At 35.1% G+C, this 72,089-nt stretch overlaps 4 protein-coding genes, 1 non-coding gene and 2 pseudogenes across 5 annotated transcripts; 4 read left to right on the forward strand and 3 right to left on the reverse strand.

Moving 5' to 3' along the window:
• The first annotated feature begins 18,112 nt into the window (after positions 1–18,112).
• LOC120168961 (T-complex protein 1 subunit alpha-like) lies at positions 18,113–22,762 on the forward strand. The gene is made up of 18 exons (XM_039177199.1): positions 18,113–18,336; positions 18,430–18,494; positions 18,661–18,750; positions 18,849–18,935; positions 19,055–19,114; positions 19,217–19,267; positions 19,429–19,524; positions 19,849–19,914; positions 20,044–20,261; positions 20,454–20,550; positions 20,635–20,721; positions 21,080–21,214; positions 21,540–21,644; positions 21,890–22,018; positions 22,128–22,231; positions 22,317–22,407; positions 22,503–22,588; positions 22,619–22,762. The coding sequence occupies exons 1-17, from the start codon at positions 18,264–18,266 to the stop codon at positions 22,584–22,586; spliced, it is 1,638 nt and encodes a 545-aa protein (XP_039033130.1). The 5' UTR covers positions 18,113–18,263; the 3' UTR covers positions 22,587–22,588; positions 22,619–22,762.
• A 1,453-nt stretch (positions 22,763–24,215) lies between these two features.
• Positions 24,216–34,079, forward strand: LOC120168962 (annotated as a pseudogene).
• Positions 34,080–38,097: 4,018 nt separating this feature from the next.
• LOC120168917 lies at positions 38,098–40,975 on the reverse strand. Its single transcript, XM_039177169.1, has 3 exons — positions 40,876–40,975; positions 38,572–38,629; positions 38,098–38,426 (listed from the first exon to the last, which is right to left on the reverse strand). Exons 1-3 carry the CDS (start codon positions 40,973–40,975, stop codon positions 38,186–38,188), a joined length of 399 nt encoding a protein of 132 aa, XP_039033100.1. The 3' UTR covers positions 38,098–38,185.
• Positions 40,976–42,259: 1,284 nt separating this feature from the next.
• Positions 42,260–44,492, reverse strand: LOC120168885 (60S ribosomal protein L5-like). The gene is made up of 8 exons (XM_039177155.1): positions 44,441–44,492; positions 44,039–44,108; positions 43,837–43,906; positions 43,469–43,548; positions 43,257–43,373; positions 42,747–42,881; positions 42,490–42,659; positions 42,260–42,402 (listed from the first exon to the last, which is right to left on the reverse strand). Exons 4-8 carry the CDS (start codon positions 43,505–43,507, stop codon positions 42,300–42,302), a joined length of 564 nt encoding a protein of 187 aa, XP_039033086.1. The 5' UTR covers positions 43,508–43,548; positions 43,837–43,906; positions 44,039–44,108; positions 44,441–44,492; the 3' UTR covers positions 42,260–42,299.
• Positions 44,493–46,607: 2,115 nt separating this feature from the next.
• LOC120168918 (INO80 complex subunit D-like) lies at positions 46,608–49,931 on the forward strand. Its single transcript, XM_039177170.1, has 3 exons — positions 46,608–46,633; positions 46,756–47,196; positions 49,435–49,931. Exons 1-3 carry the CDS (start codon positions 46,608–46,610, stop codon positions 49,688–49,690), a joined length of 723 nt encoding a protein of 240 aa, XP_039033101.1. The 3' UTR covers positions 49,691–49,931.
• A 227-nt stretch (positions 49,932–50,158) lies between these two features.
• On the forward strand, positions 50,159–50,233 carry TRNAD-GUC. Its single transcript has one exon. It is a non-coding gene; the product is annotated as a tRNA-Asp (tRNA).
• A 1,871-nt stretch (positions 50,234–52,104) lies between these two features.
• On the reverse strand, positions 52,105–55,662 carry LOC120168950 (annotated as a pseudogene).
• Positions 55,663–72,089: the final 16,427 nt, after the last annotated feature.

A 72,089-nucleotide genomic window follows, 5' to 3' on the forward strand; every position in this document is an offset into this window, starting at 1 on the left:
GCTCCGACTACCAGATCTCACCGGAACCTTCGAAACAACGAAGGTACTTTTGTAGATTTGCTCCGATTGGGAGCCTTTTAGGAAGAAATAACACCGGAACCGTCCTTAGACGGTCCGATCTATATATTAGTGTAAAAATCTTTTTTTCCGGCCACCGGATGCGGTGGCCGGCGGTGATGGTCACGGCGGCAGACGGTTGCCGTCCGGTAACCGGCTTCCCTCCGATGAGGGAAGCTAGAGAGAAGGCAGAGTTTTAAAACTCTCTCAGAGAGAGAGAAGAAATGAAATGGTTGGCCCTTCGGGACAGCCGGTTTGGACATTATAGTCCTCCCGACGACGTCGTTTCGGGAAGGACTATGCCGTAATTACAAAATAGTTAAATCCCGTCCGTAGTCCTCCCAACTTGTAAATTTTATATTTAGTCACTAAATTAAATTTATAATATTTTAATTCAGTCTTCGAATTTTAATTTCTTTTATTTTAGTCCTTCATATTAAAATAATATATTTAGGATAAATTACAGATTAATCCCTTAATTTTAATAAAAATTTTAATCCCTAGTTTATATTTTTAATTTATTTGATTCTATATCCGAATTTTAGATAATTTATTTTAGTCACCAAATAAATAAAAAGGAAAACATATTAAATCCCTATAATTTTGATTAATTATAATTAGATTCTTAATTTTATTTTATTATAATTTAGTCAGTTATTTTATATGTTTTTTATTTTATTGTTTTTAAATATATTGTTTAGTAGTATTGTATTTTTATTTTATTATATTGTTAATATTTTTATATTCATAAATATATAATAAATAGTAATTTTTAATATTTATTTTTAATATCGAAGAAAAGGACAGTCTTAATACAACGGATGTTTATTCTGATATTTAAAATTAAAAAGTAAACAATATATTTAAATTAATATTTATCAATATCAAAGAAAGAGCTGTCTTAGGCACCTAGAAGTTCTTTTCGGATATTTTTAAATAAATAAATATTTTTTAATTTTGAAATAATAGAATTATAAATTAAATATATTTTTGAATTTTTAAAATTTTAATAATAGAGACAATTTATAATTAAAAGTACCAATTTTGGGCGTTGTAGGGGTGCTAATCCTTCCCTAAACGTAACCGACACGAATCCCTTTTTATTATTAAAAAGAATGAATTTTTGGTTATAACGCAGATCAGTTTTATTTTTTTTATTGGTGTTTTAAAACTCTTTAAAAAATAATTTTTAGGTATTCGACCTACCTGACCCAAAGGCCGATGGCGACTCCAAATTATTTTCAAAATTATTTATTAACATTAATTTCCCCGCCAATTTAATATTTCGTACCCGGACGAAAACCGGTTACGACAGCTTGGCGACTCCGCTGGGGACTGGTCAAACTTTTAAAAATCAATTATAATTGTCTCTATAAATTAAAAATTAAAAATCATATATTTAATTTTTAATTTTATTTTTTCAAATTTTTATTTACTTATTATTTTCATATATTATCTGTTTTATTTATTTGTAATTATTTTATTTCATTTTTATTACTGTCAAGGTTTGAGCATTTCCCTCACACCAACACTTGCATTGCATAACATAAGCTCTATAATTGAGTTGTCCCTTTTAAGTGGGGGTGAAAGCGACGTCTTCGTGAGAATTTATTCTCCGTGCCAGACCTAGCAAGTAACTTCCGGGGTTCATATGCTCTATGTCTTCGTGGAATTTATTCTCCGTGTCAGATATAGAGAAATGTATCCCCTCGAATTGAACTCGATCCACTTTAGTCTGTGATGGACTAGGGAGGGTTAGCAGCCCTAAGGGGGCACTAACAGGACAATTCGAGTACCTTTACTCCTAGATCTGAAACCTGCATATAAAAAACCTTAGAAACTCTTCCAATCCGAAGTCATGCCGAAATTTTGTCCAAAATAGATGTACACACAGGAAATGAATGTCTTTCCTGTTAATTTATTTATTGTTTAAATTACATGTTTATTTAAATTATTTAAATTTAGAAAAGCATGTTTAAATTAAATAAATGTTATTATTGAATTTTTTATGTAAACTAATTTATTTTTTTGTGTGTTCTTTATTTTTCTGTTTGCATTGCATCATAAGGATAAAAGACATTGATCCTTGTGTTAATTGTCTCATTGGAAAGCCTTCATCTATGGATAAAAAGTGTTCAAATCAAATAATTCTGAACTCAGAAGTAACAGTGGGCTGAGGATTTACAAAGACAAGGAGGAGATAGTCTGCAGGATGATTATGTATCTGACTTGGCCAGTTATGTCCAGTTTCATTAAAAGAAATGATATGCAAGATTTGCGAAGCATTGGGAAAGTTGGGATTCAACAAAAAATTGCAGTTTTATCAGACTTACGGAGACATCCCATATCTGCTCTATGTAGAAGTTGATGATGAATTACTCCGAGCCCTAGTTCAATTCTGGAATCCAGGGTACAATTGCTTCACTTTCAATAAGGAGAACTTGGTCCCTACTATTGAAGAATACACAACTTGCTATATCAAGAGGCGTTGGAGAATCGAATCTATTCAAAGTCAATTAAAACTCAACCTTTTCGAGTTAAATTAGCAAAGATTGCCGGGGTACGAGAAGAATGGGTAGCACCCCGTACAAAACAAAAAGGCGAAAGTGAAGGCATTGCTTGGACCAACATCAGAGAGCTTATTCAGAGTCATCCAGACGCTAAAGTACGATTCGATCTATTTTCTCTGGGTATATATGGTATGGTCATCTTCCCAAAGTATTGGGATATGTTGAAGCTGCAGTGGTAGACTTTTTTGAACAGCTACCGAAGAAGATTATCCCGTTTCTGCAATCCTAGCAGACCTTCAGATCGTAAATGCTTGCAGAAGGCTAGGAGGTGGACGATTCTCAGGGTGTACTCAGTGTTATATGTTTGGATCCGTAGTCATTTCTGGAGAACAGAAAAGGTTTCATACCGACGCTTTAATACGAATTATTCACCATTAAAAGAATTTCTAGAGCAGGAATGGCCGAAAGAAATTAAGAAGATGTGGATTAATGCCTTTCGAAATCTGCAAAGCAATGACGTTATTTGGCGAGCCCCATGGCAAATACAAAGGGAATTCATTTACAGGTGTGGTAATTACAACTGGATAATGCTGCTCGGATTATGGGGAGGAATTGGATATGCACCACTGCTGGTCATAAGACAGTATGAAGTCGTCAATTTGTACCTGTCACTGGATACAGTCATCTGAGTTCGTATTCCACAGCAAAAATTAAAAGAAATATCATGGAAGCCGTTACAGCTTGGCTTGAGGAGGTCTAGGAAAGAATCTCAAGGAATTTCAGTTCCTATCAGTATAAAGATGAAAAGATCGTTTGGGCTTGGAAAACAACTTTTTGTATTCGAGCTAAAGCAGCAAAAGAATGCTAACTCCTGATTATGAAGATTGGAGATCTGTCAGAAAAACGAAAATATTCCTCTACCAGATCAAAATGAGGATATCTCTATGGAAGATCGCATTAAGGTGGTTCCATCAGAGATTGAAATCTTGAGAGCTGAGTTTGAAGCAGAAAGAGATGGCTGGTCGAAAGAGTTAGAGCAAATGAGACAAGATAAGTTATGTTGGGGGTTGACATTGACTTTCATTCATCACAATGTACAATGTTGAGAAAAGATAAAGAAAAAGGTGAGGATGAGTACAGAGCCTTACAGAAAAATTACCAGGAGTTATATAAATCCCGAAAATCATCAGACCCAGCCAATCGACGGTACAGATGACCAGAGAATTGAACATCGAGAAAAGACGAGTTGAAGATTTGAAAGGAAAGAATAGCTGTCTACTCAAAAGCCTGGAAAAAGGAAAGCAAAAATGGAAGATTTCGAGGTCGACAGAAGAGAGCGAATTATAAAACAAGGCTGAACACCGTGAGATCATGAATGAAATGCAAAGAAAGAGATCGAGCCAAAATTCAGAAGAGATGAAGAATGACATCTTTGATAAATTTGAAGGCGAGAAAATAGCATGTTCAAGGGATTTGAATCTGAAATGAACCATTTGATTGCTGAACTTGAAGTCAGAGGCCAAAAGATAGAAGAATCCAATGTTGAAAAAGAAAAATGGGAGCTAGAAAAAATTTCAACACCAGACTTGAGGTAGAGCAGGAGGTGGCTAGCAATTGGATGCAAAGATGCAGAAACAAAGATGTTCAAATCCAGAAACTTAATCAAAGAACGCAAGAAGCACGAACAAAACTTGAAGGATCTGGATCAGTCTAGAAACAAAACTCCGAGTTCAATTCTTTTGCAACTTGAAGAATCATTGTTTCAAGAAAAGGTTCGTCTAGGACCTAATGATCTCAAAGAAAGTAATGAGGAAAATGCTTCACTGCGAAGACGCATTAGAGATCTTGAAAAAATTCTGCACAATTGTCAAGTCAGAATCACTGAGTTAGAGCAAACTCTTGAAGGAACAACTGAACAATGGCAAAAGTCAACTGAGTTCTATGTCGAAAGAAGTGAAGAAAGAAGCAATATGGTTCGAGGCCATGGTACAAATGAGCGAGGTTGCCAGATATGTTGGGAACTAGCTGTTGAAGCCGAAATAATTGAGCATCAAGTTGATCCAGTTTCTAAGTATGGAAAGAAGTGTCATGGTTAATGAAAGAAATTATAGAGCTAATAGGAAAGCTACGCCTTATCTGTAGTTATGAACTATTATAAAGAAACTTTTGTATGCCGATGAAAGTTGTTCTATGACAGTTAACCTTTTGGGATCAATGTTTTTACATACATGCATTTGCATACATTCATCATTCATTTCATAATTTTCACTATGAATTATTTTATTAAGTTAAAATTCATCAATTAAAATTTGAAAAAATAATTTAAAAGATTTTTCAATCGCAGTTACTCTGGCCAAAAGAGAAATACTACATCACTACGGTACTAGACAAGCTACTAAGAGAATTATGGAGGATAAATACAGCGTATTGAGGAACAGCATCATAAAGAACAAGAAGAAATGAGAATGAAGTTGGAAAAAATTGAAGCCAGCATTGCAAATTCACAAGATAGTATGATGAAGAAGATAGAGGACATGTTTAAAAGGCAGGCTATCAGTGGAAAATGCATGAAAATCCTGTATCTTCGACCAAGAACCCATATATCCTCTAGGTTTTTCACCAGAACCAATTTATCACTCTGTACTACCCCTATACAAATCAATGCTCGTACATCTGCATTACAAGAAGCTAAACCACATGAAGATCAACAAGTGGATCCCGCATCTTCAAGCAAAAATCCGCTTATATCAGATGTGAAAATAGGGATCTTAATACTGAGCATTTGATCCCAGATTTGAATGAGCTGAATGAGAAACAAAAGTAATGAAGAACTGACCAGACAGATCAAGAGCTTAGAAGAGCGAATGAAATCGTGGAAATAACTGAATCATTCTATGGGTTTGATGCTAGTGAGTTAAGTTTGGTTCCAGACCTAATCCTCCCTATCAAGTTCAAAGCTCCCGAATTTGAAATATAACGGTACTACATGCCCTTCATCCCACATTACTATGTTTTGTCGAAGAATGGCAGGATATGTGAAGGACGAAAAATTGTTAATTCACTGCTTCCAGGATAGTTTGACAGGACCGGCTTTAAAATGGTATACTTAATTGACCAAAGCCAATATTAGATCCTGGAAAGATTTGGCTAAAGCATTTTTAGAGCAGTACCGCCATGTGACAGACATGGTCCTGATAGATGGACTCTCCAAAACCTGGGAAAAGAATAATGAAAACATTCAGACAGTAGCCCAGAGATGGCGTGACACTGCGGCCCAAGTTCAACCACCTTTGTCAGAAAAGAGGCCACAGTGATGTTTGTCCATACATTGAAGGCTTCTTATTTAAACCATCTAATGGGGAATGCAACCAGAAATTTTGCGGATTTGGTCATTTCTGGAGAATTAATTGAAAATGTCTTGAAAAGTGGCAAGATTGAATCGAATGATGGATCTAGTTCCAAAAGACCTACATACCGGAAAAAAGAATGAGGTCAACAATGCAATTCTTACAGCAAGGATTCATCGAAAAGTGTTACAATAACCCAGCCAAGGGTTAAGAAGAGGAAACAAACACTAATCGAGCAGAGTCCAGGGATCTCGAAAGGAAAATGAAAGGTTGTCTTTTACACCTTTACCGGTACCGTATACAGAGATCTATGATTCGCTGTTAAAAGCAGATGTTATACGGCCTTATCCCTTGGTTCCCATGCAACCACCATTCCCTCATTGGTATGATACAAAGGCACACTGTTTACCATGAAGGAATTACAGGACATTCTATTGAAAACTGTCTAGCATTCAAAAGGGTGGTTCAAAATTTGATCAACACTGGAAGTTGGAATTCAATACACCATCTGTATCAATCATCCATTGCCAAATCATGGAGATAAAACGTAATGCAATTCAGGAAGAGAACAGAAAGAAAGCAAAGACTGACATTTCTGAAATTAAATCTCCGTTTATTTGGATATTTCAACAACTTCTTTAGCCGGTATAATTCCACACAATTCAGGCCAAAGCAGAATGAAGGCAAGAATTATTGTGAATATCATCAGGAGAAAGGGCATAAATTCAACTATGTCCTGAGTTTAGAACTTGGTGCAAAATTGATGAACAACAGAGAAATAGAATTCTTTGAAGAAGAACCCGGGAAAAAAGAAGATGATGTTTGCTCATCAGAGGATTCTAAAATCAAAGAATAAATGATCCTGTGATCATTAATGTGAAATCATCCACGGTGATTCCGGCACCAATAAGGCCAAAAGTAGTTATTACCACTCCTCTACCATTTCCATACAAAGATACCCGCAGGGTACCTTGAAATTATACTACCAATGTTTCAATGGTAGGAGGATCTGTTTCTTTAGAAAAACAGAGAAAATACAAAGCCTGAGTACAACATCGACGTCTGAAGCAGTGAGCGAGGTCGGTTTCTTTACAAGAAGTGGGAGATTTTACTCCCGAAACTCCAATGCTTTAGAACAAGTGAAAGCAAAAGGAAAAGCTGTGGCAATACCTCAGAAGGTATTTGAAGATGAATCCCTTCCAGCATTCAATGAACCTGTGACAGAAAAACAAGCTCAAGAATTTTTGAAATTCTTGAAACATAGTGAGTATAGTGTGGTTGAACAACTACACAACAACAGGCGAGAATTTCTATTCTTGATCTATTGATGAATTCAGAAGCGCATAGAAATGCTTTGATGAAAATTCTCAATCAAACATTCATCCCGAAGATATATCCCTCAATAAACTTGACAGAATTGTGGGACATATAGCCGCTGACAATTACATAACATTCACAGACGATGAAATACCGGAAGGCGGAATGGGGTCAGTAAAAGCTTTGAACATCACGACACATTGTCATGGTCATGTGTTGCCAGGAGTATTGATTGACAATGGGTCTGCTCTCAATTTGATGCCTCTAGTCACACTTCAAAGAATGCCTCTGGATCAATCACACATGAAGAGTTATCAGAATGTGGTACGAGCATTTGATGGTACTCAAAAGAAGTGCTTGGGAAAATGGAAATACCGTTGTTAATTGGCCAGTCGTGTACAATATTGACTTTGTGGTAATGGACATCCACCCCACATATAATTGTCTATTAGGGAGGCCATGGATTCATTCAGCAGGAGCTTTCCTTCTTCATTACATCAAAAATTGAAATTTGTTGTTGATGACAACTAATATGCGTTAGTGCTGAAGAAGAAATCATTGCGTCTGTAACAAGCGATGTTCCATATATCGACACCAATGATGAGGCTTGAATGCTCTTTTCGAGCTCTTGAATTTGTAAATGCAACCTATATTGCAGAAGGAAGCAAAATTCCATATCCCAGATTGTCTGATTGCATCAAGATGACGGTACAACAAACTTTAGGCATCGGAGCTAAAGCTGGGAGAGGTCTAGGAAAGAATCTTCAAGGAATTTCAGTTCCTATCAGTATAAAGATGAAAAAAGATCGTTTTGGGCTGGGATTTAAGCCCAATCTTCAGCAAAGGAACAAAGAGATGAAAAGAAATGTGAAGACAGAAAGGCAAAATTGAAAGGAGAAATCCTTTGGAAACACATGTCTTTCCCACAGTTGAAAACCATATTCAGATCAGGGGGAACAATTAATGTGGAACAGCAGCTTGTTGAAGCTTTTAAAGAAGAAAAGATGACAAAGATCAAGACATAGTTGAAGAAGCTATGAATGGATTATTTGTCAACATGATCACGAATGACAACAAGACTGGCAAGTACTTGGATAGGATTCGCCCATGTTTTCCTAGAAACACTCACCAATTGGACCACTGAAGATCTTCCTAGTTTTTAATATTAATGCAGAGTAATATTCAGAACTAATCTTTATGTTTAGCTCAAAAATATGAAAACTTTTTGTATCTTGTAAAGAGATTATGTTAAATATAAGGAACTTTCTTAAAATTTTCAGATGGCAATCATTCTTTACATTTTATTACATTTTTACATTTATTTATTTTCATAAATTTACTATATTCTTTCGGAAATGTTCCGACTTAAATTTGCAGGTGTCACCGTGTTAATAGCATGTTTATTCCTAGATTTAATCCAGTGATAAATTTAGAGCACCTATATGTCTGGAAGAAATCAATGGTTGTGAAGATAAACTGGAATGTGATATTCCTACTGAACTATTAAGATTGGTAGAAAAAGAAGACAAACAAATTCTACCCACAAAGGGTTGAGACTGTGAATTTGGGAACAGATGAAGACAGAAAAGAGGTGAAAATTGGTACTACTCTGACAATCGATAAAGCAAGAATTGATAAATCTCCTTCAAGAGTTCAAAGATATATTTGCCTGGTCCTATCAAGATATGCCTGGTTTGAGCACAGATATGTGATACATAAGCTTCCAATCAATCCAGAATATAAACCAGTCCAACAAAAGCCAGAAGAATGAGGCCAGAAATGTTGTTGCAAATCAAAGAAGAAGTGATGAAACAAATCAATGCAGGTTTCCTACAGGCATCTAAATACCCCAGAATGGGTAGCCAACATTGTTCCGTACCAAAGAAGAATGGGAAAGTTCGAATGTGTGGATTACAAAGATCTCAACAAAGCTAGTCCGAAAGATAGCTTTCCATTACCCCACATAGACACATTGGTGGACAATACTGCAGGGCACGCATGGTTTTCATTTATAGATGGCTTTCAGGATATAATCAGATAAATGAATCTGAAGACATGGAAAAGACGACATTTATAACCATGTGGGGCACATTCTGTTATAAAGTGATGCCATTTGGATTGAAAAATGCAGGGCAACATATCAAAGAGCCATGGTAACTTTGTTTCATGACATGATGCACAAAGAGATTGAAGTATATGTAGATGACATGATTGCCAAATCCAGAACGAAGAAGAACATATTCAAAATCTGAGAAAGCTTTTCCAGAGATTGAGGAAGTATCAATTAAAGCTTAACCCTGCTAAATGCACTTTTGGGGTAACTTCTGGGAAACTTTTGGGATTTGTAGTCAGCAAAAAAGGAATTGAGATTGATCCAATAAAGTAAAAGCAATTCAAGATCTTCCACCCACCCAACACAAAAAAGAAGTTCGAGGCTTTTTGGGAGATTAATTATATATCTCGGTTCATTTCTCAATGACTGACAAATGTGATCCAGTGTTCAAATTACTTCGAAAGAACAATCCTGAAGTCTGGAATAAAGAATGTCAAGAAACTTTGGATATTATTAAGAAATATTTATCCAATGCCCCAATTTTAGTATCACCAATGCCTGATAGACCATTAATTCTCTACTTGACGGTTTTCGAAAATTCGATGGGATGTGTACTAGGACAGCATGATGAATCAGGAAGGAAAGAAAAAGCTATTTATTATCTGAGCAAGAAATTTACTGATTGTGAAGTTCGATATCCACCAATACAAAAATTATGTTGTGCTTTGGTGTGGACTACTCGAAGACTCAGACAATATATGTTACCATACTACTTGGTTGATATCAAAACTTGATCCTTTGAAATTCTTAATGGAATCACCAGCTTTGACAGGCAGAATGGCTAGATGGCAGATGTTATTATCTGAGTTTGATATTATATTCAACCAAAAGCAATAAAAGGAAGTGTAATAGCTGATTTCTGGCCATCGTGTATCAAATGATTATCAGCCTTTGAACTTCAATTTTCCTGATGAAGATTTGTTATGCATATCCATGAATGAAGAAGTCAGAACAAATGATGAATTTGCAACTTGGAAGCTTTACTTTGACGGAGCATCTAATGCTTTGGGACGAGGAATCGGAGCAGTGTTAATTTCTCCTGAAAATGTTTATTATCCCTTTACAAGCAGACTGGAGTTCTTTTGTACAATAATATGGCGGAATATGAAGTTTGTCATGGGGTTAAAAGCAGCTATAGAAAGGAAATCAAATTTCTCAAGATATATGGAGATTCATCGTTAGTGGTGTATCAATTGCGAGGAGAATGGGAAACAAAAGATCCCAAATTATTGGAATACCGAAATTTTACACTCGAATTAGTGAAAGAATTTGAGAGAGTTACCTTCAATTATCTCCATCGAGAAGAAAATCAAATGGCAGATGCTTTGGCTACATTAGCTGCTATGTTTCAGGCAAATAAGAAAGTTGATATGATACAATCAAATGCAAGTATATGAAATTCCTGCACATTGTTATAGTATGGAAGAAGAGGTAGATGGTAAACCATGGTATCATGATATCCTGCAATATATCAAAAATCAAAGTTATCCACCAAATGCATCGGAAATTGATAAAAGAACCTTGAGAAGAATGGCTGCTGGATATTTTCTGATGGAGATTATGTATAGAAAAGCAATGATCAAATGCTGTTGAGATGTTTAAATACCAGTGAAGCTCGAAATGTCATTGAAGAAGTAAACAGTGGAATATGTGGAACACATGCAAATGGTCTTTCCATGGCCAGAAAATAATGAGATATGGATATTATTGGGCTACCATGTACACAGATTGCATTGATTACGCAAGGAAATGTCATAAATGCCAGATATATGCAGACAAGATTCATGTACCCCCATCTCCTTTACATGTAATGACAGCACCCTGGCCATTTTCTATGTGGGGAATAGATGTCATTGGGGCAATCACACCAAAAGCATCAAATGGACATTGCTTCATCCTTGTGGCAATTGATTATTTTACAAATGGGTTGAAGTTGCTTCATACACCAATATTAAGAGGTCCACAGTCTGCAAATTCATAAAGAAAGAGATAGTTTACCGATATGGCCTACCAGAAAGGAGCATTACAGATAATGCTCTGAACCTGAACAACAAATGATGACCGAACTTTGTGCACAGTTTAAGATCAAACATGCAAATTCAGTGGCATATCGTCCAAAGATGAATGGGGCAGTTGAAGCAGCAAATAAGAACATCAAGAAAAATTATTACAAAGACTACTGAAACTTCAAAGATTGGCACGAGAAGTTACCTTTTGCTCTATATGCATACCGAACTACTGTTCGAACATCTACTGGGGCAACGCCTTTTCTTTAGTCTACGGGATGGAAGCAGTCTTACCAATTGAAGTTGAGATTCCATCGCTCCGAATATTGAGAGAATAAATTGGATGAATCTGAATGGATCCAAGCTAGATTTGATCAATTGAACCTTATTGAAGAGAAAGATTGAAAGCTATTTGCCATGGACAGATGTATCAAAAACGGATGATGAAGTCTCATGATAAGAAAGTACATCCAAGAGAATTCCAAGAGGGTGATCTAGTACTAAAAGATTTTGCCTATACATAAGATTTCCGTGGGAAATGGATGCCTAATTGGGAAGGGCCATACGTTGTGAAAGGCCTTTTCCGGAGGAGCGTTGATCTTGGCAGAAATGGATGGAAAAATTCTGAAAAATCCAATAAACTCGGATTCTGTCAAGAAATATTATGCTGAAGAGAATAAAAAGAGAATCAAGGTGAAACCCGCAAAGGGCATCTTGTAACCAAATGATGGATTTGAGTTGAAACCTGAAAAGGCGGCTCAAATGCAGGTTGATATTAGGCATCTGGCAATTGAACCCTCTTAAGATTTTGACAGTTTGGGAGAAACTTCACATCTACAAGCATTTAACAACGTTTGAGATCTTCCAGACAAAAGCTTACATCATCTCTAAATTGTGTCAACTTGATTAATTTAGAAATACTTATGCTTATAATTTGTTGAGACATTGAATTTTTATTCTTATGCTTGTCATAACTTTGAATACAATTATATCTATTTCAAGTTCAATTTATTTGAGATTCAATTTATTTTGGAAATTCAATTTATTCTTTTCCATTGAATTAACATAATTTTGAAATAATTTAAAGATTTCTGAATATCACTTTATGTTAATACTTTTAAATACATGGAATACAAAGTAGGCAAATCATCACTAGCTTAAAGCCATGAACATCAAGATTGTTACAAGTGGTGCTACCGACAACAAGGACGAATCCGCCAAATCTACTCATCAATTGCTCCAACCGATCACCATTCAGTTCTTGCACATCTGTTTTCAAAGATATATTAAAACAGTAGAAGATGATCTTTGCAGTACTGATTCCAGCAAAAAGAAACAAGACATTGATATCACTGGGAAATATGTCTCTATATAGATCCTTGTGTATGGTTTTTAAAGAAAACTAGAAGCATTTCCACCTCATCAGGTTCAAGTGGAGCAACTTTATTCCTTCCAACCCATACTAGATTCCATTTTCAGCATTCATTAAGAACATACTTCTGGACACTCTAAGGTGGCTCATTGTCATAAGCTTCAAGAACCTTACAGATCCTTTCTGTCAATTTGGCACTTCCTGTACATGTTTATAAACAGTTTAACTTTATTCTTGGATTCCAAGAAGGCCATCATTTCTTTGTCAATGGAAAAGCATCAGCACATGAAAGAAGCAGAATAAGAGAAACTCTGTTGGCAGATTATGAATATAGCCTTTTTTAGTGTAGCAGCATGGAAATGCTTCGAATCTACAAATTCTGGCTTTATATCGAATAAGTACTGTGATATCCCAGACCAAACATTAAATGGAAGATGAATTTACCAATAGCATCTTCTGGAAGTGTTCTTTGAGTTATCTGATCTGGTTAGACAGAATAGCATCTTCTGGAAGTGTTCTTTGAGTTATCTGATCTGGTTTGGCAGAACCAATCATTGAATTTGGAAGATGAATTTGCTAATAGCATCTTCTGGAAGTGTTCTTTGAGTTATCTGATCTGGTTAGACAGAATAGCATCTTCTGGAAGTGTTCTTTGAATTATCTGATCTGGTTATACAGAATAGCATCTTCTGGAAGTGTTCTTTGAGTTATCTGATCTGGTTAGACAGAATAGCATCTTCTGGAAGTGTTCTTTGAGTTATCTGATCTGGTTTGGCAGAACCAATCATTGAATTTGGAAGATGAATTTGCTAATAGCATCTTCTGGAAGTGTTCTTTGAGTTATCTGATTTGTTTTGGTAAGAACTACAGAACCAATCATTAGAATTAAAAGATGAACTGCATGATCTTCTTCATTAAGAAGTTTCTTTTCAAGCTTCTTTTGCTTATTCCTTTCCCAAAAATCATAGCACAAGTTTCGCCTTTGCTTGTAACTGGGATCATCACATAATGGCTTCCCATCTTTTACCGGAAGAAAGCTATTTGAAGTTTCAGCTTCTGAGAATCACATTTTTGTCAAGTATAACAGTGTATCTCTTCATCAGAATCAGAAGTCAAGATTTCTCGGTATTAGAAGAACTATCAATATCGGTGAAATCATCTTGAAAGGTCACTTCATAATCAGATGAATTGTTATCAGAATCAACATGTTGCCTGAATGCGAGCTTTTCAAGAGCCTATACGATTGAGTTTTATTCTCAAGAGATTTTGTGACATTATATCTACATCTACATTTTTCAAAGATGATAGATTCTTTGTTTTGAAGAAGAAAAATCTATTAGGTTTTTACAATTGAAGAAATACTCAATTCACCAATCTGAAATCAAATAACTCAACATTCATGCATCATATTTAGGCATTTGCAAAAATAGATGCATTTTCATTCATTTTCATCTATGTTGAATTTTTAACAGGAATTTCAAAGATTTTAGCAAAGATTTCAAATCCACTTGATGGATCATTCATTACCAGATAAGTTCATAATGAGAAGAACTCATCTGAAGAAGGAAGGAGAAGTTCATAATGAGAAGAACTAGTTCAACTTTTTGTTTAAATTCATCATTTGGTGAATCATCTTTTCCAGAGAAAGTTCATAATGAGAAGAACTCATCTGAAGAAGGAAGAAGAAGTTCATAATGAGAAGAACTTGTTCAACTTTTTGTTTAAATTCATCATTTGATGGATCAACATTGCCAGAGAAGGTTCATAATGAGAAGAACTCATCTGAAGAAGGAAGAAGAAATTCATAATGAGAAGAATTTGTTCAACCTTTTACCTGAATCCATCATTTGGTGAATCATCTTTTCCAGAGAAAGTTCATAATGAGAAGAACTCATCTGAAGAAGGAAGAAGAAGTTCATAATGAGAAGAATTTGTTCAACCTTTTACTTGAATCCGTCATTTGATGGATCAGCTTTTCCAGAGAAAGTTCATAATGAGAAGAACTCATCTGAAGAAGGAAGAAGAAGTTCATAATGAGAAGAACTTGTTCAACTTTTTGTTTGAATTCATCACTTGATGGATCATCTTTTCCAGAGAAAGTTCATAATGAGAAGAACTCATCTGAAGAAGGAAGAAGAAGTTCATAATGAGAAGAATTTATTCAACCTTTTACCTGAATTCATCACTTGATGGATCATCTTTTCCAGAGAAAGTTCATAATGAGAAGAACTCATCTGAAGAAGGAAGAAAAAGTTCATAATGAGAAGAATTTATTCAACCTTTTACCTGAATTCATCACTTGATGGAACATTTTTTCCAGAAAAAGTTCATAATGAGAAGAACTCATCTGAAGAAGGAAGAAGAAGTTCATAATGAGAAGAATTTGTTCAACCTTTTACCTGAATCCATCAATTGATGGATTATCTTTTCCGGAGAAGTTCATAATGAGAAGGACTCATCTGAAGAAGAAAGAAGAAGTTCATAATAAGAAGAACTTGTTCAACTTTTGGCATAATTCTATCACAGAAGGAGATAGATTAACATCAGCCTTTCTAGAGAAAGTTCATAATGAGAAGAACTCATCAAGAGCTTATTCAACCTTTTGAATGACTCTATCACAGAAAGAAGGTTATCATTATCCCCAGCAGAAAGTTCATAATAAGAAGAACTTATTTGGAGAGAGAGAAGAATTTATTCAATATCTCCATTATGATCAAAATAAAATCAAATGGATAAAAAATTTTATTATCTTTTCATCTTTGCCCTATTCTTGTTAACACAAGAATGAGCAAAGAGGGGCAGCTGAAGATACTAATTTTTATCCATATTATTATTAATATTATTATTATTATTATTATTATTATTACTATTATCATTATTATTATTATTATTATTATTATATTACTATTATTATTATTATTATTATTATTATTACTATTATTATTAAATATATTAAATACATATAAATATTATTAAAAACAAACAAATAATAAAAAATATAATTACAGGCCCAATTACAATTGAACCGGCCCAGTTACAAACCAACCAGAGCCGGTCCAAATCCAACCAGAAACCCTAAATATTTGGGTTTCCAGTTAGGGTTTCCTAACCCTAATCTAACCAGCCGCCTCAGCTCATAGCCGTTGGATCTGGCAAGATCCAACGGTCCAGATGGCTCCAGAGAGGAACCCTAGGGTTTGATACCCTAGGGCCACGCGGCGCCGCCCCAGCTTCCACGCGGCTGCCGACAGTCTTCTCGCCGCCACGCCGCTGCCACGTCCCAACCGAAGACTCCAGAAGATAAAATGGCAGCCGTCCACGCCATGGCTACTCGGTGAGTCACCACTGGTAGTCCGGTGACTCACCGAGAGCCCTTCTTCGGACCGGTCCGACGGCTACAACGGTGGTGGCTATAAAAGCCACCACCCCACCTGCGAAGAAAAAAAAAGGGACAGAAAAATAGAGAGAAAAAACAGAGAACGGAAAAGAAAAAAACAAACACACAGAAAAAGAAAAAAAATACTAACCAACGATCTCAGCCAAATATCCCATAAGCAGAAACAAAAAAAGAAGGAAAAAGGAAGAAGAGAACTTACCGAGGAAGCTCCGACTACCAGATCTCACCGGAACCTTCGAAACAACGAAGGTACTTTTGTAGATTTGCTCCGATTGGGAGCCTTTTAGGAAGAAATAACACCGGAACCGTCCTTAGGACGGTCCGATCTATATATTAGTGTAAAAATCTTTTTTTCCGGCCACCGGATGCGGTGGCCGGCGGTGATGGTCACGGCGGCAGACGGTTGCCGTCCGGTAACCGGCTTCCCTCCGATGAGGGAAGCTAGAGAGAAGGCAGAGAGTTTTAAAACTCTCTCTGCTAGAGAGAGAAGAAAAAAAAGAAATGAAATGGTTGGCCCTTCGGGCCAGCCGGTTTGGACCATTTATAGTCCTTCCCGAACGACGTCGTTTCGGGAAGGACTATGCGCGTAATTAAAAAATAGTTAAATCCCGTCCGTAGTCCTCCCAACTTGTAAATTTTATATTTTAGTCACTAAATTAAATTTATAATATTTTTAATTCAGTCTTCGAATTTTAATTTCTTTTATTTTAGTCCTTCATATTAAAATAATATATTTAGGATAAATTACAGATTTAATCCCTTAATTTTAATAAATAAAGTTTTAATCCCTAGTTTATATTTTTAATTTATTTGATTCTAATATCCGAATTTTAGATAATTTTATTTTAGTCACCAAATAAATAAAATAAGGAACTAACATATTAAATCCCTATAATTTTGATTAATTATGAATTAGATTCTTAATTTTATTTTTATTATAATTTAGTCAGTTATTTTATATGTTTTCATTTATTTTATTGTTTTTAAATATATTGTTTTAGTAGTATTTGTATTTTTATTTTATTATATTGTTAAATATTTTTATATTCATAAATATATAATAAATAGTAATTTTTAAATATTTATTTTTAATATCGAAGAAAAGGACAGTCTTAATACAACTGGATGTTCTATTCTGATATTTTAAAATTAAAAAGTAAACAATATTATTTAAATTAATATTTATCAATATCAAAGAAAAGAGCTGTCTTAAGGCACCTAGAAGTTCTTTTCGGATATTTTTAAATAAATAAATATTTTTTATAATTTTGAAATAATAGAATTATAAATTAAATATATTTTGAATTTTTAAAATTTTAATAATAGAGACAATTTATAATTAAAAAGTACCAATTTGGGCGTTGTAGGGGTGCTAATCCTTCCCTAAACGTAACCGACCACGAATCCCTTTTTATTATTAAAAAGAATGAATTTTTGGTTATAAACGCAGATCAGTTTATTTTTTTATTGGTGTTTTATTAAAACTCTTTTAAAAAAATAATTTTTAGGTATTCGACCTACCTGACCCAAAAGGCCGATGGCGACTCCCAAATTATTTTCAAAATTATTTATTAACATTAATTTCCCTGCCAAATTTTAATATTTCGTACCCGGACGAAAACCGGTTACGACAAGTTAGAGTTCTCACAAGGTGTGATTTTAATGTTTACTTAGGCGCGCAACTGACCAATAAGTGTCCCGAAGCGTCTAAGGTCGCACGTCCAGTTATATCGAAACTTTAGGGGCATGGCATTTAGTGATTAAATTAAAAATATTAAAAGTACAATGGAAAAAATAGGAGAGAGAGTAATGTTTAGTGAGTAAATTTGCAATTTACCCTATTTTTAAACGGCTTAGGAGGCTTGACGCATGAGCGCTGGATTGGGCCTTTGAAGTAAGGAAAATAAATTCCAAATACGGGCTTAGGCGAATAGCTTCGGCCATTGGGCATAACAATTAAACAATCAAAGATAATAACAGTAGGAAGTGCAGAACCCTAACCATTTTGAACATTCTCAATTCACTTCCCACTTCTCTAACATTCCTACTACTGCAAATCCCCAACTTCCGCCCTCAGATCCCGATCTCTGGTTTCATTTCCGATATCTTTTTCGTACTTGGATAGCTCTTTTCCGTGAACTTTGATGGCGATTGCAGGTCAACCTCTAGATATTCTCGGCGAGCGCCAATCTGGTCAGGATGTTCGCACTCAAAACGGTAATCTTCTCTCCCCTCCGTCCCCCTTCCGTGCTTCATTTATTAACAAAATACTTATCTTATTTTCCTTTTTACTCCGGGGATTTTCAAAAGTGATGGCGTGTCAAGCTGTTGCCAACATTGTTAAATCCTCACTAGGCCCGGTTGGACTCGACAAGGTTGCCAATGAAACCTCATATGCTTATTCTTTGTTCTTATTTTCATTTACTGTTTTCAGAATAATTTTTTTTTTAAAAAATGAATCATCAGTTGCGAGGTGGTACTAATGATGTTGAATTTGCTGTAATGTTACTTTTCCTTTTCTTTTGGTTTGATTATTTTCAGATGCTTGTTGATGACATTGGTGACGTAACGATTACAAACGATGGTGCTACGATACTTAAGATGTTAGAAGTTGAACATCCAGCTGCCAAGGTTGATAAACAGCCGTATTTTGCATATTATTATTAGATATCTGCCGTTGCATAGCTACTTCACTTGTAGTATATTTTTAATATACTTTGTGGTGGCAGGTACTTGTAGAATTGGCCGAGCTTCAAGATCGAGAAGTTGGTGATGGAACAACCTCGGTTGTTATTGTAGCTGCTGAATTTCTTAAGGTAATTGCGTATGTTTCTTTACAAGATTTGATCAATGCACAAAATAGCCATTTTAGACTACTTTGTATGTTAATAATCGTTCTAATTTGATAACGTGTTATTTACTCGCAATTCAACAGAGGGCAAATGATCTGGTTAGGAATAAAATTCACCCAACATCCATAATTAGCGGCTTCAGAGTGAGTAACTTTCACCCGCTTCAGTATGATCACCTTTTTCTTGTTAATAATATATCATGTATCAGAATCTGAACATGTTTTCTGGGTCTTTTGTTTGCTCAGCTAGCTATGAGGGAAGCATGCAAATATGTTGAAGAGAAGTTGGCAGTGAAAGTAAGTGTCTTCCTGAGAACTTGTTGACAAGTGAATGAGTATGAACTTATATAGTGTGAAATATGAACTTTTTGAAACTGATTGAAAATTATCCTGTAGTTTCTTTTTTGGTTCTATACATGTTGTCTTCCTTTTGCTCATCCTTTGTTTTTCTTTACTAGGTTGAGAAGCTTGGGAAAGATTCTCTAATAAACTGTGCCAAGACAAGTATGTCCTCAAAGCTGATAGCTGGTGACAGTGACTTCTTTGCTAATTTGGTATGATTATTGCCCCAACTGAGTAATTTATTACCTTTTGACTCTCTTCCATATGGAGTATACTTTAACCAGTGTTTTTATGCGTCCTTTTAATTGATCCACTCAATTCATTTTCACACTTCAAACATATATCTTTAACTTCATTTATCTTTCCTACAGCAAGGATTTCTGGATTAAGCAGTAATGAATCTTTTAATTTTTTTTGCTATATCATATCTTATTCAAGACATTAAATGTTTCCTTTTCTATCATTTATGAGATGTAAGGGATCAAACCCTGGTAAGGATGCCTATTTAGCTCATGTATTGATTTTGTTATGTATAGGTTGTAGAAGCAGTTCTGGCAATAAAGATGACCAATGCACGAGGAGAAGTCAGATACCCAATTAAGGTAGGTATTTTGAAACATATCTTACTAGATGTCCTTGTATGAGCTTATTGTGGAATAGATCCTACCATTATCTATAATTAGAGTTTCATTTAGTTGTTTAAGTCATTATTATTCTTTTTCATATTCCAGGGAATTAATGTTTTAAAGGCACATGGAAAAAGTGCCAGAGATAGCTACCTACTGAATGGTTATGCTTTGAACACTGGCCGTGCTGCACAAGGAATGCCCTTAAGAGTTTCCCCTGCCAAGATTGCTTGTCTTGATTTTAATCTTCAGAAAACAAAAATGCAGTTGGGAGTCCAAGTCTTGGTTACTGATCCTAGGGAGCTTGAGAAAATTCGTCAAAGGTGACAAGTCATAATGTTGTTAACTTGTTTGGGATAACAATTTGCATTGCTTGATTGAAGCTTCCTTTTTTTAATTTCACGTCTGAAGTATGTAGAACTTCATCATATTATCTAGAGCCTGCCTAGGGTAAATGTTAAAATAGATATTCGTAAACATTAAACGTGGTCCTGATGATATCTATATCTCAACAGAGAAGCTGATATGATGAAAGAACGTATTGAGAAACTTTTGAAAGCTGGAGCCAATGTTGTCCTGACTACGAAAGGAATTGATGACATGGCACTCAAGGCAAGTTTCTTTCGTATTTTGTTTTATGCAACTGCTTACTGGCTTGTTTTTAATATTTCCCTAAATTCTTCATTGCTATTTCAGTATTTTGTGGAGGCGGGAGCTATTGCTGTGAGACGTGTCCGAAAAGAGGATATGCGCCATGTTGCTAAGGCAACTGGTGCGACCATGGTACATTCTTACATATTTCAACCATCTAATTTTTTCATGTTTTGTGCTATTCATTATAACTCATTCGTGCTCTGTTTGTCGTTGAATTGATTGAAGGTTATGATTTGATAATCAATCCCTTTGCTATGGACACTCGTCTGAAACTTAATTGTGTTAATTTGAACTAATTGGAATATGCTTTTATTCAGGATTGTATCGTTTGTAACTTTGTTGTATGTCAGTGTAGTCTTCTCTCTCACTTTTTCTTTTCTTTTTGAAGTGAGAACTTTAGATGCTACTTGTCTTTGCTTGTCATAGTTTAAAGGTCTAGTAAAAGCTTTTGTCTTAATAATGTTCTTCCTCATTGATGGATATGTAGGTTTCAACCTTTGCCGACATGGAGGGTGAAGAAACTTTTGATTCATCGCTTCTTGGATATGCTGATGAAGTTGTAGAGGAGCGCATTGCTGATGACGATGTTGTTATGATTAAAGGGACCAAGAGTACCGGTGCGGTATGTTTGTTGCTATCTATCTTTGGACTCTTGATTCATTTAAAATTATATCTGCAGTTCATTATCGTTCAGATATCTCTGCCCTTTCTCCTCTTATATCTTGAAAACAAAATTTTAGGGCTACTGTGATTTGATATGATCTTCATTGTTGTGGAAACCAAAGTCACTTTGTTGTTAGGTTGTGTTACTGTTATTGTTGCAAAATGTTAAAAAAAAGGAAGTTATGAAGTTATGCACCTTAGTATATTGATTGTCACTTGTTGGCTATTATGCCTTTTGATTTTTTATAATTGTGACCCTGATGCCTGTTTTCATCATTTCCAAGGTTTCCCTGATCCTAAGAGGAGCTAATGACTATATGCTTGATGAGATGGAAAGATCCCTACACGATGCTTTATCTATTGTGAAAAGGACTCTTGAGTCCAACACGGTAATGATTATTTTAGTTTCACGATCCAACACTTGCATGAATGAGAGAATAGTCTAGTTGAGCTTAGCTGGTTGATATATTTTCAATGGTTAAAATTTGGACATTCAGCAGTAGCATCTTCACTGTAATGTGGGTATTTCCCCCCCCCCCTTGTGAATGTATATTTAGTGGTGTCCATTTTGATTGTCATAATATGGTAGGTAATATTTACTCACTGGTGTTCATTCTGGTGTTGGCACTGCTAGGTAGTAGCAGGTGGAGGTGCTGTTGAAGCTGCCTTGTCCGTTTATTTGGAATATCTCGCCACGACTTTAGGATCACGTGAACAGTTGGCAATTGCAGAGTTTGCCGAAGCTCTATTAATTATACCAAAGGTAGCATTAGTGTTAAGCTAGGAAGAAAGTTGTGAATTTTTTATCTTTTATTGCCCCATCTCATTTCTTGCTTTATATGAAGAGTAAATATTCATGTCGACATGCACAGGTGCTTGCAGTCAATGCCGCAAAGGATGCCACTGAATTAGTTGCAAAACTTCGGGCTTACCACCACACCGCTCAAACCAAGGCTGATAAGAAACATTTTTCAAGGTATACATAGAGCATTTTATGATGAATAAGAGTAATTTGATAAAAGAAAATACCAGATAAGATGATCGATCTTGTCAATTTTCAGCATGGGCTTGGACCTCTTGAATGGAACCGTTCGAAACAACTTAGAAGCAGGAGTCATCGAGCCCGCAATGAGCAAAGTGAAGATTCTTCAGGTAATTGCAATGATCTGGCAATTTTTGTTTGAATATGTTAGTTATCCAACATTGAAAGCAATCTACTCATGATTCCTAAAATACTGTTTTGCCAGTTTGCAACTGAAGCAGCCATAACCATTCTTCGAATCGACGATATGATCAAGCTTGTCAAAGATGAAAGTCAGAATGAAGAGTAGGGGAGATGGTATCGTCGTTAACAATCATGTTTGTAGGGTAATATAAACGATTGAGATGTGAATTTTTTTATGTTTTTGCTATTTGTTCATGTGACTGGTATTAGAATGAACTTATGTTTGTTTTTGTTCAGTGATTCAAAAACCACCTTCCTTTTTGTTTTTTTGGTTGTATGCTTTGGCACTGCACTGATGTTAAATTTACTGGAAAAGGGGTTTTGATAAAGAAATTACATAGAAATTGAGAACTTAGTTTTCAAAAGCGTTGGGTGCAGGAGGGCGTAGGAAAAATTGTCTCCGGAGGCACAGGCACACTTCTTCCGCTTTTGGCACTTTTTTTATGTGGGCGCAGGCGCTGTGCTTCTTGCACCTATGGGAGAGGGGGAGAAATGAACAGAAAAATAAGGTGCTTCCATTTCTAAACTCCTACTCTCATGAATGATGTTGGAGAAAGAACCTAAAAACGAAAAGTTATTTCTTATATTAAAGCTTTTTATTCCCTATATTTGACATAATTATATCACCATAATAAATGTTATGTACAACACGATATCAGACATTAATGATATTTTTATCTTTATATTTAGTCATCCATGACACACTAGTCTTATTGAATTTTCTGGAGATCAGATTTCTTTTATATACATATCTTTGAATGTAAAAAACAATTTTAACATTAGCATTATTGGTTCATGTGATACATTGGACTTTATTCTAATTTCCATCTATTTTATGATTACGAAAGTGAATTATCTTTTACTTCTCAATTTTTATGTCCGCGAAATTGAACTCTTTTTCACTTTCTAAATCCGTTATACCCGTGATATTTCAATTTTCTAATGCCCTGTTCAACATATAATCATGTCTTCTTTATTCATGTATGGTATTTTCATCTAAATGATTAGCAACTTTTTCATCTTACAAAAAAAATGAATTATCTAAAACTATTGAATCATGTAAAACATAAAATTAAATAACTTTTGTCTTTTCTTTCATCATAACAAGTTGGCTATCACAAGTCCTTATAATTATACCTTTGATTGGAGTATTTGTACCTTTTGAATTCAAGGCACTCAACAAAATAAATATTTTTCTCAAATTGAAAATGTATCTCACATATTTATTCTAAAAACTCTTATTCATTTGATAGTAAACACTCAAACAGCTACAATCTCTAGTGTTTGAACCTATAATTTCTAAGAATTACACTCATTCTTTTAACCACTAAGATAACTTGATTCATGCTATAAATTATTTATTTTTAAAACAATGTTATTATCCTAATCATATACTAATATGAATTTATGTACCAAATATATATATATATATATATATACACACACATTAATTTAAATTTTAGGGTTAAGATAAATTTACACAATGTAATTTTTTAAATTTTATAAAATTAAAAATTATTAGACGAGTAAAAATAAATAATCGAGAGTGACTCTTTACTTTTTCTGTAAATATAACCATCCATTTGATCCTATCCCTAAATTTTATATTTAAGTAATGATTTAATATAGTTTCACGAAACATCGCGCGTATTCTAATACAAAAGGCGAATAAAAAAAGGGCTTCAGTTTGGGCTTTCATCAGATTGTTTCGAGAAACAGACTACAGGAAACTCCTCGAAGCCTGCTCATTCTTATTACATTCCCCGCCGTTCTGCTTCTCTTCTTCTTCGGCTGCCTGATTTATAATTACAAGAGATAAATGGAGAGCAGTAAAGAGAAATTTGTAGACGACGTCGGATCACTAGTTGAAGCTATATCGGCTGATGACGATAACGCCACTCCTCTTTATGAAGTCGAAAGTCTCTGCATGCGCTGCACCCAGAACGTAATTCTTTCTGTTTTGTAAAAAAAGGAAAAAAATGTTCCCAATTTATCTCTTTTTTACTTTATTATTTTCGTTTTTATTGATTTAATTTTGTTTACAGGGAACAACAAGGTTTTTATTGACTTCAATCCCTCATTTTAGAAAGGTAATTACCAAAGTGTTCAATTTTGTTCCCTTTGTTTTCTTCTTAGTAATTTATGTTTTTGGCCACCAGGTCTTGCTCTCAGCTTTTGAATGCCCGCATTGTGGTGAAAGGTAATGCCGTTTTCACTTACTATATGCTTGAAAAAAAATCTTTTTGGGAAAAATTGTTTTTTTTTTATGCTTTTATTTGTCTATATTAGGAACAATGAAGTTCAATTTGCCGGTGAAATTCAACCTAAGGGATGCCATTACCGTTTGGAGGTCCAATCAGGAGATCCCAAGGTTGTGGTTCCTACTTGATTCTTAAAAAAATAATCAATGCTTTCTTCCTGTTTTATATTGATTTATGTGTGTGTTCATATACTTTGTCGACTATTTGAACAAGTATTACCTGTAATAAGTGATACCTGTGCCTTACCAATACGTCTCTTTTTAATGTAGATGTTTAGTCGACAAGTGGTGAAATCGGAGTCTGCCACCATAAAGGTACATTTTCGTAAAATGTTCATATTCCCAATTTTACATTTCTGTTTATGTTTCATTGATGTTCATCTCTTTTTCTCCAATATGTATATATCAACTGAAATACATTGAATGGTACCTTTTATCTTACACGGTTTATCTCTTCGTATAGATCCCTGAACTGGATTTTGAGATCCCACCTGAGGCTCAACGGGGAAGTCTATCAACAGTATTTTCTTGAACCTCTTGCCTGTTTTGCTTTTCTTTATTTAACTTTTTAGTGCTTCACTGAGGCCACCCGTTTATCTACTATAAATTTTGGATTTTCTTCCTCATATTTTTGCAACCAACTCAGATATTGTCTAACGCTTCTAGGTGGAGGGAATACTAGTACGAGCTATAGATGGACTACAAGCCCTTCAAGAAGAACGCAAGGTTTATTTTGTGACTGACATTTGGTCTTGCTTGATATTATTTAGTTTTCAGTACTTGACATGGTTTTCTTTTATTGGACAGAAAGCTGATCCCCAAACTGCTGAAGCAATTGACCAGTTTTTGTTGAAGCTGAAAGCTTGTGCAACAGTAGTCTCCTTTCACCTTCATCTTGGATGACCCTGCTGGAAACAGCTTTATTGAGAACCCGTAAAAGGAAAATTATAAATGACAAAGCGCTATTTTAACATTTTTTTTGTGTTCCTTATGGACTTATGCTTTTAATGATGGGTGGTTGAAATGTAAAGCAGTTGCTTCCATATGAAAAATTTAAATCAATAATTGGGTTGTTCTAGATTACATTAGAATATCATGATGTCATCAGGTTTGCTCCATCTCCTGATCCATCATTGAGCATTAGATTCTATGATCGAACACCTGAACAACAAGCATCATTGGGATATCTTGTAGACTCATCATCGCAGTTTAATGTGCCTCAAGCATCTATGGGAGAAACAAACAATGATGTTGGTCAAATAAGAAGACAACCACATGGATCAGTTGGAGCGGCAGCTGGTCAAAAGGCCATTGCTCAGAGTAATAGTGCTGAAATTGCTGAGGCCTTATTCCGATATTCTGCACCTGAAGAGGTAAGCCACTTTCAACTATTAAATTATACAGATTCTTTTGGAGGAATGAAAGAACTACATTGACAAGAGTGAGGTTAAGAAGAGTGATTTTTAAGTTAAGTGCATTTACCTGTTGTTGTTTGAACCCCCCACCCCCCCCCCAAAAAAAAAAAAGGAAAAAGGGAAACAAAGAAAGATAAGAGAGAGAGATTGTGATTGGCATTAAATTTATCCTCTTCTTCTCCCTGCTCTCCTAAATGTTGCTATATTCATTAAAAAATGAAAAGAAAGAAAACCGTCTAGAGATGCTTATTTTTTTTGTATATGAGGATTTAGCATTTTGTCTTAAATTCCCTTTATGCCTATTTTTTTGGTACCTGTTTCTTTCCTTCAAATAGGTAATGACTTTCCCATCAACTTGTGGAGCCTGTGCTGCTAGGTGTGAGACTCGGATGTATGCAACCAGTATCCTCCGTAATATTGTCATGTTTTGCATTTTGAGCAGTACAACATTCTGCTTCATGGTTAGATCCAGCTATAGGTCTATGCATAATGAGTATCTGATTTGGAGTAAAACTGCATAGTTATTTATTCATCGTGATTTCCTTTATCAGTTTGCTCGTGTGAAGTGTGTAAGTTATAAATGTTTTGAATGTTGATATGTTGCTATTGATTCAAATGTTGTACCTATGGACGTGTTAGTGAGAGAGGCTCCAGCTTCTCTCTAACCAAGGTGTTTTCAAATTTCGAATTACAATAGCCCAGGCGTCTTTTGAAAAAATTTCTCTCTCCTCCGACATCCACCCATTATCCGCTACCGCCGACAGCCGTCCGCTGCCGCCGCCGTCCGCCGCCATACTCCGACCACCGTTTGAATCTTTTTTCTCCTGGGAAGTTCACCGAATCAAGGTGATTCCAAATCTGGCTTTAGATTTGCGATTGAGACATTCAATCGACACAAATCTGCTCGAAGTTCACCGCCGATTTACGCCTCTTCCCGCCGCTAGTGGTCGTCACCGCCTCACCACCGGACTCAGCTTCTTCTCGCGACCATAACTCCCTTTCCTAGTGTCGAAAATCAGTTCTATTTCCAGTGTACTGGTTCGGTGAAATCTTACCCTATCCAAGCTGTCTGTTTTTCCAGTTAATCCTCTTCCCAACTTCCCAGTTCTATCCATCTGGTTCGGTGAAATCTTACACAATCCTCCAAGCTGTCTGTTTTTCCAGTAAATCATCTTTCCCAGATCTCTCCATGGAACCTCTACGCTCGTCTAAGCACAGGCGTACTAGTGGTTTAGCTGCAACAACTGCGGCAGGTGCAGCGTCTGTGAACTCCATTAGTACTTCCTCTGGACCTGACAATGCAATCAATTTTTCATTTTCCGGCAAGGAAAAACGTGAGAGGGAGAGCGAAAAGGAAAGGACAAAGCTCCGGAGATGGAACAGGCGAGCCTTCACCAGACGTTTGCTGGCCGGATTGCGACAGTTTGGTAATTTCCATCTCTCAGAGCGTTCTAATATGAACGATGTACTGGCCACCTTGGCCCGTGAGGCAGGTTGGACAGTTGAGGCCGACGGCACTACCTTCAGGCAATCGCCTTCGCCCCAAAAGCAGCAAAATTCAAGAGTATTTTCAGCGAGGTTGGGTGATAGTCCTTTATCAACCGGGATTTTGAAAAATTGCTCTGCTAAAGCTACTTCAGACTGTCACCCTCTTGTTGATAGGATTGATGACAATGGACTGTCTTCTTCTCAAGGAGGGAAACAAAAGCTCGGAACTAATTCTGTAGTGCAGACAACACCAGCTTTACCTTTCGCTGATATTGTTCAGGATGGAACCAAGGAGAGCATCATGAAAGGGTACTCCTATGAAAAGTTTTCCGAAGTAACGAGAAGGAGAAAAAATGAGTTTCAAAATTGGTCGAAGGATGGTCATCCAAGAATCGGAAATGGGATCAGAAATGGTTGTTTCACGATTTTATCGAAAACCTTCCAGAGATGATCCATTGAAAGAGACTTGGGTCTATTTTTGGCACACATGGTCATGTTATTGATGCCTTCATTCCTAAAAAAAAAGAAACTCGAAAGGGGTCCGTTTTGGGTTTATTCGGTATGCAACTATTGAAGAATCAAGGAGAGCGATCTCAAAAATGAATGGCTCTCGTATCGATGGCAGCAAAGTTGGCGTTTCTTACGCTAAATTCAAACCTCGACATTCCTATTGGAGGAAGTCCTCGTCAGGTGTTCTTCGCAAGTCCGGGATGGAAGATGATTCGAGGAAGAATCATTATAAAGTTGAAGGTGTTATAGATGAAGAAAAACTTCAGGTGTTGAGCAATTGTCTAGTGGGGTGGTGCAGAGACTTTGTCAAAATTGGTCATCTCGCTAGACAAATGCAAGCGAAGGGCCTCACTGGCTTTACCTTAATGAGAGCTGCTGGTAATGCGATTTTAATGATTTTCGAAGGCAATGCTTCATTGAGAAGTGTGAAGAACGATAAATCAAATATTCTCGCAGAGTGGTTCTCCATAGTCGAAGCTTGGTCAGAGAGTTTGGTAATGGAGTGTCGTCGAGTATGGTTAGTTTGCGAGGGTGTTCCTTTTCACGCATGGAATTGGGATACTTTCAAGAACATTGTTGATAAGTGGGGTTTATTACTAGCTATCGACGAAAGTTGTCAGTCTCCATCATCCTTTGATCGGGCAAAAATTCAAGTCCTCATAAAGGCTGATGCGAGAATTGATGCGATGGTGGAATTGAAGGTTGGTGACAACTTCTTCAAGGTCATGGTGCATGAGATAGAGCCTTCATTCAAACCAAACTCTTGGGCTCCTGAAGAAGACGAGTCTCATTAGATCTTGTCTCTTCAATTGTGGTTTTGTTTTTATCTATATGGTTGTAGGTGTTGCTTTTAATTTGTATTATGTTCTGTTGCGTTGTTTTAATCCTACTGCTAGTGGTGTAATTAGAAGGTGATTAGATTGTGGCTTTGGATGAGGTTATATAGGGTTAAGGTGTTTGTTGTAATGGTGTACATCACCATGAGAGGATATTCCGTGGTGTCTTTTGTATCGGGTATTATTATCAATAAAATTTGAGGTACTCTTTTCTTCCTTCCAATGTTCGTTAACATACTTTTAGTATGTGAACGAATACGAAGGGAGTTTTTAATGAGACCTCCAACTTCTATAAAAAAAAAATGTTGATATGTTGCTTTACTGCGGCAATTGTAGAACGCCGAGTGTAAGGTGAAGCAGATTTTAATGGTTTTTCATGAGTTAAATTTATTGTTAACATGAGTGCTGGTCTTTCTTATTGAGATGGAAGGTTAATTGCATCTCAGATTTATGTCATGTGATAATGATTTACTGATATATATATATCTTATTTTATGGTCAATACAAACACATATCCTCCTCACCTGCCCAAATTCCTTGCCCCGTCAATAATTCTGTTACAGACTTAGCAATATTGTTGCAAGACCTTTTTATCTAAATTATGTGTTGTCACATCATGCTATCCTGTAAGGTTCACCTATAATTTTTTGTTGAGCTTAACCACATACAGGGATTCCATATTTTCAAGAAGTTATTGTCATGGCATCCACATGTGACACTTGTGGCTACCGGAATTCTGAGGTTGGTGGTGATTTTGCTTCTATTGCACTTCTATTCCCAATAAGTCTGATTGTGTCTACTGACCATGCTTACCTTGCAGTTGAAGCCTGGTGGACCAATTCCTGAGAAGGGAAAGAAAATAACCCCGTGTGTGAAAAACATCAATGATTTAAGCCGTGATGTTATAAAGGTTTATTTTGCTAAATATCATTCTTCGTAGATGCATTGCAATACTGACTAGGTTCTTAGCAGAATACTGCATCAGCTACTCTTCTGGTGTTTGTTTGCATAAGTTAACTCTTTATTCATGTACTACCATGAAAACTGGTTTTTGTTTGTTTTCTTTTCCTTTTCCTTTTTTTTTTCTGCAATAAGACAATTTTACATGACAGATATAGTGCATTTTTTTTTTGCAAGAGTGACTATTTTTTAATTGAATGTTTTTAAGATTCCTGTTGGTGTAATTTGCAGAGGTAAATTTACTAAGCTATATTTTGACTAATGCAGACTTCTGTCTGAGAAGGGTGTCGTACCAATTTGTATTAGATGTAGACTTCTAGGATTCTATTGGCTGTGAATCTTGTTTCCTAAGGAAGGGTTGAAACGTGGACCTAATCCTTGAGGGCTTGTGGTTATTTGATAAAGGAAAGCTAGGTGGGTTGACTTTAAGATAATATTCTTATCTGAATATGGAAGGGAAATGAAAATAAACTATCCGTAAGGAGCCTTGTTTCCAGCCCACAATCAATAGAAAAAAGGAAGTCTAAGCTTCATAATAGTTTTTGTTAGGAATCACATAATAAGGCTGATTGCATCTCTGTATTTTCGTATATTAGCCCAAGGAAATATATTTTCACAACTGTAACAAGTGTTAAAAATGCAGTATTTTGGTCATTAATTTAACTTATAATATAGCAATTTAAGTCAATGTTGCATCCTATTCTTGTCACCATAAGTTTCTAATAGTGTTAACTGGCCCTCATACATGTAACAAACATTTCATGGGAGTGAAACATATTTTTATCATCAATTTTTTCTAGACTAATGGTAAGTTATCTAAGGAGCGGTCTTGTAAGTGTATCAGTCAGATACTGCAAGCGTAAAAGTCCCAGAACTAGAGTTGGAGCTAGCTAGTGGCACACTCGGTGGGATAGTTACGAAAGTTGAAGGTCTTATTACAAATATCAGTGAAAGTGAGTACTACTTGACTCATTTATTTTCTTCATGCAAATTTTCTTTTCGCTTGTTGTTTCTGTTACTTATAGTCCTCATCTTCCATTATTTTGCCAAGTGTCACCCCAGAATGGTTATCTTCTTTGTTCTGCTTTGATATGTACAGAACTGAAATAGGCTAGTTTTTTCAGTCTGCTTGCTGATTTTGCTATTTATAGTCCTAATCCACAATTGTTTGCTAAGTGTGATACTTCAGCCTGAACAGGACCTATTCCCGACCTGGTTTAAATTTCTGTAACAGTGGGGCTAATTTGCTACTACATAGAGCTTAACCTTCCATTTCGTCACTTAGCTGAAACTTTTACTTAAGTTTTTGATTTGATGTCCTTGGCAAACTACCTTGTTTCTTCTGTATGCATGTGTTTGACGTGAAGTTGCATGGATAAGGCTTTAATTGTGTATATCCTGCATATTAATTTGTAATATTCATGATCTCCATGTGCAGGCCTTGAGAGAGTGCACAGATTTACTTTTGGGGATAGTCTTGAGGAATCTAAGAAAAACAAGTGGCTAGACTTCAAAGGAAGGTTGAACAAGGTACCATATGAACACTGCCTCTGTTGTAAAATATCATTAATGTGAGTGCATTGAATACCAGTCCTTTTCAGGTGTGTGCCATTTCAAGGTCCTTTTTTTTTTATTAATCTAGGGTAAGTGCAAGGTAGTATCTGTTTAAAGATAACTCTCAACCGTTTGACATTGATCGCTCGTACCCCTGGCATTGTCAATGCTCGAACCCGGGATCTCAAGGAATTATTATAACAATTCCTTTACCACCGAGGTCATAAGGGTTTGTGCCATTTCAAGGTCCTGTTAAATTTGCAATATTCGCATAAAAGATTATGGCCTTGTATCACTTTCACTTAAAAAACACATGATTCTTATGTACATGAAAAGATACAGGGATATATTTCATCCATTAGTCCTTGACACTTCTATTTCTTGAAGAATGAGACAAATACCAAATGACCTATACAAAGTGAAGAGTAAAAATCTTTCCTTTCTCAATCCATCATCTGTTTATTTCTTGCTCGGTTGCTGAGGAGTGGTTTAGATTTCTAAGATTATGGGATATCTCTTCTGTTATGCCCCAAGAACCTTCTTCCCTTCTTTGTTCGTGGTCTTATCTAAGGGAGCATTCTACTATTTGGAAGTTTATTCCAGGAGTTGTTCTATGGTCTTTATGGAAAGCTAGGAACTCAGTGGTGTTTGAAAATTGGAAACTAGACACTTCATCTCTGTTCTTCATTTCCAGGTTTAGATTAGCTAAATGGTTTTTAGCGAAATTCCCTAATGTTAATATTCAGGTTGACCTACTAATAGGGGATCCATCGATTGCAGATAGATTTCCTACTAAATCATATAAAAGGAAGAAGGCTATCTACTGGTCTCCGCCTCCTACTGATTTCTTTAAATTCAATGTTGATGGAGCGTGAGAGGTGATGGGCTGCAGGGTGGAATTGGTGAAGTCTTGAAAGATTCGAATTGTTATATTTTAAACTAATTTTCTATTGCGGTGGGTCCTGGTCCTCCTATGTTAGCTGAGCTGAAAGCTATTAAATAAGGAATTGATTTATTCCTTTCTTCCGAATGGGCATTGAAGGGTAGACTAATCCTAGAGAGTGATTGTAAAACAGCAGTTGATTGGATTTTGTTGCCATTTTCTACCCCTACGTTTTTCAGTACTTTGGTTGGGGAAATTGGGACCTTAGTTTCTGCTAGGGTTATTGTTGTTAGATGGATTCCTAGGAGCTACAATTCGGTGGCAGACAAGTTAGCTAAGGAGGGGATTGGTTAATGTTTATAGCTTTATGGTTGGTTTGGTTTGTATATTATTTCGGGAAGTTTATCATGTAAGATGTAAGATTATGTAATTCTGGTTTATTAATAAGATGAGGTACTCTTTTCCTCCTTCCGATAGTTGCCTCTTCCACAAGAGCCAACTAAGAAGGAGGTTTTTAATGAGACCTCCTATTCCTATAAAAAAAAATATTTCCTTTCTCCTCACAAAGGAATCTTCTTGCTATTTTGCAGATTTTGAGCATGTCAGAACCTTGGACTTTAATTCTCGATGATGCATTAGCCAACTCTTTTATTGCACCAGCAATTGATGATATTAAAGATGACCATCAGTTAATTTGTAAGTTCTCTAATCTTGAAAAAAAAGTGATGTCCCTTTTTCCCTGCTTTTTCTCGAATAATTTTTTGTTGGATGACAATGGGCTGGACCTGAAGTCCCCATTGGTTCATTTCTGGTCATGCATTGATCATTCTGATTGCCTTTGCATTCAGTATTATGCTTTTTAGGAAGGAAATCATTGTGTGTGTGTGTGTGTAATGAAGCCAATCAAATTGTGCGCATATAGAAAAAGAAAATCACCTCCTATTCAAGTGTGATGGACCAGGAACCATAAAAGGTCTCAATTTCTTTGGCAGAGTATCATAACAGTTATATTAGATACCAAGGCTCTTCCTTATTGATATTTCTGTTTATGTTACTCGGACTCAGACATTAGTGTTTGGTATATGCATACATCCGATACGGGTATGGTCAAAATTTTAAAGTTTTCCATATATTAGGAAGGTCATACCCCTCAATAGCATGTCTGAATACATGGGAGAAATGAATTCTTCATGGAAAATCAAGAGTTTGGAGTAAAATAAGTTCAAGGAAATGATAGGGAAGATAAGGGAGGTTATGAAATGATTTCCTGACCCTATGCTTCAACTATGGTTCTAGGTTCATTTCTAAAGAACTTTTATTGTTTTGTGCAGTTGAGGAATATGAGAGATCATGGGAACAAAACGAAGAATTGGGTCTGAATGACATTGACACCTCTTCAGCTGATGCTGCATACGACGAAAACGCATGAGGATAAATAGACTACAAATGATCTGTATCTGAGAGCAAGCTTCGGGTCACTTGTTCCCTTATTCAACCAATCGAATCAAGCATGACTGATGACAAAGTGTGTTGTGCAAAAACTATCCAAACTGGCTGCCGGAATGAAATAATGCGTTCAAAAGCATTGTCCTCAGTTACTAAGTTATAGAATTTGGTTTGTTTTAATGTTTCTGCTTTGATATTCATATATTTTTCAGATGATTTTGGATTCTATACAATTAAATTTTCCCTATTAAGGCCTTCATGTTCTTGTCAAGCATATTATCACCTACATTTTGTATAATTCAAGTCAATGCTGGAATGTTTTATGTTATGAACCTTGAGAAATAGAGATCGAAGAAAATGAGAGGATTTAGAAGTGAAGAACAAAGAATACAGAAAAGGATTTCTTCATTCAATCATCAGATAAGATTTCTCTCATTCAGTACATAGTTTTATACAATTGCAATGTACTATGGCTAATAGGTTCTCGACAGCTGTACATTCTATAATTAATTGTAACAACTTCATTCTCCTGTTACAACTAAGGCATACATCTTTGGTGGGCTCCCAATAGAATTCACTGTTGGGCTTGCTCTCTTTTTCTTCATAGAGTCCATCTATGCCTTACGTGATTCTAATCTCGTGTTAATTATTTCTGCCCCAATTTCTAAAATCGAAATCCCTAATTCATCATTTCTCTTTTTCAAAATCCTTAACTATTTCTTTGATTTTCCCAATTCCTTCGCTTCACTTATGAACCCTTTGTTTTGTTCTTCTCCTTCATTCGTGACAATACCCCCTCCATGAGTAGATCCTTGTCCCCAAAGATCGAAATTTGAAAACTGAGGCATGAGAATGGTATGAGCTTCCCAAGTATCGTGATTTGAGTTCAAGTTCATCCATCGTACAAGTAAATTCTGCCAGTAAGGTTGCAATCTTAGGTATACTTCTTCTCCAATTTGAAAATGTCATTCACTTCGATTTTTATCAGCATGTTGTTTAATTCTGTTCTGCAACATATCTGGAACCTTATGCACTGTGAATTCTGAAGACCATAGTAGAGTAGGTGGTTTATCGGAATTCACATTCACTTCATACAACACCTCATCATTGTTTTGTGAAACTTTGCTCTTCCCTATATCTTTTGGCCTCTCATTTCTCCGTTTCAAGGTAACAAGTTGCCCAACTCGAAAACCAATAGAATACAGAGGTAGAAACCCAATAGCTAGGCATGGGTCGTGGATTGACAGCTGTAAGATTAGAGCACTCTAAAAGATTAAATTCTGACTAGTATTGAAACTGGAACAATAATCGTTCAAAGCTTTGTAGTTCACTAAGTTTCCATTATGACCAACCTCAGTAGACCCAAACTTATACCCCACATCTTTCTTATATTTGCCCCAAACCCACTGTTGGGTTTCAACTTTTGGAATCACTTCAACAACATTTAGTACACCACCTTTTATTTCCTTTCCGATAAGAGCAAGCATCTCTACCATTTGAAGTTTAAGGAAAAAATTTCAATTGGTTCAGACAATCTAAGTTCTCCAGCAACTGAATCTGATTGAAACCGATGTGTACCCAAATAACAAAGGACTGTTATAATATGCATCAGTAACCTCATAAGTTTTAGCATTAACCGCATTGATGAGAATGATTGTTCTGCCAATAATTTCACTATACCAACTAAGGAGAGTTGATTCTTCATAGCAACTAGAATATTCTCCCCCTAGAGTATATCCTTGAATCCATAATAGTCCAACGTAATACACCCTCATATTCCATTAGATGAGTAAACATAATTTTCTTATCTGCCACCAACCCACTTAACATGGTATTTGCACTATACCGTGTATAGTTTCCAACACTACAAATTTCCCTCTCCTTCAGATGATCATTGCTCTGAAATCGACCTCTTTCTTCCTTTTCTACCATATAGGTTACATCATCATCAACTGGTTTGACAGATTGCAATAACTCAACAACTACAGCATACTCTAGTCCTAATTTTTTAATGGATTCTGTTAGCACAATACCATCCTGCTTTGCAACAGTAGAACTTTTTTCTGCACTTGTTGAACTATTCTCAAAATTTGGAGATTGAACATAACTTCTTGACCTTGTGAAAACATCTTCACTCCTTGCTTTGCTTCAGTATTGTCCTCTTTCTTCAGTTTTCACGCCACAATATACAGTATTATAAACAAGTCTGACAAATTTTAACTCCAATAACTCATGAACATCAAGTTGTTGTCTTGATTTGCAGATGGATTCTGTTGGTACATAACTTCTTGATCTAGTGACTCGACCAAAGACAACCTATTCATTCCTTTCCTTGCTTCTGCAGTCCACTCTTTTACCCTTTTCCACCTCATAACTCACAACATTATTCTTCTTTGCAACAAAAGAATTGTTGCATGTACCCAACGACCCACTTTCAAACTTGGAATGATGGATAGAACTTCTCATTCTTCCAAAATTATAGGCAGCAATATACCTATATCCACCTAAATCAATTACCACGATCTGTTCATGCCCAACAGACATATAAATAACAAGAAAACCTTTTATCTTTAATGTTCGGATTATGCATGGATGAAATTTAATTTGTTGTTCCCCCTGACCTTTAGCACTACTTAGTTTCTTCCTAGTCCCATTGACTTTCAAGCTGCACCTTGCATGAAAACAATCTATGTCAAAACAGAGACTACCCAGTGCATTCTTGGAGTCATGAAATAATTTTAGGAGACCACTGAAAATGCTCGATATACCAAACTTCAACAGAATAGAAAGCATAAGGTGCAACCTTTGATTCACACTCCAATTCTTAACCAAATAAATTATACTCCGTCCCATCCACAAAAGTCTAAACACATAAGGATCAAGGGTCGAAATATGTTCATTGGCATTCATAAACATCTTGAAATAAATTTCTCTAAGCATGGATTGAACTAGAGAATTCAGCTTATTTGAGTTACTAGTTGTTTGACACTGTAGAAAATGAACCACATTTGCCTTTGAAGGAGAATCAACTAATTGTTTTTGTGAGTTTATAACCATTTGAATCTCGCCCTCCAAGAGTCCGGATAAATCCACCACCAAATGGTTGAAAGGTAGCAACTTGAACCGACATAGGCAATTCTTGATTTTCTCGCAAAATCAGTTTGGTGTATCCAACCAGACTGACGTTCTACTGCAGTCGTGAATTAGCTTTCATGGTGCTGGTGATAGATGGAAATACAACACTAGTTACACTTGCTGACATTTTATCGAACATTTGAGAAACATTATATGGACCTTCTATTGCCACCGATAACATCCTTTTAGGAGTGAGGAAAATGGGTTTAGACTCACCCATTGAAAGTTGACCCATTCCTTTCTCCCCATGAATTTGTTGTTCCGGTAGTTGAGTAAAGCAGTCCCCATTAATTTGTTTTTGCTCAATCTTTTTATCATTTAGAATCTGTAAGATCTGCTGCACATATCTTTGATTTGTTTCCAGTTTAGATTCCAACGTACTCAATTGGCTTTCCTGCTTTTTCCACCATTTAGGAGTAGTTTCATCCTGTGATTGCTTCATCAAAGATGTTAAATCTTCAAGTTGTTTTCGTATTGCAGAAAGATCAGGATTTTCTGGCATTGTTTGCTTTCTTTTTGGCATACCCAGGCGTTGATTGCCAGGAGTGATGGCTCTGAATACCAATTTGTTATGAACCTTGAGAAATAGAGATCGAAGAAAATGAGAGGATTTAGAAGAGAAGAATAGAGAATACAAAAAAGGATTTCTTCATTCATTCATCAGATAAGATTTCTCTCATTCAGTACATAGTTTTATATAATTACAATCTACTATGGCTAATAGGTTCTCGACAGCTGTACATTCTATAATTAATTGTAATAACTTCATTCTCCTGTTACAACTAAGGCAGACATCTCTGGTGGGCTCCCAACAGAATTCACTGTTGGGCTTGCTCTCTTTTTCTTCATAGAGTCCATCTGTGCCTTACGTGATTCTAATCCTGTGTTAATCATTTCTGTCCCAATTTCTAAAATCGAAATCCCTAATTCATCATTTCTCTTTTTCAAAATCCCTAACCATTTCTTTGATTTCCCCAATTCCTTCGCTTCACTTATGAAGCCTTCGTTTTGCTCTTCTCCTTCATTCGTGACATTTTATTTCCTGCAAAACTTTTTTTTTTTTTTTGCAATAGAATTAGAAGCTCCGTAGGTGTATATTCTTCGTCAATGAACAAGAAATGTCTGGATTCAATGGAGATTTTACAAAGTTGCTTATAAAATTCGAAAGAGTGATACAATTTTTCCCTTTTCAAAACGATTGATACTCTCGATACCAAACTATTCAGATGGTGGTGATGAGCCATCCACAGATTTTCCTTTCTCCCTCAGTTTAGCAACCTCTTGTTTCATTGCTTCCTTCCTCTTCTTGCTAGCTAATACTTTTGCCTGAACACCACTCAGACTGGGGTCTTTCTTCTCCGCTGGCGGTAGTGGTGGTGGCCTTCTAGCTGCATTCGCTTGATTCCGGTCACCAACATTGAAGCCTAACAATGCTCCTGTCAAGCCCAGTGTCAGGGTCCTGCACAAATGAACCCATCATTCGCATCAAACTAATAACTAATGGGGTTTCCCATGAATCCAGATCATAAAACTAATATGTTACAAAACTACAAACATGAGCATACACATTTACATACAGTAAAAAAAAGGTAGAATATGCAAACCTGCGATGAACAAGTGAACCATCCAAGACATGATCAGTTGTGTGGCAAGATGTCCACACTGTGCAAAAGTGAGCTCTTTGGATTTGGCAATGGGGGAAATTGTGGTGGCTGGAACATGAGTTATCAATGCGCCATTGACACGCTGTGTCTCAAACCTGTTGATGGAATAAATAATAAAAGAGCCAACATTAAGTGGAATGCGACTGAGCGGACTGTTTGTAGGTTTGAATATCAAAATTCATTGGTCAGGACTCGATAAGGTTGTGGACCCTTCTCAGCCCCTTCAGTACTCACAATTTCTGGTCAAAGAATACCTGATATGTAATCTGTATTTACTCGCATAAAATTTGTGTATTATTAGTATACGTGTGTTCGTCCTACAATGTATATTTCGATACATCACTACTAAATGCGGTCAGCTCCAGTTTCCTGGCCAGTGTCACTGACCTCCATAGTTGAACACAAAACGACTGGAAAGACGAAATCTCTTCGTTACTGCTGTTTAACTTACCATTACCGAGCTTTCCTAAAACTTGGGCATTATTAATGGTTTGTTTAGTTAATAAGCAACCATATCTAGCTCTGCATATAAGTTTTAGAATCGCTTCTCTGCTAAAATGGAGACCTCTAATAGTTTGTCCTGCTTCAACAAGTACTACTGGCCATTCTTTACAAAATGGTCAAGTTTTACCAGAACAGTCTTTTCCCATTATTGCAGAATCTTCTAGCAGAAAATCTAAGTTGGTTAAAAGATTGTGTACATACTAATCTTCTTCTTTCTCCTCTAGGTTAGATTCCTTTATCTGTTTATACTCATTTGCTTCTACACACTCAAGTTTACCTTTCTTCCACCTCTCATTATATTGAATCTCATACTTATTCTGAAGCCATTAAAAATATTTTTTTGAATAAATGCCATGAACGAGAACATTAAGTTAGGGCTGTAAATGAGACGAGACAGATCGCGAGCTATTCGAGATCGACTCGATCAAGACTCGATAAATACTCGGATCGAATGAGCTCGAGCTCGACTCGAGTTCTTAATGAGCCGAAACGAGCTATTCGATATTCGACTCAAAAAACTCGTGAACAGCTCGAAAAAAATGTTATACTATAATTTTAGATTTTTTAAAATTAAATTATTAAAAATATATTAAAAATACATTATTGATAATTATAAAATTTTAAAAATATATTAAAAATTTTATAATACAACTAAACCATATTGTAATGCATTTAATATCAAGATACTATATTGTACTTACCTCATAAATCGATACCAAGTCGATTAATTAAATTATTTGTAATTAACCCTAAACCCTAAATTATAAACCCTAATCCTTAAACCCTAAATCCGATTATATGATAGGAGTTAAGTTATGCACATGAAGGTAACATACAAATTATGCAAAATGATGTTATGTGGCTCCTAAATAAATCATTCACATACTTATACATAAACATACTAACATGCAAAATAAATATACACAACTTGGTGATTGAGACATGATTTTATCATTTCTTAATGATGACTATCGACACCGTCATTGCTTTCAAGCACTGACTCACCAACATAATATTTCAAGAACTGACTTGACGACATAATGTAAACGGAGATTTGATGTACAAATACAACTAAAACGATGAGATCATATTTTATCATACCTAGTCAACAGGTTAACATCAATATCATACAATCACCAATTTTTTTAATGGAAAATGACCAGTTTGAATCATATGAATAGTCGAGTAAATACATTATAGGATTATGATATATATAATTATAAATAATTAAAGCGTTTTAGAATGGAAGTAGAATTTGGGATAGTTATAAAGTAATATATGTTTAAAATTTTCTTAATCAATTAACAATGCTCACACATCCTACAGATACATTTATTTAAACTCAATACCTTTATGGAGAACAACATTTTTTTTTGTTACAAAATTATTAATAATTTAAAAATATACTTGAAATACATTTCATATAATATTTTATTTCTTAAAACTTGATCGACATTACGACGAGATCTATACATAATAAACACATTACATAGAAGAATTACATTTACTATACTCTAATATACTCGTCATTACTCGGTGTTATTCCCACGAGCTATAACTTTTCAAGAAATAGTTCGAGGGGTTCGTGAAGCATCAAAGAGTTTGGTTTAATGCAAGAAATCAAGCTACCTAACAACAGTTCTGTTTTGTTTTATATGTAACATGAGCACTTCAAACAAAACAGAAATAACAGTAAAACACTCATGTGATGAGACCAGATGCTCCAGAAATTCCCCGTACCATCGGCCGCAACGGTTAGCACATCGCTTGGATCATATTCGTTGTCGATGCCTCGCAAGCGCCGACGATTACGATGCCGTTTTCCCGACTTAGGCAGCATCGAAATATAGTTACTCACATGCTTGTAAGTACTAAGCAAAGATTTCACAATAACCGGTTTCAATGGACCAGATGCAGAATCTAACCCTTCTAAACATGTATCCTTGTTCGTGAGAGCTGCACTGAGATAGACTCTCGCGTCAACTATTTTCCTCTAATCTTCATCTTCGATTCTCGACACTGTTTTTTTTCAACAAAGATAGTGTTGATTCATGGAGTTCCATGCAATCTTGCAATGCTCCTCTTTATTTCTCGACAATCACGTTTCCATTTCCGCCATTGGAGAATAAACTTGTTAGCTTCGCAACCTCGGATAATGCAGTGTTGAGGGTTTGAAGGAGGTAGAAAAGCATGTTGGGACTGATGTTTACTGAAATGGAAAGCTTCAGTTAATCGAAACAAGAACCTGGGTATGGAGTTGATTTACAGAAGCTTCGTATGGAAGTGAGATTTGGGTTCAGAGAATTTGTTGAAGAAACGTTGAGAGAGTGTATAAAAGAGAGTGTATTAATTAGATGGCTTTGCAATATGTTGTCAAGGAAATTTTGTTTGAAATTTCAAACAATACGGGTTTCTAACTTGCGATTAGGATCTTTGATTTTCATCTTGCAATTTTGTTACAACTGGAGGTTACTCTTCTTATTCTTGTTACTATGTTTACATGAACAAGTCCTTTTTACTACAACCTTGATCTGGAGATGGGGATCGGAGTTGAAGGTGGGGTGTGAGTTTGGACAACCCCATCGTTGTTATTGTTACTGAGCTGTTTGAAAGTAATTCATATCCCACATCGGTAGCTCTTGGGAAATAAGGGGTAAAGAGAGTGTATAAAAGAGGAATGAGTTTCAACAATTAAAAATTAACCCCTCTTCGAGCTTGAAACAAGCTTCAATCGAGCTCGAGTCGAATTTTAATATTATCTTTCGAGTTCGAGTTGAGCTTGAAAATTTTAGGCTCGCGAGTTTTCGAGTTGAGCTTACATTTAAAGTTTTCAAGTTCGAGTCGAGCTCGGCAATACTCGAGCTAGACTCGGCTCGTTTACACCCCTAATTCAAGCTTTGGAATCTAATAATACATACCCCTAAATAAAATATATTGCTACATTCTCTCATGTGGCAAAGATGGTCATAGTTGGAACTTAAATATTTGGAATTAAACTGAACTATCCCAAAAAATGTCTTGAAACTCTATAGCAATCAAACTGCAAAAAAGCTGAAACCCTAAACAAAAAATTAACCCACATAAGTTACAAGTTCTGGATAAAATTGCAGTAGGAATCAAGTATAAATGAAAGCAAGAAATGATCAAATTTCATGCTGCTACATTCAATCATCTTCTGAATCAACTCCCGCTGCTGCATTAAGGGCCTGCAAACGTTCAATCAACTTAGCTTTCCTTTCCTCAAACGTTAGCTTCTGCAAGTTGAACCTGCAATTGAGATAAACGTTAACATGCTAAGTTATCCATAAAAGTTTACTAGCATCCAATCAAGTCTGGCAGATTATGAACACAGACCTTTTGTGCTGCTTAGGAGCCTCTTTTTCAGACTTCTTAGCAGTTGGGTCGGCTCGGATGGTAGCATGAACTTTCTTGTACATGGTCTCTATGTTATCTGCCTCAATTCCCCTCTTGATATACTCGCTAAAGTGAGACTGATACTTCTCTGGCTCATCTTCCATCAAAGTCTACAAAACAAATCATATCTGTTCATTAACGATAATATAAGCATACAGAAAAGAGAGGGGGTACTATTACGGATATAAAAAAATTACCATCATATATGCAGCAACATGGCCACCATAAATGTACTTCCGGTGAACTTCGGCATCAAGTTGCTTATTGTCCTTGGAGAACCCAGCAAACCTCTTGTCACTATGAGGAATATCCAGGCCAGCATCCAATGCTTCCTGTTCAGACGAGCAAATTCTATTAAATCAAAAGTTTACAGGCTTCATTCAGACAAAAGTTTACAGGAATAACCAAATTTGGATGCTTGAAATACATATTAAAACAGCGGAACACCGAACACAATAAAGGAAAAGTGGTCACAGCCCAATCCGATCATACAAGGCTAAATCAAAAGAAAGCTATACTTGAAACTACTAATGGGCAACAATACAAAGTAACAACAAACAAGCACAAAGGTGGAAAATTTACAGCAAAAGGATTTATTAAGCTGTTTCATAGAAGCTAAGAAGCAGAAAAACTGACCTAAAATCATACAGTCACCCTGAACCGTATAAGAAAACAAGATAAAATTGCAATTAGATTTCTTATGATACCTTCAGAGCACCAAAAACACGATTGCCGGTGGTTGTCCTGATCAGACCTACATCAAGGAGAGCACGGAAAGGCCTCCTTGTGTCAGTTGGCTCGACCGAGTAATCCTCACCAGTAGCCTAGTAATAAATAAACTATCAATAACTAAACCATGTGAAAATACTAGCATCTACTTTTTAACTAGAAAATGGTGAAAGGATTGAATGTATAATACCTCCACATGGCCCTGATATTCATCATCCATTTCAAGCATCTTAAGGACCCGACGCCCCAAAAGCAACCCAGTGCAATAAGCTGTCCAGATTATCCAAAAACATTTGAGAATTTTACTTTCATTCATTTACTCAGAATTTAAGTCAATACAATAGCATAGCTGATAAAAGTTTACAAAATAGAAATGACAGAAACGAAGAAATTTCAAATGACTTGAACAAAATATGCTAACCTAATATTTATACAATTAAACAAAATAAGACATTGGTAGGAAAGTAAAGATTGTTCAACCATATGTTATCTGGAGATAAGTATAATGACATAAGAATATACAACTTTTAGGATACAAAGCGGACAACAAAACGGTACTTTGGGGTGTTGTACTTGTTCTTGTCTTGATTGATCAGGCGAATCCTAGCCCGATAGTCGGTCTTTCCCTCTACAAATAATAAATTCAGTAAATCAGAAGGTCACTAAGAACCAGAAACTCAAATTGCTAAACCATATTGCATTTCTTATAAATAAAAAAAACATACACTGAGAAAGAAAATAATCATAAATATATAAATACCTCTCCTCCTCTTGAAAGGAACCTGAAACCGCTTAAAGTAAGCCTTCGATTTCTGAGCCTTGACAAATCCCTACAATGATCAAAGATATCATACATTATCATTATTTTAACAAATAATAGGAGAAACAGCAACCAAACCCTTTCATTTTTGTACCAAACGAAGACTAACAAATCAAAGATCAAAATTCAACAAACCTACTAAAAAGAATACTAAACAGTGATAAATGGATGATTGAAAAATACCCAGAGTGAAAAAAGTCCACATACTCAAAATGGCATCAGATTTCATTATATCCAACCAGTTGTAAGGTTTAAAAAAAATAAAAACTTTGCTCAAAGCATTACACAGTAAAAAAGTTATTTTTCGGTTGACGGGAAAGCTTAGATGTTAGAAAGGCTTACCATTTTTGAAGCTCTGATCCGAGAGGGAGAGAGGAAAAAAACGGCCTAAGGAGGAGGAGGGATTATATAGACCGAAGCAGATAACTTTAAAACCCTAGTACATGGACACTATGCTTTAGTGTAGATCAACGGCTAAGATCGATTAAAGGCCTCCCTCTAGGGTTTTATTTTGGTCGTATAATGGTATAAAATAATTTTAGGGCTACATTGTGAGCAAAACCAGACTGCAATCAACTTTTTCGATTCAAACCAATGTTAAAAAATTTTGAATCGAAATTTTTTAACTTGATTGTAAAAAATTAAATTTTAGTAGAGTTATAAAATAAAATTTGAATAATTCGAATAATTTGAAGCTTTTATTAATTAATAAATTAATTTTTAAATTTAAGTTAAATATTTCGATTTTACATGATATATGTATATTGTATATAAAAAATATATGTATACCGTATATTAATATAAAAATTTGTTTAAATTAAAATCAAATAACATCATAACATTATAAATATTTGTAATTAAATATTAAAAAAATTGAACAACTCAGCTCGAATTTTTTTTAAAGAAAAAACTTGAATTATGAAATATGATTCATCAACTTGACTAATTCGATTGATTCGACTCGAATTAATCGAATACTAACTCCTTATTGTAAAATATTTCGTTTTATCACTTTTAAATTAAAGTTGTAATATTAGGGCAAATTGTAAATTTAATAAATGAATTTTGAATTGTAATTTTATAAATTTAACTCGATTTTAAAAAAATTAAATTTTGGTAGAGTTATAAAATAAAATTTGAATAATTTGAATAGTCTGAAATTTTTATTAATTAATGAATTAATTTTCAAAGTTTAAGTCAAATCCTTCGACTTTACATTATATATGTATATTGCATATAAAAAAATATATGTATACCATATATTAATACAAAAATTGTTTAAATTAAAATAAAATAACATCATAACATTATAAATATTTGCAATTAAATATTAAAAAAAATGAACAACTTAACTTGAATTTTTTTTTAAAAAAAAACTTGAATTATGAAATATGAATCATCAACTTGACTAATTCGATTAATTCAACTCGACTTAATCTAATATTAACCCCTACATATGATTGTAAAATATTTCGTTTTATCACTTTTAAATTAAAGTTGTAATATTAGGGTAAATTATAAATTTAATAAATGACTTTTCTCGTCACTCCTATTTTACTCATTCTACTTTTTTTTAATTTAATAATTAAACTTTGTACATTAATTTTTTTTATCATTCGTTCGTCTTCCACACTTTCACTGCTACTACTTGCACTGCTAAAAATCTCTCCACCAGGGTTTTAAATAGCGTTCGCAGTCACGTTTTCAGTACGTCGCGTTTATCACGGTTGCAGATACAATGGATTCTATTGCGGATATCGCGATCACGATTTTTTTCAAAGGAGCTGGTTTTTTTAATAAAAAACCTTTTTTAAAAAATTAAAATAATGGAATAAGAGCATAATAGCGATATGCTATTGTCGCAATTGACCACGATCTGCTAAATTGCGATCGCATCCATCGTTATTGGTGTGATCCCGCTTTACACCGTTATTTTTTACGATAGCAGTTTCGAACACTGTCACGATCGTAATATAACGGCCGCGACATCCCTATTCGGCCGCTATTTGAAACTCTGCTCCACCATCTTCTCTATCCTTTCTAATACTTGCATCCTCCGCGCATTCTCAATATCTATCACCTCAAGGGACCAAACTTTAAACACTCAAGAAGTAAACTTCGTCAACCCCAAACTTCCACCAACAACTTTCTCCTCTTCCAAAAAGTTTGAAGGCTCATCAGAAAACGTTGATTTTCAGTAAATGATAATGAAGTAGAGAAAGAGAAATATATTCCCTGAAGCCCAGGCAAATGATAATGAAGTGGAAGAGGGAGAAGCCAAAATAATTTAAAATCAAAACACATCGAGCAACAAAGAAAAAAGATGGAGAAACTCTCAATCACAACTGGTTCAAGATCTTTTGGCTGGGACATTTGAGAATAGGAAGTTGCAACACCCAAGACGCAATGACTATAGGAAGTTGTTTACCCTATTTTAAGTACATAAATTTAATTGGATGAAAAACTAGGGGACTGAATTGATTGTTTTCAAAGTTGGAAGGCTTCTAAAATGAATAAGACTAAAAACGCCTCAGGGTCTCTTCCTTGAATAATACTCAATCAGATAATCAAATCTTTTAAAAAAAACCTCGTAATCAAACTCTAACGGAATCTTCCCAAAAATTAAAAGCCCCAAACTAAATCAAATAAGAATAAAGTGCGCCAACTCGATTCCCCGAAACAGCACCACCGTATCACCGCCAGCCATGGACGATCCCATTACCATCGACTGCACCGACGAGGACTCGGCCCTCCAAGTCCCAGTTCCTGAGCCGACAAGAGGTTATTCGTCGGCGGTTACGGCGGCTGAAGCAACTGTGCAGGCTCTACAAAGCTCACTACTGGGGCTTTATGGAGGAGGTCAGGAGACAGCACAAGGACTACTATTGGACGTACGGAAAGAGTCCCTTCAAGGAAGATGAGAAGAAGGATGGCGAGCAGAACGATGGAAACAATAAGTTAGGGTTAGGGTTTCAGCTGAAGTGTCAGATTTCAGATTGTAAAGAAAAGGCGATGGCGTTGACTCGGTACTGTCATAAGCATATTTTAAAGGATCCAAGTCAGACACTATATCGAGGCTGTAATTATCCTATCAAGAGGTTAGTTCGTTTTTAATATATGATTTATGATTTTTCTTTTATATGTTACCTGTTTTTCTTGAATTATTTTTCTTCAACAATTGATTAATTGGGGAAATCATGAATTAGTTTTCTCTCCCTTTTTGTGATATGAGATAAAATTTATGCACTTGGATTTACCGACTTTGGAAATTTAATTCAATAAAGAATTAGTGCTCCTCTAATTTTGGATCCTAAAACTTTGATCCCGCACAGTGATATAAGGAGTCTTGGGCGAGGGATCTTAAGAATATCTAGGGATGGGTCGAGAGGGGGGCGGCTGGGAGCGTCCCCTTAAATTTTCAAATTATCATATATTTTCTATTGATGATCTGTTTTCGCCCCACTACCTAACATAAAATTCTGGTGCGTCCCTGAGAATATCAAAATTAAGTTGATACACACTCTACATTTTTCCTTTCTCGGAAAGCATCTCCTAACTAACAAACCTAGTCTTATTTAGGGACACGCTACTTATTTGCCAACCCCAGTTTTGTGGATGGATTAAAGTATTCAGCTTGGTAGACTGTTCGTGAATTTAAACATGCTGTTTGTGTTGAAATAATGAAAGTGATTTCCACACTCCTTGGTGAAGGAACATATGATGGAATATAAATGCCATTGCAATCATGGTGTATTATTGTGAATCTTTGGTATTTCCTTTTTATTTTCTCTCATGTTCTAGAGTATGATTTGATGTTTGTTAGGAGAAGTCTCTATTATTGGTGCGAGTGACGAGTGTTATAAGAGAGAATGCCATTTGTTGTAAGATAGGTTAAGATAATATTGATGTGTTAATTGTCTTTACTGTTTAGTTCATGATCCTATGCCCCAAACAATACAAGAATGAAAATTTTCAGGGAAAAACAAAGGAAAACCAAGGTGGTGTTGGTGGCATATGGTTATGCATAAGAAAGGTTGAAGAGAGTTTTGGCTTTGTTCGCCTCAATCCCTTGGAAACATTCCAAAAATTTGGATTAATCCCAACTCTTCTATGGAATTATGGATATGAACTATGTTGCTCAAACTCTTCATTTTTATTGAAGTATCCATGTCTGATACTTGTGTCCAAGATATAGATATGAGAATATAACCTCCAAGGATCCTCCAAATACTTGAGAAAACACAGAAAAATATGATATAACGTCCCTTACAGGACACTAACACTTGAGTTTAAGTAACATGGGATATGAGAAATAATCCTACCTGTTATTTCATAGTCTCAGCTTAGTATGTGCTTCACTGCAGTAATTTTCTTTTCTTTGGGAAAAATAATTTAAATCGTATATGGGATCATTGGACTGTTATGCTGCTGCATTTTATCACAGTATATCATATAAATTATGTGAGTTTTGCACCTGCAATTGATAGTTTGATACTCGGATGTCAATATTTTATTCATCACTTTTATAAATGAAAAAGGGCCTTTTGGCATGGCTGGGACTTTTCTAAAGAAGTGCTATTGGAGTCGGAGTCACTAACATGGTGAAATCGATATAAATTTTCTTATTGGTAAAAGTAAAATAAAACATTCATCTATTAAACTAAATGATAAGTTTTAAGGTGAAAGAAATAAATGAAGAAAATATTTTTATATATATTAGAAATAAACATAAATGAGATAAAAGGAAGGTAAATGGGCTAAATAAAATGATGAATGTGGAAAAGTTGTAATTTTCCAATTAAAGGGTAAATGAGAAAGCAAATGAATCCGATTTAGTGTTCCTATATTAGCTCTTTTATGAAGAAGGATTGATTTAGTTTTGTCTGAAAACACTGACAGGGTTCCTGCATAAGCTAAAAAATTAGAACTTTTAAGAGCCAAAGACAATGGTTCTACTTTTATTGCGGAAAATCTCTCATGAGCTGGGCCGAACACACATTAAAACTAGGCACTTAAACTCTTGCTCTCTCGATTTTAAACATTTGGGAGGTGTATGCTAGGGGACACATGGTTAATACTATTTTTAGATGTTACCTTAGTGGTGCCAATTATTACCACACTTCTTCTCGTGTAGGAAAGCAACTGCATCATTTATAGCTGGCTTTATTTCTTGTTTAGGTCACTATACTGAATAGCCATGTCCTCCAATTAATATCAATGCCTGATCTCCCATTTGGGTTTGGGTTTCTAGTTATACTTGCTTCCTACATTTTTGCTTGCATGATTTTTTTTTTTGGCTAAAGTAGTCGAATATTGACTGTATCTTTTTTATATAGCGGGCAGATTTGCAAGAAACCAATCCTAAGATCCATTAATCCTCTTCATTGCCCTGTCCATGCTCAAGCGGCTGAAAAACATCTTGCACGGGCATTGAAAAGGGCAGGCCTCAATGTCTCTTCTTCAAGTAAACTTGCTCCGAAGTTGCATGTTGTCGTTGCGGAGTATGTTCGCCAGATTCAAACTAAGAGACGAGAAGCAGATCGAAGATCTGTATCTAGAATCAAGATTGAAGAGAAAACTAGTGATAGTTGAACATGATTCTGCAAACATGTTAAGCCAAAAGAATTAGGTAGCTTATTGCTGCTGGCGGTGCTAGGCTTTGGTAGTGTATCTAATTGAGCGAAGATGTGGGACACTGTATTTGCGCATTGAATATTATTTTTTTTTCTTCATATTATGTGAAGGTGCTTTCTATTGTTGTTCTTCATCCCCCCCCCCCTAATATTATTGTTGGGTTTTGACAAATGATATATATAAAGCTCAAATATTTGAGGCAAGTGATTCCTCTTTTTAATAACTAAGTTTCCAAAGATTCACTTTAAATATTTTCCAAGAATAAAAAATATGAAAAAAGCACTATTCATCTCCTGTTTCGTAGATTTTTCATAAAGGTCGGAGTCCACATTTGCCAAAATAAATCAATTTATTTTCATGTGTTCAATATATCGGAGGTATTAAGTTTAACAAATATATATATAGAAACCTTTCCCTAACAACAAGGTCGTTGTAGTATAGTGGTAAGTATTCCCGCCTGTCACGCGGGTGACCCGGGTTCGATCCCCGGCAACGGTTACATGATGACTCCCACGTACGACGAATGGATTTGGGCCTGGGGTTACTCGGGAAATGATCATAAAGATTCCAAGGGATGGGATGGTAAATAAGGTGATGTTTTATTTCACCTGTTAATGAAATTTTGAAAGAATTATCTTTCTTTCTTCTGGGGAAAAACATTAAAGTTTCGTCTTCTTTATGGACTTGGCATTTTTACAAGTATCCTTAAGAGGTATGGCCACCTTTAGTAATATAAATATTTTTTTTGGATAATTAATTTTATTACCCAAGAGCAGTTGACTGTTACAAAACAATAGAGTCAGATATACAAATATCGCCCAAACAAAAGGCAATCAACCCATCAAACTATATCCATTGGTTACAAAGAGTAATATTAACATAGTCTAATCTACTAATAGTTCTTCCCCTTAGATGAATACCAACAATTTCCTTGATAGCATTGAACATTTCTTCAACAGCAGATGAATGACCTTGGAAAAACCTCTTGTTTCTTTCCTTCCATATGGTGTAAATTAAGGCATTCGAAGAAATTTTCATAATAGAAGTTAGAAGGGATTTACCCTTCCAAAACGTAGCAGTCCAACCAAAGAGTGCATCCCAAGAAGGATGTCTAAACCGTAATCCATCGAGAGAAAAGAGCAGACCATAAAGAGGAAGCAACCAGACACTCGAATAATAAGTGATTCCTAGTTTCCATTGCAGCAGCACAGAAAATGCAGTGGCTGTCATTAACAATCCCCATTATGTGAAGTCTTTCTTTAGTAAGAAGTCTGTCAAGAAATGTCATTCAGGTTATAAAACTATGCTTAGGTATGAGAAGAGGGAACCAAAGCAAAGAGTGCCATTGAACTTTAGGATTCTTCACCCAAAGCATCAGATGACAAAATTGAGGAGGCTTCTGACCTTAATTTGAGGATATGTTTTAAGCTCCAACTCATGTTTGATTTAACATCAACAGTCCAGAATTCAGTAATATAAATATTCTTATTTTACATTAAGGTATTTTTTTCTTTAAAGAAAATTAAATACGACATGGATTATTAATTGTTTAATACATGACAGATTTATAACTAAGGGCGGCTAAAAACCGGACACACTTTTATATTAAGAAGGTAAATTTATAGGAGAAATGAACTAATAAATTTTTAGATAGACAAAGAGATCATGGATACGAGCATCGATCTACATGATATTTGCGCATTCATTGTTAAATGGTTGAGAATATTTAGAATATATATTACAACTTGCAAGCATCCTAGATGAATAAAAAAATACTTTTAGAAGGACAAAAATATATTATTAATAAAAATATTATAAAAATTAAATACAAACTATTACTTAAGAAATAAGAATAAAAATAATACTGAAATCGGAACCCAAAATAAAACAAGTATATAATTATATTTTATTATTTTCAAACTTTTTCTTGGTAAAAGAAATTAATATTTTAAAAGATGAATTAAATTCACATATTGATTTTTTATAACTGTACATAAATTTTATATTTTGAGAATATCAATTTAATTTAATTTGTAAAAATATACATTAGTGTGTAACTCTAGTAATTTTAACAGAATAAAATAATTTTCCTTTAAAATTGCAAAAAGACCAAATATTTTTTGTCGAAATTTTAAAAGATGGAATAATAATTTTTTCAAGTCCCCTATCGGAAGATTTGAAGAAAGAAGTGTAGATAACCCTTTACAACAGATCAACAAGTCTATATATCAAAGCATCAGATAAATTCATTTAATCAAAGAAATGACTAAAACACAAACGTTCAACGTTCATTCTTACGTATATGGTGTGCTTCACCCTCTATATTGTTACCAGATAAATAAAACCCATTTTTCATTTGCTGTCGGAGAAATCTGCATCGATTACATCCCCGTCGGGACCCTTGTTCGATGAATCCGAAGGTTCAGTTTCACCACCAGGTGCAGGCTCAGCAGCACCTCCTGCTGCACCGGGTTGGTTGTAGAGTGACTGACCGAGCTGCATCACTTCTTGGTTGAGGGCAGCCATGGCATCCTTCATACCTTGTGTTGAGTCCCCTGAAATTGCATCCCTGAGCTCTTGCAATTTTGCCTCTACTTTCTCTTTGACTGGAGCAGGAACCTTGTCTCCAAGCTCTTTCAGCTGCTTCTATGTCTGGTACACTACAGTATCGGCCTGGTTCTTTGTGTCTATTGCATCTCTTCTCTCCTTATCCTCCTTTGCAAACTTCTCAGCTTCCTTTACCATTCGATCAACCTGCATAATTTATGTTATGAAATAAGTGCCAATAATTTTTAGATGGCTTTCGAGCAATTCCTCTCTGTATCAAACAAAAGCGTACCTCATCGTTAGGCAAGGTACTAGCACCAGTAATAGTGATGTCCCTGCTTCTTCCCAGTTCCCTTATCAACAGCAGTAACAGATAGAATACCATTGGCATCAATGTCAAATTTTACTTCAATCTGCGGAACCCCACGTGGTGCTGGTGGGATCCATCAAGACGGAAGCTGCCAAGAGATTTGTTATCCCTAACAACTCTCTTTCACCTTGGAGCACATTAATCTCTACACTTGTCTGCCCATCCGCAGCAGCTGAAACACTTCTGATTTGGAAGTTGGCAGTGTAGTGTTTCTTGGGATATTTTGGTCATAACACCACCGAGTTTCTAGACCAATCGACAAAGGCGCCACATCTAAAAGCACATATCACTGACATCCCAGATAAAACATCGGCCTAAAACCAAGTTATAGAAGGTAAACATTAAAAATATAACTTCAAACAATAACATGAAAAATCGCAGCAAAATCTAAACCAACCGTTGACATTCTGCCTGCTTCTTCCCAGTTCCCTTATCAACAGCAGTAACAGATAGAATACCATTGGCATCAATGTCAAATTTTACTTCAATCTGCGGAACCCCACGTGGTGCTGGTGGGATACCATCAAGACGGAAGCTGCCAAGAGATTTGTTATCCCTAACAAACTCTCTTTCACCTTGGAGCACATTAATCTCTACACTTGTCTGCCCATCCGCAGCAGCTGAAAACACTTCTGATTTGGAAGTTGGCAGTGTAGTGTTTCTTGGGATGATTTTGGTCATAACACCACCGAGAGTTTCTAGACCAATCGACAAAGGCGCCACATCTAAAAGCACAATATCACTGACATCTCCAGATAAAACATCGGCCTAAAACCAAGTTATAGAAGGTAAACACATTAAAAATATAACTTCAAACAATAACATGAAAAATCGCAGCAAAAATCTAAACCAACCGTTGACATTCTGCAAAGGAACAAGTACTGTAGAGCTATCACTAAACTTGCACAAGAATAAACCCACCTGAACTGCAGCTCCTAAGGCAACAACTTCATCCGGATTGACTGTCACATTAGGTTCCTTTCCAGTCATCTTCCTCACAAGCTCCTGAACAGCAGGAATTCGTGTCGATCCACCAACAAGGATAATCTCATCTATGTCATTGAAGGAAAGCTTAGCATCCCTCAAGGAATTCTCCACAGGTGTCTTAAGCCTTCAGTTATATTAAATAGACAAGAGAAACTTAAAACCCCTAGTGATTGAGCCCAAAAATTAGGAACAATAGCAACAGATTCTCCTTTTCTTTCTCAGTGTCCGGGTTTTTTTTAACAATAAGCATGATATAGAAAGATTGAAATGATAATAAGTGTAACTACCGGTCAAGTAAGTCTGAGCACAACTCCTCGAAGTTAACCCTGGTTAAGGTGGTCTCAATGTGTTTAGGCCCAAGCAAGCTTTGTTATTAAGCACGAATAGAAATAAACAAATAACATGTGTATACAAAAAGAAGGATAGAGAGATGCCTTATGTTCGCCTGAGTCAATGATGATAACTCCATTTTAGCTTTCTCAGCTGCTTCAGTTAACCGCTGAAGAGCTTGTTTGTCTTTCAAAAGATCAATGCCTTCATCTCTCTTAAAGTTTCCAGCAAGCCAATCTACAATTCTCTGCACATAAAATAAGACATGAAATACTTCAGTACTGAAAGATACAGCTAAATGAAAGAACGCTCAAATTCATCAAGCATAGCAACCTTATCGAAGTCGTCACCACCCAAATGCCTGTCTCCAGATGTAGAGAGCACCTCAAACACTCCATCACCAACCTCAAGCACTGTAATATATTCAACAAATCGATGATCAAACATTTGCTGATACATTAACCAATAAAAGATAAATTAAATGACTATATATGTAGATAAATAGTTTCTCAACCATCCAACATACCTGAAACGTCAAAAGTACCACCTCCGAGATCAAACACGAGGATGGTTTCATTGTTCTTCTTCTCAAACCCATATGCCAGTGAGGCAGCCGTAGGTTCATTGATAATCCGGAGAACTTCTAAGCCAGAAATTCGACCTGCATCCTTCGTTGCTGTCCTTTGGGAATCATTGAAGTAAACAGGGACAGTAACAACAGCTTTTGTCACTTTATCATTCAAAAACTTCGAAGCATCATCAACAAGCTTTCTCAAAACCTATATCCAAAACTAGAAGCAACCAATTAGGCACAGAAAGATTCTAAATTTTGAAAGAAAAACAGCTAAATCCTTAAACTTGACTTATAATAATGCATTACTTGTTAATAAACTCAAAGTTTCATAGTTCTGGTTTTCAAAACATTTTCAATTTCTCAAACTTAAAATATCAAATAAACTCGCTAAACATAGCCGAGATAACTCAATTCAAGACAGAACATAACAGTGAAAGCAAGAAGCCATTAATATACCTGAGCTGAAATTTCCTCGGCGGCAAATTGTTTACCAATGGAAGGGCAATCAAGCTTAACATTTCCATTCTCATCTCTAATAACCTTGTAAGAAACCTGTTTCGATTCCTCATCCACTTCCGACATCTTCCTTACGATAAACCTTTTCACAGAGAAGAATGTGTTCTCAGGGTTCACCACGGCTTAGCGTTTCGCTATCTGCCCAACTAACCTATCCCCACTCTTCGTATACGACACCACGGACGGCGTCGTTCTCTGCCCTTCAGCATTCGTTACAATCGTGGGCTTCCCTCCTTCCATGGCCGCCACGGCCGAGTTAGTAGTCCCGAGATCGATCCCGACAACCTTCTCATTCACAACTCTCACCGGTCCAACATTGGACCGTTTACAGTTGCTGTTGGTTTTAGCGAGTCGTAAGAAGGCGGCGTTTAATGGAGACGTTTTGGTCACTCTCTGGTCGAAGCAAACCGTCCTGGGCGCATGGTGGTTGGGTTTTCTTAAAGCGAAACCAATGCCACCAAGGATGTGGATTTGGGCAGTTGAGGAAGCCATTTTTTATTTCAAATGGAACAAATTAAAAGAAGAAAGAATTGAGAGTGGATAAACTGAGAAGAACCCAAATTCCCAGGAAGAAACAGAGTTTGAATTGTTAAGCGAAACAAAGGCAGAAGCTTTTGGCTAAGAACTAAGCAGACGAACGTTAGGAAAGAGATTCCAGAATGTTCTCGATAGTTAGGTTTTTTTTTTTTTTTGAGAAAATAACCTTAGTGACCGAAAATGTTTTATAATATACGATTTTAATTAACTTTTTTTGGATTTGCCAAAATGACCAACAAAATCGCAACGCGAACTTTATTTTTTCAACTCAGTTTCCAAATTCGCAACGCGATTGTAAAAAATGTGTTGCGATAATTAAAATGTATTGCGATAATTAAAATGTATTGCGATAGTTAAAATGTGTTGCGAGAGTTTAAAAAACGTGTTGTTGTGATAGTGAAAAAGTGTTAGGATAGTGAAAAATCCAAAATAAGTTTACATTTTAACTACTCCAAATTCACGGGAGTTTGAAACAATAAAGAATGTGTTGCGATAGTGTAAAAGATTCCTAAGCCATTTGTAATATCTTAGTTTGAAACAATAAAGAATATGTTGCGATAGTGTAAAAGATTCTCAAGTGTTTGCAATGCTCAATCCCACTTAGTATTGGAAACACTATTGAGAATGAGTATTTAAGGCTTGGATTTCCCACTTCTTGTTGAGTGGAAGAGAACAAGGGGACTCTCGCGCACCGCCGCCGTCCCGTCCCGGGTCGTGGTCGTGGTAATGCGTGTCTTCGACACGTCCGCGCGGATACTATCTTTTTAGAGAAAATTCTTAAGAAACAAATACAATACCACCAGTCGTTGCGATTTTGGAAAATCGCAACGAATTTGGAAAATCGCAACGTGAACTTCGACTATCGCAACGAATTTGCGATGGTCAGAATCGCATCGCGTTGCGATTCTGTATTATCGCGTTGCGATTTTGTATTATCGCATTGCGATTGTATTATCGCATTGCGATAGTCAGAATCGCGTTGCGATTTTGTTTGTCATTTTCGCAAATCGAAAAAAAGTTGGTCAAAATCGTATATTATAAGGTATTTTCGGTCACTGAGGTTATTTTCTCTTTTTTTTAACAAAGAATACGGGGTTGTCTCAGGAAAGACGGACTAATATATGGTTAATATACGGCGTTATCGGATATATTAAAATATATTTAACAAATTCGGTTTAGTATTACCGGAAATGTTGAGTAATAATAATGTTGTAGGTGGAAATCATGAAGAAATATTAAAAAATTTGGCAACCGGCAAACTAAGCTTGTCGGTATATATCTATACAAATAAAAATGTATCGATCCATAATAGTATAACAGGTAAAAATATTATAAAACCAGTTTCATTATAACAAAACCGATAAAGTGCTACATAATATGTTGAACGTATCGATTCCATTGAAATAAATATCGATACTTTTGGAATTTAAAAGAGAAACAATAATAACGCCTATAAAGTGTCGATACTTTATAAAAATGTATCGATCCATAACAATATAACATGTAAAAATATGACAAAATCTGTATCATTATGACAAAATCGGTAAAGCGCTACCGGATATGTTAAAATTGTCGATATTTTAATATAAATATCGACATTTTTGGAATTTAAAAGAGAAGCAGTAATAGCCCCTATAATATGTCGATACTTTATAAAAATGTATCGATCCATAACAATATAACAGAGAAAAATATGACAAAACATGTATCATTATGACAAAACCAGTAAATCACTACCAGATATATTGAAAGTGTTGATACTTTAATAAAAGTATCGACACTTTTGGAATTTAAAAGAGAAGCAGTAATAGCGCCTATAATGTGTCGATACTTTATAAAAATGTATCGATCCATAACAATATAACAGGTAAAAATATGACAAAACTGGTCTCGAAATGATAAAATCGGTAAAGCGCTACCGGATATGTTGAAAGTGTCGATACTTTAATATAAGTATCAACACTTTTGGAATTTAAAAGTGAAGCAGTACTAGCGCCTATAATGTGTCGATACTTTATAAAAATGTATCGATCCATAACAATATAACATGTAAAAATATGACAAAACCGGTAAAGCGCTACCAGATATGTTGAAAGTGTCAATACTTTAATAAGTACGCGTAAATATTATCGATATTTTTTTAAAGAAATAGGTAAATTTCCTATCGAAAGTATCGACATATGACATAAAAGTATCAACACTTGGGTAATTGTATCGATTAAATATAAATAACATATCCGGTTAAAATATAAAGGGCATAGCTAAATTTCCTCTAAAATAGATAGAACACGACCGAGTTTTTGAGAAATCGAAGCGTAATTGTTGTTGCATTTCAGAAGGCGTTTTTAAAGCGAAGTTTGTTTGTTTGTTGCTGCAGTCGAATCGAAAAGTACGTTGTCGAAACCCTAGTTTTTTTATTATTACAATAATCGAAAATAGGGGTATTATGTGTTGTTTGGGGTTTTAGAAGTAAAGAATCATTTGAGACCGATTACAGTATAAAGTGATATATTAGGTAGATGATAAATATCAATACTTTTATTAAATATTATAGGTAGAAAATGATATTATAGGTTGTATAAATGTTTTGATACTTGGAGTATTGAGTGTTCTCATTCGTTTGAAGGAAATATGGATTAGGGTTTTTGGGTTTGGTTTGGGGATTTCGAATCAAAGCCAAGAAGGATTTGTGACCGATTATATAATATTATAGGTAGAAAATAAATATGGATACATGTATATAATATTATAGGTAGAAAATGATATTGTAGGTTGTATAAATGTACCGACACTTGTAGTAGTGATCATTCAAATTCTTTTGAAGGAAACTGTTTTACTACCAGAGTAGTTATCAATATTTGTATATTGAATAAAGTGTATGCAACCAGTATTTGATTTGATTTGCGTAAACTGATATATGTAGGAAAAATAAAGTCAAAGGATCTTGCAATTGTTGGTGGCGAATATGACTTTGAAATTGAGGCCGAGAGTCGAAAGCAACCAAAGGGTTGATATATGTACTTCTAGTAAGTATCAATATCTTTTTGTTATTATTGTTTAAATGATAATTGGATTAAAATATTTAAGAACTTTAAATTGATTACAAATTTTAAATATTGACATATGATCGAGTACCAAAGGATAAAGGAAGACGACAATCACATCGGTTCAGTGTGTAAAATGAAATTAACATTGACTATAATTTAGCGTTAATGTATTGATTAAGAAACATTTATGTTTAATATTAGGTGAAAATGATGTGTTGGAGAAATGGAAGTCGATGAGTAATGCTGAGAAGGAACCTTACATCACACAGTCAAAGATGGATAGTGAAGAATATAAAGTTTGGAGGAAAGCACATGAAAAGAATATATTCATTAAACTTGTAAATACTTTGATACAAGATATATAAGAACAATAACATTATATATTGTTAAAAAAATGTAGGAAGTGTCGACAATGTGCAGTATAAAAAGAGTGAATTCATTTAATTGAACACCTTAAGGAAAAGGAACAATTGAATGTGCTGGAAGAAATGAGGTTTGGATCGTTGATAGGAGTACGTGATCGACCAATAACCAATTAGGAGGGAATTGGTCGATCCTTGATGGAGCAATTCGATGTCTAATAATGTATTGTTAAATATGGTAATAAATGTAATTAAATAATATTAAGAATATAATCAATGTATTAATATTTTAATTTAATTTTGAAGGTTATTGGCAAGGAGGTAGAGACGGAAGAGGAGAAAGTGGAGGCAGTGGATGCAGTGGAGGAAGAGGAGAAGGAAGAAGAGATGGTGGTAGGGGGATGACGGTGAGAGGGATGACGGTGAGGGAAAACTGAGTAAATTCGAATTTTTGATGTCTGAATTAGTGGATGTAAAAAAAGCCTTTTTGATATTTCGTAAAGATAATCAAGAGTCGAAGAGGCAATTGAGAGGCTTAAAGGGAAAGTGGGTGGAAAAATAGATGGAGTGGTGAAAGAAGTTGTGGAGTTGAGGGGTGAAGTTAATATGGTGATGGGTGGAAAAATTGATGGAGTGATGAAGGAAGTTGTGGATTTGAGGGGTGAACTTACGGGGGTGAAGGGAGTGGTTGAGAAAAACTTGGATGAAGGGTAAAATAAAAATGATGAAGAGTTATGTAGAGGAAAAATACGATGAATTGAAAAAATATGAAGAAGAAGAAAAGACGGAGGAAGAAGAAAAGATAGAGGAAATGAGGAGGAATGATGTCGATGTGATCTATACATCGGAGAGTGTTATAGATGCATATTTGGATTCGGAATGTCCTGCACCACAGAAGAAGAAGCAGAAGGTAAGCTGAATAAAAGAAAACTAACTTTGATTTTTATTATGTTATTGTGACAAAAATTTGTATGCAAAATTGTAGGTTGAAAAAGCGGAAATTCCAAGCGGAATTGGTTATTACGAAGCTGCAATGTGTGATTATTTATGGAATAGTGGGTTAGAATCGTCGTAAGTGAAATATATTGCTTTGTGATTGATATTTAAATATTTCATGATAAAATATTAATCCTAATGCTTCATACAGACATGTTGTAATCGCAATGAGAAATCAATTCGCTACTGTATCTGACGTTCAAACGTTGAAACCTATGGAATGGGTTGGCGGTGCGGTAAGTAGAATGTAATAACTGTTAAAACCTAGTGAATATGTTCTGATTGTGTAATTAATTTTGTTAGGTTATTGATTTGGTCGACTGAACATTATGTTACGATTCGAAAAAGTTACTCGGGAAGATTGGCTACCTTCCATACCACTTAGCGGTGAGTTAAATTAATAAATGTTGAAAAGTAGTGTTATAGACGGTAAATTAATAATGATTGTCGCGTAAATGCAACAACAAGCATTGGAGGCACGACAACATAACTCTTGATGGTCTTGTGAGCTTTTAGGGTTCCATATTAGATGAATATGTGAAATTCACCGAGCGTGACAAGGTAAGACACCATACGAATTGCAAATGATGTTTTCAGATATTTAATGTTGAATTTTGTCAAATTGGGTGTGAAATTTATTGCAGATCCTGATCACAATAAACTACCATAATTCCCATTGGTATATGTTGGTGTTGGATATGGTAGAATGTGTTGCAATGGTATCTGATAGTCTGTTTTGATCTGAAGCAGCTAAACAGAGAGTGAAGGATGCTAAGAGATTGGTATGTATGAAAGGAAATTATGTAAATTATGTAAATTATAATGCATAATTATGTAAATTATAATAAGAAACACATTTGGGTAGAAGCATGTGGCTCTCTAAGAAAGGTCCCCTTGAAAAAATTCAAATTTGTGGAGCATAAGATGAATAAGCAATTAAATGTGTATGAGATGTTATCATAAATAGAAAGCTTATATAGGTTTCACAATTGACATGTGTGGTATTCAAATTTTGTAACAGATATGATTGTGGCATTTATGTGATGATGCGGATGGAATCGATCGGTTCTAGAGGGGCAACTGGTGGTTTTTGTAAGTGGAATTAAAAATTAGTTTGCGGTTAAATTGTTAAAAGTCATAGATTGAATGTTGTGGTTTACTGACAATTTGAATATAGGTTGTTGGACAATGGGATCGTATGCGAATATTAAACGATCTAGTAAGGCACAATCAAAATAGACTAAGAGAGGAGATGAAAAAAGCTGCCATGAGACACAAGAATAACAAAAGGAAGCGATGATGTAAATGTAGGGGAAATTTTGTATACGATTTATAATTTTGTATATGAATGTAATTATGTATGAGATGAGAAAAGTTAGCAATAGGTTGTTGTACATGTTTCTTATACACAGTAGGAGTCATGTTGATACTTATGATATATGGAGATCGTTATCTTCATTATTCCAAATGTCACTAACATAATTGTCATCATGTGCGGGACTGAATGGTCATTCCATTCCGTCTTCAAAAAAATTAGTTGATGTAGGTTGTGTGCTTGTATCTAAACTGAGATTGACTTGAGGACATGTTAGTTTGTTATGTCCCTCACCGTTGCAGAACCCACATCGCCTAATTTTCTTCTCGACCTTATTCTTTGGTACTTCTTTTCGCTTGCGTTGTTTCCGTTGAGGGTCGCTAACGTTGTTTACTACACTGCTCCGGTTGACTAAATCATTCAAACCAAATGATTTTTCAAATTCTTCTATTAGTTTTTTCATCTCATCTCTTGCGGTTTTGAAAGACGCGTCTGTCTTTGATGCAATGTAGCATAACCTACTTGAAGTTGCACGTAGAGCAGCGAACCTTGCCATTTGCATTACTTCTGGAGGCACATTCAAGTCAACAAAACTGGGTGCAGAAGCCTCCACATCCTTAGTCCACCTACTTTGAATTAAAGACCTGGTAAAATATGTGTAATCCAAATACTTCAAAACGTGAAGTAGATGGCGACATGGAAGTCCGACGGTCTTAAATTTTCTACAGGAGCAATTTAGGGTTTCCGTAAGAGAATCAAAACTAATTTCAAATATCATTTTTTCCTTTATACTTTGTTAAAATATAATATTGGCATTCATATGATAATGACTGAATCTCTTCCTGAATCCAATACAATGTCTCCCGTTGAAGTTCATCTTGGAAAAAACGAAAAGATTCGCGCGTATAAATGTCAGCAGCATAGCTTTCAAGGTCAACTAGTTTTGTGATATAGAAGGTCTTCGTCTGGAACTTAAGTAATCCGCTTTCAACTCGTTCATAAGCATTCTACTAATTCCATCTTCAATTGGACGAACAACATCTAAATATGTCTTCTTGTGTTTCAGTGCAATCGCGAGTGAAGTATTCATAGACTCACACCTTTGTGCTAAGCGAATATTGCAAATAAATGATCGGTTAGATATGCTTGTGCCCATAAGTGCCGATTATTTCCCTTGTCAATCACCCATTGATTTTTTTCGTTGTTGAATTCTAAAACAATTGAACGACATTGAATATCAAATTCTTCGGTTGTTCACTAGGAAGCCATGTATTTTGAGAATGTTGCTGTAAATTTTGGGTCACCAATGTTAGCTTGTGCATTGCGAGAAAGATGCCAAGAACATAATTTGCGCTTAGCATAAGGGATAATATATTTGATAGCCCTCTGCATTGCCCTATCCCCATCGGTGACAACTGAAATAGGCGATTTATTCATCATGGTTTCTAAAATATTTTGTAGCACCCACTCGAAAGATTGAGACGACTCGTCAGCGATTATGGCAGTAACAAACACAATTGTGTTATGGTAATAATTGACACCGACAATAGACATAATTGGTCGACCATACAAATTATCTTTGTAAGTTATGTCGAACGCAATTACATCACCGAAGTATGTGTAATCTGATCTCAATGTAGAATCCAACCAAATAAGATTATGCAATGCCCCTGATTCGTCTACCGTGTATGTCATAAAAAACTCAGGATCATCATGTTTCTTATAATCAAAGTAAGCAATAAGTGCATTCACATCCCCATCGACGATTTCCTTTGCTTTACCTCTTTGAAGTGCATTGTAGAGGTCTTTATGTGTAAATCCAACATTTTGATAGCCCCCTGTCTGCTGCGTTAAATAGTTCATTACTTGTGATGTGCCAATACCGACCTCTTTCAATGTTGTTGCCTCATTGATATCAGCCTTACTTACAGCTCTATTAGAATGCATAAATGGTGTCATAGCAAGTGTGCACAATGCATGATTATGTTTCTGATAAGACTTACTTATAACCCAATGATCGTTTGTATTTGTTGCTGTAACTACGACTCTAGCCTTGCATCCCGTTCTTATGACTGGCGTATGAGCATGTTGACGATCAACAATATTGACTTTGATACTTGAAACCCTTCTTTGGAACAAAAAAAAATTCTTGTGTCTTCACATTCCCTTCCATGTCAAGCCGTGTTGTTCCCTGACGTGCATTAAACCTATGTTCCCGTGAGAATCCCTTGTAAAATTACCAAGCTTGATCACGTGAAGAGAAGAGCTGACCAACCAACCTGTCAGATTCATCAACATTATGTACTTCATGGCATTCCTCGGTTGGCTTAACATTGTCTGCATCAGTATGATCCATGGCAAAAATTTTGTTGTGGAAGTTCAGTGGTCCCAACAGGAGTTGATGGAGATGTAAGTAAAGGTTCATTGAACAACATATTTCAGTGGTGCTTTCAATAGGATATGGTATTGGTAGTGGTAGTTGAAGGGTGAGTACAACATTAAATTCGCAGGACATATTTAGGTATGTACAATAACTACAAAATTCAATAACTTTAAAGTAATAGGTAAATTTACAATGTAGGTGGTAAAAATAGACTTTTTAATGACAAAATTAGTAAACACAAAGATTTGTTTCTAACATTTTGTTCAGTATGGCTCCCAAACATAAAGTTTCCAAAAAAAAAGTGTCGATACATTTATTGTAAGTATCGATCCTCAAAACATCGAAGCCAATTATTATAAAGTAATAGGTAAAATATATCGGTTTACTGAGAGAATAGGTAAACAAATGTGTTTATACATTTTCTAAAAGTATCGACCCCAAAACCATTGAAACCAATCATTATAATGTAATAGGTAAATTAACAATGTAACCGGGTATAAATATACCGGTTAATTAGAAAATAGGTCAACATAATGTATCGATACTTTTTAAATTTGTGTCGACACTTTTTTGTCCATAATGAATGCTCAAACAAGGTGCAGGCATAAAGTATCGATGCCAAAAACATCGAACACGATAATTATAATGTAATAGGTTTCATGACAATGTAACGGGTATAAAAATATTGGTTTAATTATAAAATAGGTCAACATAATGTATCGACACTTTTTAAATTTGTGTCGATACTTTTTGTCCAGAATGAATGCCCAAAGCCCCAAACGAGGTGCACGCATAAAGTGTCGATACATTTTCTATAAGTATCGACCCCAAAAACATCGAAACCAATAATTATAATGTAATAGGTAAATTTACAATGTAACCGGTATAAATATATCAGTTTAATTATAAAAGCGATCAACATAATGTATCGACACTTTTTAAATTTGTGTCGATACTTTTTGTCCAGAATCAACGCCCAAACGAGCTGCACGCATAAAGTGTCGATACATTTGTAAAAAGTATCGACCCCAAAAACATCAAAACCGATAATTATAATGTAATATATAAATTTACAATGTAACCGGTATAAATATACCAGTTTAATTAGAAAATAGGTCAACATAATATATCGACACTTTTTAAATTTGTGTCGATACTTTATTAAATTACGCGTGTTTTTTCCCCTTCATTATTTATAGGTTATAATCGATACAAACCCCAAATCGAAAAACCCTAAACCTAAAGATAGAAGAGAACTTCCTTCCACTCCGATGAATACCAGCGTTCATAACAAAATCTGATCAGATCTTCAGGTAAATTTATCGATATTTTGTCATAAATTAGGGTTTGATTGATTTCCATATTGAACTCTTTTTTTCCTTAATGTGTTTGTGTTCCAATGTAACAACATCCATACCCAAATGACTCCAAAACGTCAGAAGTGCGATCCTTCTCAACCAAGCTCTTCTCAAATACAACCTTATTCTGAATAAATCAGGTCATTCGAAACTCTGAACTTTAGAACTGATAAGGAGAAAGAAAGATGACAGAGGAGTTTCAAAGTAAGAAAGATTCATCTCGAACGTCTCATTGACCTCGATTTCTTGTTCGATGATAAATATCATTTTAGTTTTAAATCCACATTTACGTCTTGGAGTTGGCTTGAATTTCTTAGTGTAGAACCAAAATATTACCCCAACCTAGTTAGAGTCTTCTACAATAATGCTTCCTTCGTGCATGAGCCTAATAAGACTAATATAATAGGAATTAATACCCATGTCATGGGGAATGATATATATATATATATATATATATATCTCCGGAGACTATTGCTTTGGGTATAGGTGTCGAGAATAAAGGAGATGATGATGAAAATGATTTAGATACCACAATAGAATGGGTTGATAGAATTAGCCCAATTCACCTATATGTAGAGTCGAGAGTGTTTCAAAAAATGCTCACTTGGTTTATTCGGCCTTCTGGGGGGAAATCTTCAATGATTCGAGACCGCGATTATTGGTGGTTAGCAAAGTATAGATCCAAAACGGCTCCAAACATTGCTAAATTGATATTTAAGAAAATTGTATATATGGTCACAAATGGAATATCAATTTCAGCTTCACTACCATATGGATGTGTCATCACCCATCTGTTGAATAAGAAAGAAGATGATTTTTCGCATGACTCCCTTGTTCGCTTAACCCAAAAAATTGACATGTTATTAATGACTAGAGTGGGATACGATTTTTTTGAAAAAGAAAGATTATGGAAGCGTGTCAAGGATGTCGGTTTAGAACAAGAGAATGAGCAAGTAGACCCCATTGGCCATGAAGACGACCAACCAATGGGAGACGCAATGATGGAAGACGCTCCAAGTGGAGAGGATGTCACACTTAAGATAGTGATGGAATACATGGTCAATTTTTGGGAGCATATTGATTCCCTTGTGAGCAAAATGCGAGCCTGTATTGCATCATTGCACGATGAAGTCTCCATCTTGCGTGACGGATTACGTCAACGACATCAAACGAGTTAGGAAACTAATGATTTATGTTTCTAAACATTTACATGTTGTAAAATGTATTTTGATTTTCTTTTAACAAATGTGGACAACCAAGCGCACAATGAAGATGAGATGAAGATGATGATCCAAACAAGTAAATCGTGTCTGCAACACCGCCGACAAGAAAACTTGTAATTTTTGATGTAAATGGTGTCCTTGCCTACTTCTCAAAAAATCCAAGAGGTTTTAATTTTGTTCATTTGTATCCATTATTTTAACATATAAGCGTACAACTTTAATCTCATTTTCTTCATGTTGTAGATGTTATCCTGAGAACAGAAGTACTTGAATTTATGCATTTTTGTTTACAAAATTTTACTGTTGCCATTTGGTCTTCCAATATGAGGTTAGAACTGTTAAACAATTGACTTACTATAGACAAAATCATTAATATACAATTAAATGTTAACATTCAAACTTGATTACAATATCAGGCATAACATCGACCGTGTACTTCAGAAACTACCTTTGATCTCTGACCAGTTTTTATTCATTTAGGTAAGATGAATGTCATTACACTTTGTTGACTTTTATTTGTCTATGATTCCTACATATTTATGTTCAACTGTTTATAAACATGATCAAGTAAATTGCAAAAAAGAAGATAATGTTACCTACTGTAAAGATCTCCAAGATGTTTGGAACGCGTATCCTGATTTTAACTACCTAAATATATTGTTGGTCGATGATTCAACATGAAAAATGATTTATAATCCGGTAAGTTACATTTATTCCATATCTTTTTCCAGTTAAACATGTTTTCATACATTGGCTGAATAACAATTTATGTTTTTATAAATAAATACAATTACATATGTCCACATCCCTTCGACGCACCCTATTCGGAGGACAATGCTCTAAGTATGACACACATTTATGTCTGCTTATGCGAATTTAGTTTCTTGTTAATAAAATTGCACCTGATTAGTTTGATAATTGAAATTATTTATTTATGTCCTCAGAAAAAAGCGGTAACATACGAGAGTATTTGAAAAATTTGTTGAAGGCGTCTAATGTTCCGGACTTCGTTAGAAATAACTCTTTTTCATTGAATTAATTTCGTTGTGGGTACATTATTTAAACATTGTTATGTATAAATTTGTTGTGTATGTATGTTTTGGTTTGATTATATTGTCTGTATATTTTTTTCGATTCACATAATACACATAATGTATTATTTTCAATTTAAAAATACTAAAACATATAACACAATAACTGTGTATTTTAATATTCCACGGTATAACATGTGACTTATACAGTAAATATTCCATTCGGATGGGCTGTGCATAACAATCTATCTATCTCCTATTCTCTTCCATGTGAGTACTTTATTCCAATGTCACAAGTGTGACAACCCCATCAACTCATAACTCAGCTTTGAACTAAATCAATATTGTCTTTTATCGGTTTGATGGTTCATAATGCATGTTACTTGAACAATATAAATCAATTATGCAATTTCCATGTTCAATTTAACACTGCATTTCATTTTTAATTAGAGTTTGAATTTCAATATAATTTTCGGCTTCACTATAAATATTAGCCCTAAACTGAAATTTCATCCATCCAAACAACAACTTACTCAATGGATGCATCAGGAGGTAACATCAAATTCTATTTCTAAGGTAACAACTTACCTTTTTCAAAACTTATTAACTTAGACAATTTGCATGTTATCATTGATTATTCCTAATTTCCATTGTTTTTTTCCAACTTTAAACGCGAGGGAAATCCCGACCATCGTAATTTTTGGTTAATAAGAAGGAAGATTGGATATCCGAAGAATGCATTCCGAATATTATCCATTTTAGCTAGCTCATTGAGATAAATTAACCTTAAATCGAAACTATCTTAGCAAAACATACTTGATGTAGAAGCAGCTGCAGATTTAAAATCTCAACGGTGATGCATTTGGTTTTCAAACAGTTAAAGCGTCAGAAACGGTTCGGACGTATGATCTGGGCGGTATACGGGAAATGCAATAAAGGGCAACAAAAAATCTTGATAATTGAGGGCTGCAACTTGTAATAATAATAAAAATAATTGAATGGAACACGTGTATAAACTATCGATACTTCGCTAAATTAACAAAGTAAACGGTCAAATTCTACCGGTATAATGATAATAGGCGTACATGACAAGCATCTCAGCTTGTCATTTACGACTATTTTCATTATACCGAAAAACTTTTATCCGTTTACATTGTTAATTGTACAGATACTTATGCTTTACGTGTGTATCTTCCATCATTTAACATTATTATTAAAAGATCTAGCGTTTAATTCTTGAGAATTTTTGGATGTATTTTGTTGTATTTCCCGTGTGATACCCAAATCATAAGTCTGAAATGCTTCCGATGCTTTAAATGTTTGAGAACCAAATGGGTCGCCTTCGAGATTTTAAATATGCATGTTCTTCTACATCAACTATGTTTCTCTCAGACGGTTTCAGTTTACGTTTCTCCTATCTTCATGAGCTGGATGAAATGGGTAATATTCAGATGGCATTATTAGCATATCCAGCCTACCTGCTTGTTACTCAAAATTATGATGGTCGGGATTTCCTTCGTGTTTCATTTAGGTTGATTGCTCTAAATATATCCATATTCGGATGGCATTCTTCGCCTATCCAATCTGCGTGCTTGTTACCAAATGGGCATTCATTAGCTTCCAAATCATTGTTGGTTGATTGGTCAGACTTTTATATCCATATTTACTTCTCTGTATACTAATACATTTGAGGATTGTTGAAATATCAATACTAATTATTAATGTATTTTATATCTGAGAGCAAATGTATCGAAACATATTATCAAAGTAAAAGGTAAAATATATTGGTTTAATGAGATAATATGTAAACATAAAGTGTCGATACATTTTTCAAAAGTATCGACCCCAAAAACATCAAAACCTATAATTATAATGTAATAGGTAAATTTACAATGTAACCGGTAGAAACATACCGGTTTAATTAGAAAACATGTCAACATAATGTATCGACACTTGTGGAATTTGTGTCGATACTTTTTGTTCAGAATGAATGCCCAAACGAGGTGCACACATAAAGTGTCGATACATTTTTCAAAAGCATTGACCCCAAAAACATCGAAACCGATAACTATAATGTAATATGTAAATTTACAATGTAACCGGTAGAAATATACCGGTTTAATTAGAAAATAGGTCAACACAATGTATCGACACTTTTTAAATTTGTGTCGATACTTTTTTCTAGAACGAATGCCTAATGAGGTGCACGCATAAAGTGTCGATACATTTAAAATTGTATCAATCCCAAAAATATCGAAACCGATAATTATAATGTAATAGGTAAATTTGCAATGTAACCGGTATAAATATACCAGTTTAATTAGAAAATAGGTCAACATATTGTATCGACACTTTTTAAATTTGTGTCGATACTTTTTTTCCAGAATGAATGCCCAACGAGGTGCACGCATAAAATGTCGATACATTTAAAATTGTATCGATCCCAAAAACATCGAAACCAATAATTATAATGTAATAGGTAAATTTGTAATGTAACCGGTATAAATATACCAGTTTGGTTAGAAAATAGGTCAATATAATGTATCGACACTTTTTAAGTTTGTGTCGATATTTTTTTTCCAGAATGAATAACCAACGAGGTGCACGCATAAAGTGTCGATACATTTAAAATTGTATCGAACCCGAAAACATCGAAACTGATAATTATAATGTAATAGGTAAATTTGCAATGTAATCGATATAAATATATCGGTTTAGTTAGAAAATAGGTCAAAATAATGTATCAACACTATTTAAATTGTGTCGATACTTTGTGTCCAGAATGAATGCCAAACGAGGTGCACACATAAAGTGTCGATACATTTATTAAAAGTATCGACCCCAAAAATATCGAAACCAATAATTATAGTATAATAGGTAAATTTACAATGTATCCAGTAGAAATATATTAGTCAATTAGAAAATATGTCAACATAATGTATCAACACGTTTTGATAATGCACAACCTATTACGTTACATAAGCGCTACCTAATATGTTATTATGCTTGATAATATTTCCAGTAATTAACAGGTTATGTTATCCTTGGTAACATTTTAGGTGTTTACCTAATATGTTGTAATAACAAATTAAGTAATTAATCTATTTTATTATATAAACGCTACATAATATGTTATTGTACTTGATAATATTTCCGGTTAAATGATATAACATAACATATTTTATTATATAAGAGCTACCTATTACATTATATAAGCACTACCTAATATGTTATTGTACTTAATAATATTTCCGGTTAAATGTCTATTTTATTATATAAGCGCTATCTATTACATTATGTAAGCGCTACCTAATATGTTATTGTACTTGATAATATTTCCGGTTAAATGATATAACATAACCGATCTACATTTTAATCGGTCACTTTTTAACCAGTCACGCCATTTTTTAACCGTCGCACAACAGAACTACCCCGAAGAATACCCTTTTTCACTCGAATAGTTTTTAAGGTAAATTATAAATTTGATGATTGAATTTTATTATTTATTATTTTATTCATTATATTTTTAAAAAAAAATTTAATTTTTTTTCGCTGAATTTAATACATTAAGTTTTTTGTCATTTAGCCGTTAAATAATTAACAATGTTAAAATAATCTGTTATATAGATGAAAATATATTTGTTTTTGTGATTTTTTTAAAAATTGTATCGTTTTTAATTATGTTAATTATTTAACGAAAGAGTGACCAAAATATGAGAGAAAATGACCAAAAAATATAGAGAAAAAAACTCAGTGACAAAAAATGCCTTATAATATACGATTTTAACCAACTTTTTTTGGATTTGCCAAAATGACCAACAAAATCGCAATGCGATCGCTAATTCACAACGCGATCTCAGGTATCGCAAATCAGTTTCCAGATTCGCAACGCGAACTTCGACTATCGCATTGCGATTTTCCAAATTCGTTGCGATAGTCCAAAATCGCAACGACTGGTGGTATTGCATTTGTTTCTTAAGAATTTTCTCTAAAAAGATAGTATTCGTGCGGACGTGTCGAAGACACGTATTACCACGACCACGACCACGACCACGACCACGACCACGACCACGACCACGACCCGAGACGAGACGAGACGAGACGGACGGCGGCGGCGGCGGCGCGCGAGAGTCCCCCTTGTTCTATATCACTCAACAAAGAAGTGTGAAAGCCAAGCCTTAAATACCATTCCGAATAGTGTTTCCAATACTATGTGGGATTAAGCATTACCAACACTTGTTCCCGACACTTGAATTTATCTTATGCGTTAATTATGGTGTTTCATGAGTATAATAGTTGTTATAATTTATTGATGCTTTGGTGATAAATAAATGTACAAATTTTTATTATGGTGTTTCATGAGTGCAACAGTAAAACAATAAGGTAAAATTCTATTATTGATTAAAGATTTAATTCATTAGTATTGGGAACAAGTGTTGGTAATGCTCAATCCCACATAGTATTGGAAACACTATTGGGAATGATATTTAAGGCTTGGCTTTCCCACTTCCTTGTTGAGTGATAGAGAACAAGGGGGACTCTCGCGTGCCGTCGCCGCCGCCGCCGTCCGTCTCGGGTCGGGTCGTGGTCGTGGTCGTGTTCGTGGTAATACGTGTCTTCGACACGTGCGTGCGAATACTATCTTTTTAGAGAAAATTCTTAAGAAACAAATGCAATACCACCAGTCGTTGCGATTTTGGACTATCGCAACGAATTTGGAGACTATCGCAACGAACTTGGAGACTATCGTAACGAACTTGGAGACTACCGCAACGAATTTG

The sequence above is a fragment of the Hibiscus syriacus genome, unplaced genomic scaffold, assembly GCF_006381635.1.
Source record: "Hibiscus syriacus cultivar Baekdansim isolate YM2019G1 unplaced genomic scaffold, ASM638163v2 tig00111741_pilon, whole genome shotgun sequence".
Lineage (NCBI taxonomy): Eukaryota > Viridiplantae > Streptophyta > Magnoliopsida > Malvales > Malvaceae > Hibiscus > Hibiscus syriacus.

Bases quoted from the DNA above. Each gene is read 5' to 3' on its own strand.
- LOC120168918 (XM_039177170.1), top strand. From the start codon at position 46,608: ATGAATAAGACTAAAAACGCCTCAGG. The intron at 46,634-46,755 runs GTCTCTTCCTTG...ATAAGAATAAAG, and splicing joins AAGACTAAAAACGCCTCAGG to TGCGCCAACTCGATTCCCCG. The intron at 47,197-49,434 runs GTTAGTTCGTTT...TTTTTTATATAG, and splicing joins TGTAATTATCCTATCAAGAG to CGGGCAGATTTGCAAGAAAC.
- LOC120168885 (XM_039177155.1), bottom strand. From the start codon at position 43,507: ATGCTTGAAATGGATGATGAATATCAGGGCCATGTGGAG. The intron at 42,882-43,256 runs GTATCATAAGAA...TCGTCTGAACAG, and splicing joins GTGTTTTTGGTGCTCTGAAG to GAAGCATTGGATGCTGGCCT. The intron at 42,660-42,746 runs GTAATTTTTTTA...TTTGTTTTGTAG, and splicing joins ATGTTGCTGCATATATGATG to ACTTTGATGGAAGATGAGCC.
- LOC120168917 (XM_039177169.1), bottom strand. From the start codon at position 40,975: ATGCTGCCTAAGTCGGGAAAACGGCATCGTAATCGTCGGCGCTTGCGA. The intron at 38,630-40,875 runs GTACGGGGAATT...ACTTTTGCACAG, and splicing joins GCTAACCGTTGCGGCCGATG to TGTGGACATCTTGCCACACA. The intron at 38,427-38,571 runs GTTTGCATATTC...TCATTTGTGCAG, and splicing joins GGTTCACTTGTTCATCGCAG to GACCCTGACACTGGGCTTGA.
- LOC120168961 (XM_039177199.1), top strand. From the start codon at position 18,264: ATGGCGATTGCAGGTCAACCTCTAGATATTCTCGGCGAGCGCCAATCT. The intron at 18,751-18,848 runs GTTGATAAACAG...TTGTGGTGGCAG, and splicing joins TTGAACATCCAGCTGCCAAG to GTACTTGTAGAATTGGCCGA. The intron at 21,215-21,539 runs GTATGTTTGTTG...ATCATTTCCAAG, and splicing joins GGACCAAGAGTACCGGTGCG to GTTTCCCTGATCCTAAGAGG.